The following is a 66,532-nucleotide window of genomic DNA, read 5'->3' as shown; positions in this document are numbered from 1 at the left end:
CCAAATCGTAAGGTACTGGCATATGGTTTGACATAAAAATAAGTGAAATAGCTTGAGAGTCCACTAGTAAATCCGTATATACATGGTCAGTTGATTTTTTGACAGGGGTGGCCTGACCATTTAATGTGGGAAAAAAAGCCTCTTCAACAGATGGTGCTGAGACGATGAAATTTTCACACAGAAGAATGAAGTTGGACCCCTACCTCACACCATGTATGAAAACCAGTTTAAAATGGATCATGCTCTCTCATGCTCATGCTCTCTCTCACTAATTCTCTCTCAAATAAATAACATCTTTAAAAAATTTTTTAAAAACAAAATGGATCAAGGATCTAAATGTAAGAGTAAAAATTATAAAGCTCTTTGAAGAAGACCAGAGGGGCAATAGTGTCTTCCAAGAAAGTAAAGATTTTTTGGATATGACACCAAAAGCACAAGCAACAAGAGAATATGTAGATAACTTGGACTTCATTAAAATAAAAAATGGGCAACCAAAGACACTATCAAGAGATAGGCTGCCTATGGAATGGGAGAAAATATTTAAAAGCATCTAGCTAACACAGGTCTAGAATAAATAAAAAACTTAACAGTCAACAACAAAAAGGCAAATAATCCAATTTTTAAATGGGCAAAGGACTTGAACAGACCAGTCTCAAAGAAGACATGCACATGGCTAACAAGCCCAGAAAAAGATGGGTAATGTCATTAAGAAAACGTAAATTGGGGAGCCTGGGTGGCTCAGTGGGTTAAAGCCTCTGCCTTTAGCTCAGGTCATGATCTCAGGATCCTGGGATCGAGACCCGAGTCGAGTCGGGCTTTCTGCTCAGCAGGGAGTCTGCTTCCCTCCCTCTCTCTCTGCCTGCCTCTCTGCCTACTTGTGATCTGTCTGTCAAATAATTAATAAATAAAATATTTTTTAAAAATGTACATTAAAACCACAGTGAGCTACGACTTCAAACCCACTAGGGGAATAATGAAAAAGCAAAAAAACCCAAAAAACAAAAAAACAAAAAACCAAAGCTTGGCATGGATATGAAAAAATTTGAACACTCCTACATTACTGGTGGGAATGTAGATGGTACAGTTACCATGGAAAACAGCTGGACCATTTCCTAAAAATGTAAACATAAAATTATCCTATGACCCTATGTTCCCATTCTTAGGTATAACCCTAGAAGAACCCAAAACAAATAATTATACGCAAATTTTCAGCATTATTCACAAAGGCCGAAAGGAGGAAACAACTTGTACGCCCATCAGTTGACAAAGGGATGTACAAAATGTGGTCCTAAAAGGGAATGAGCTGCTGATACAGGCTACCCCAGGTATAAGTCTTACAAACATTCTCTTTGTGAAAAAAGTCAGACACAAAAGATCATATGTTGTATGATTCCGTTTTAATGAAGTTTCCAGAATACGTGATAGAGACAGAAAGCCAATTAGTGGTTGCTGGGGCCGGAAGGGAGGATAGAATGGGGAGCGGCTGCTAACGGGGATAGGGTTTTCTTTTGATGTGATGGAAATATTCTGGACCTAGCCAGTGCTGATGATAGCTCCCTGTGAACCCCCAGCTGGGTGAGAGACGGCACTGCTCAGGCCTCTGTGAGCTGAGTATCAGTTTCACCGTGGGTCCACCTTCCTCCAACACTCCATGCAGTAGGACCCACCATTGGGCTTGTGTATAGAAAAATCACAGTGGGTTTTGCCAGTAGCATTTTCCTCAGTCTAAGTAAGTGCGAACGGCTTATCTCTTCTCTTTGCAAATATCTTTGTATCTTCCACAGCCTCTAGGAAATGCCTTGCACTATAGCCACCCAATATAGTTTTGTTCATTTCCATGATTTAGATCTTCTTCTTGTCCCCGCCCCCACCACCACCACCCATGAAGGGATAACAACCAGTAGCCAGCATATGGGGTGAACCCAAAAGAGAACTGTCATTCATTCATGTGTTCACCCAACATTCATCAAACATGCGGTACATACGAGGCTCTGTGGGCAGATAAGAGCTGGAAGAATGTCGCTGTGCATCTATCAGAGTCCAATGAAGAGACAGAAGCCAGGGGCGCCTGGGTGGCTCCGTTGCTGAGAGTCTGCCTTTGGCTCAGGTCATGGTCCCAGGGTCCTGGAATCAGGCCCTGCACCGGGCTCCCCGCTCAGTGGAGAGTCTGCTTCTCCGTCTCCCGCTCCCCCTGCTTGTGTACCCTCTCTCTCTGTCTCCCTCTCCCTGTGTCAAATAAATAAATAAAATCTTAAGACACACCATCACTGTAATAAAGAATGTTTAATACAAAGGACTACTAACAAAGGATTGGTGTAAAAAGGGATTCAGTATCAAGAAGTAAAGATAATTCTAAACCACATAGAGAGCAGAATAGGGAGCAGCCCCTACACCCGGGCCGAGATGGAGCACCCGAGGGAGAGCCTCCCGCTGAACCCTGAACCAGGGCTCAGGCCCGACCTCATTGGATGGGGCATGGATGTGGTCCCCTGCAAGGGAGGAGGACTGGGGTGTCTGCAGGGCTTGCTGGAAATCCACTCTCCAGAGTGCTAGGGGAAAGCTGCCCACAGGAGGGCGCCATGCCTCAGAATTTGGGGAAAGGCTAAGCCAGAAGGTGCCTGGGGCAGTTAAGTTGTTGCCTCCGTGTTAGCGCACTATGGGGGATAGGATGGTCAGGGAGGACCTTTCTGATAAAAGGGCATTTGAACAGAGACCTAAAGGAAGAGAGGCGATGCTGATGTGGCTGTTGGGTGGAAAAGCGTTCTGAGCAGAGGAACAGCTTCCAAGGAGCCGCCAAAGCGGGACCTGCCTGAGGTCTTCAGAGAACTGCGGGGGGGGGGGGGGTAAGGAGGGGACGTGGGGGGCGTGTTGCTGGAGCTGCGGAGAGGGCAAACGGGGAGGTAGGCAGGTGCGTGCATAGATGACGCATCTTGAGGCCAACATGGGAACGTTAGCTTTTGTTCTGAGTAATGTGTATGCCGTTCAAAGTAATAAATTCACAAGTACCCCTAAGGGATTATGGGATTTTGGAGGCAGGAAAGATCGCCTGCGGTTTGGGTGAGGCTGAGAGGAGCAGGAGATTCTAGAAAGAGTGTGGATGAGCCAGGAGGAGGAAAGACAGCGTTTGGAGGGGCGTAGGCACGGCCTCCCCCCCAGCCCCGGAGAAGGGGCTCCCTGTTAGCACAGGAGCTCCCTGAAGACCTGCCCTGTCTTTGGCAGCCCTGCATCAGGGAGAGGAGACGCAGATCCGTGCCTTCCGATAGACCTTCCTGAGACGTCTGCGGTCAGTCTATGTCTGCACTGCCCAGCGTGCTAAGCACTAGCCACTGTGTCTACTTAGCTCTTGAAACTGGGGTCAAGTCCAGACTCTGGATGCGTCTACATGCACTGCATAAATGGATTCCAGCTGACGCCCGCCGCCCGCCCGCTTCCCCTGCCTTAACTGAATGGAGCTCAGGAGGGTGCTACTGCCGCCAGGCCCTGCCTTGCTGCCCTCCTCCCCCTGTCCTGGCCAGCTGTTTGGTCTGGACCACACTGGTCAAGGTCAGCTCATCAGCACATCTCATTCTGAGTTAGCAGCGGCAGATCTTTCCATTCGACTCAGAACACTGTTTTCCGTTTGCTTGCATGTAAACCTCGTTCTCTGGCTGCACAGTTCGTCGTCTTCTGGTCTCCCAAACATCTGCGCATCTTGTAACAGGCGCGGGAAGGAGCTGGTCAGAACAAAACCGCGGGGCCACAGCAGGTGGCCTCGTCTGGCGCTGGCACGCACCTTTTCTACTGGGAGCCAAGAATACTCAGGTTGCTAATTTGGACCCAAACAGTGAAGTTCTCTCCCTCTCTCCTTTCTGGGTTCTTATTCTGTAATTTCAGTTTTCAAAAACAAAACCCTTCCGTATGCAAAGTTCTTAGAACGGTTGTGGTCTCTAGTATGTTCCTTGTTAAAAAAAAAAAAAAAAAAAAAAAAAAAAAGAAGCATCTTGCTTGTGGTTTTAGAGTTTCCTAATCATCCCATGTAGGAGTCAGGCCGTTTGTAAGGAAGGGTGGAGCGAAGCTGAACGGGAAGAGGATCAGATGTGGAGATTTTTTTTTTTTAAGGTTTTATTTATCTATTTGACAGATAGAGATCGCAAGTAGGCAGAGCAGCAGGCAGAGAGAGAGGAAGGGAAGCAGGCTCCCTGCTGAGCAGAGAGCCCGATGCGGGACTCGATCCCAGGACCCTGGGATCATGACCTGAGCCGAAGGCAGAGGCTTTAACCCACTGAGCCACCCAGGTACCCCAATGTGGAGCATTTTTGCTCATCGACTCTTACAAAGCAGGGCTTCCCCCTATCAGCGCTGCCGACATTTTGGGCCAGGTAACTGTTTGCTGTGGGGCTGTTATGTGCACTGTAGGATGTCTGGCAACATCCTGGGCCTCTACCCACTAGACGCCCGTGCATACCTGCCGTATCCCCCATGCCACCACTGGGAAGACCAGAAAGTTCTCCCAGCATTGCCCCGTGTCCTCTGGGAGGCAGAGCTGCCTGGGTTGAGAACCATGGGGGCAGATAAAACCTGAATGAGGAGAGAGATGTTTAAGACTCCGGAGTCACCCCCCTCTTCCTTGGGGAGGAAAGCGTGAAGACTCTGGCCTCCCAGCATGTGAGCTGGGTTTCAAAGCCATGAACAGGAAGGGTACATTCTGTGAGATACTCATGCCAGCCTTCGTCATTCATTGCATCTGAGTGCCATGTCCTGGGGATGTGGTAATGAATTAACAGACAGACTTATTAATTCAGTCAATAAATATTTATGCCTGCAATGGGCCAGGCATTGTTCTAGGCACTTGGTGTATTAGACTACTCCAGAGAAGCAGATTTATACATATTTGCATAAAAGAAAAAATACATATATTTTTATATAGACTGTATGGAATACCATACCATGTTTCCAAATACCATCGATCATACAATATTTGCAATTCATTCTGCCTTTCGTTTTGAGTCTCTCCGCTTGAGTCATTCAGCTGGTCTTAGCACTTAGCCTCTGTTGGCTCTGGCCTGAAACAACTTTGTATATATATAACTTTAGTATATAGATACATTTGTATTTCTGTATATTGATATATAGTTAAAGAGATGTACGCATAGATGTGTATATGGTTATATAGTTCTGCTTCTTTTTCTCCAGAGAAGTCTGTAGACTTCTATGATATGTAAAGAAATACAAGAAACCTAGAATATCCAAAGCAACTTTGAAAAAGAACAAACTTGGGGAGCTGACCCTGGCAGGTAGTATGGTAAGGCTAGGGAGTGTAGGACACTAAACCCATCCATAGTTACATGGGATAATTGCAGAGGCTGACCACGAACAGAGATCAGAGGAACAGGATACAGAGTTCACTCACCATGTATAGAATTAATCCCAAATGGATCATAGACCAAAGTATAAAACCTGAAAGTATAAAAGTTCTAGAAGAAAATGTACCAGAAAACTTTGCTTAGGCAAAGATTTGTTAGATGCAGTAGGAAAAGCACAATTCCCAAAAGACAAAGCAGATCAGTTGGCTTCATTCAAATTAAACTCTTCTGCTCTTCCACAGATGGTAGTTAAGAGAATGAAAATACAAGCCACAGACTGGGAGAAAATCTTTGTAAGTCATTTAGTGACAAACGACTAGTATCAGAACATATGAAGAACTCTCAAAAACCCGACAGTGAGAAAACAAACAACTCAATTTTTAAAAGCGGGCAAGGGCCCCTGGGTGGCTCAGTTGGTTAAACGCCTGGCTCTTGATTTCAGCTCGGGTCATGATCGCAGGGTCCTGAGATCGAGCCCTGCATCAGGCTCGGCAGTGGGATTCTCTCTCTCTCTCTCTCCCTCTACCCCCTACCCGCTTGCACACTCTCTCTCTCCAAAATAAATAAATAAATAATAAAAACAAGAAATAAAAATGGGCAAAAGATGTGAACAGATACTTCATCAAGGAAGGTACATGGATGACAAGTAAGCCTACAGGAAGATGCTGAACATCATTCATTAGTCATGAAAGAAATAAAAATTAAAACCATAGCAAGATACTGCTGCACACCTGTTAGAATGGTTAGAATTTTTAAAAAATATTTTTTATTTATTTGACACAGAGAGACACAACAGGAGAGGGAACACAAGCAGGGGGAGAAGGAGAAGGAGAGGCAGACTCCCCACTGAGCAAGGAACCCGATGCAGGGCTCGATTCCAGGACCCTGGGATCATGACCTGAGCCGAAGGCAGACACTTAACTGACAGCCAAGCAGGCACCCCCAGAACAGTTAAAATTAAAAAGATTGACCCATCCCAAGTGTTGATGAGGATACGGAGCTACAGAAACTCTCATCCCTGCTGGTCAGAATGTAGTCTGTAGGACTATTTTTGATATTAATTTGGTAGGTTTTAGAAATTTTAAACATATACCTACGGTACAATTCAGCCATTCGACTCCTAGACGTGGACCCAAGGGGAATGACACATGTCCATACAAATGTATTTACACTTTCTGCCAGCTTTGTCTGGCAGAGACATGAGGTGAATCGCCAAAAACTGGAAACAATGGAGGTGTCCATCCCTGGTGAGCAGATATATCCAAAGGAGGATATATACAAAGGAGTAGGACTCATCAATAAAAAGGGACAAGTATGACCTGGAAGGCTGTGTCCTCCAGAAACTGGGGGCCAGAGTTTTAGAGACAAAGAAGTCAGACCCCTCGTGGGGAGGGCCCACGGCTGCTGTCTCACTTGGGGAGCACCAACTTCCACCCACTGCCCAGGCCTTCTGGACTCTGAAGCCGTTCCCTCAGCTGCCTCCCTTGCTCACTGAGCTGAAGTCCCCGGGCTCCCCTGCTGTTCCCTGTGCCCAGAATACTCTTCCACAGAGACTGTGGCTCCCTTTTTTCCTCCCGCAGGCCTCTATTTAAAAGTCAGTCTGTGGGGCGCCTTGATGGCTCAGGGTGTTAAAGCCTCTGCCTTTGGCTCAGGTCATGATCTCAGGGTCCTGGGATGGAGCCCCACATCGGGCTCTCTGCTCAGTGGGGAGCCTGCTTCACCTCCCCTCTCTTCCTGCCTTTCTGCCTCCTTTTGCTCTCTGTCAAATAAATAGATAAAATCTTTTTAAATAAATAAATAGATAAATAAATAAGTAAATAAGTGTCATTCCGTCATGAGGTCTCCTTTCTGACCCATGGGAGCTTCAACACTGACCCCAGGACATGCAGGGCCTCATGTCTGGACATTGTGAAGGTTCCCTCAACTGGCAAAGGGACCTCGCAGATGTGGCTACGGTAAGGACCTTGAGATGGGGAGAGGACCCTGGATTGTCCAGGGGGCGCCCTCAGTGTGACCTTGAGTGTCCTCTGAGAAGGAGATGGACGGAGATCCGACACAGAAGCACCGCACATGTGACCGAAGCCTGATGCTTGGACTCCTGCCTTCAAAGAGGGAGGAAGGTGCCGCAAGCCAAGGGATGTGAGGGGAGCGGCTCTGGAAGCTGAGAGAGGCCACCATGGATTCTCCCTGGAGGTTCCAGAAGGAGCCAAACTGCCCACGCCTTGACGTCAGCCCAGTGAGACTGACTTGGCACTTTTGAACTTCAGAATTCTAAATGGAGGAAGGGGGTATGGATAAATAAGGGAAAAACATGTGTGTTGGTTAAGTCACCAAGTTCATGGTGGCTTGCTGACCACGGCAGCCCCTGATGCTGCCCGCAACATCGCCCTGCTTCCTCCCCGCGGTGGCCCTTACCAGCACCTGACAGGCTGTATGTATGCTTTGCTCATCAACCTTGTGCAATGTGTGTGTGCATGGTGTGTGTCTCCCAAGTGGGCATCAACACCAAGAAGGCACGGATATTTCACCTGTTTTGTCTGCGCTGGCATGGAGGAGGGCTCAGCAAACTCTGTGTGGAAATCCAGCAGGTGAACCAATACACCCGAGATTTCACTCTTCAGAATGTCACGAGGAATAACTCAACGGTGCCACGTGGGTCTTGTTGACAACCGGTCAGGTCTGCGCCATGTTTCTCTTTCTTAAGATACGAAGCCCCGCACATACGGTCACAGGGCCTTTGGACCTGGGCCACCAGGGGGGTCCCCTCCCCCGGAAGGAAGCATTCCCGTGAGCTGGCAGAGACCCACTGGCCTCCTTCTGCTGGAGGGCCTGGCTTCCTCTGTTTTCCTGCTGTAGCAGGTGCCGCGGTAGGAACACATTCATCCAATTCCCTGCTGACGTTTCAGGCGGGGCCTGGACAGGAAACAGACGAACCACTCAAAACAAGAAGGAACTCAGTGAAGAGGCTTTTTGGAAAGGTCTGGGCAGGGCTGGGGAAGGCACCTCACTTCGCCATCTTTGCCTCTGTCAGCTGTTTCCAATGGTGCCACTGCGAAAGGCTTTGTCCTCGTGCGCACCTGCCAGAGCTCCTCCCACGTCCCCTGGGCAGGGCCTGCCACTGCCCGGCTGTTCTCAGACACTCAGGCCCCCGGAAGCTAGTGTCACGGAAGAAGGCAGTGGATGGCCCTTTTGGTCTGTGAGTGTGTGCACCTCGCAGAGGAATTTGCCCCCGAGCCGCCCCCTCTTAGAGTTGCCCCAGAGGACTTCCCGGGAGTGGGCTTTCTTTATGCAGCGGTGTCCCCTAGGGTTTTTGTCTGCATGTTCCTGTTGAACAAACTGCCATCCACAGCAAGATGTAGGGCAAGGAATCCCGGGTCCGGCTCAGCCCCCTTGCTTGTCTGCTATGACTTTGCCCTTGTGTCTTCGTCCGTCAGGGTCAGTGACAGCTGACGGACAAAGCCCCGCTTTTTTGGAGCCCTGCTTTGCCGAGCCCACGGAGAGAAGCGGTGGGTGGTGGGGGCCGCGTTGGCCCAGGGCCCTGGGAGTGGCTGGCAGTTCTTTTCTGCAGAAAGAACCAAAGTGCCCGCCTTTCTCTCACTTCCTTTTTGGGGCCTGGGAGGGTCGGCTTGTGAGCGGACGGCTGCTATTTCTGGCCCTTGGCTGCTCTGTGTGAAACCCCAGGCCCTCCCGAGAGGAAAGAGTGGAGGAAGGAGGGAGGTGCCAGGTGACCTTGCCCTTGGTCTGCGGTACAATGGACCCAGGTGTGGTGGTTAGAGTCTCGAGTGAAACCTACCCCAGGAGGTCAGGCAGGGTCTGGCGTGGCAGGTTTCCTAGCAGATAAGCACGAGGCCCACTGTATTTATAGAAACTCAGAGAAGAGTGGGCGGCTTGCTGGAGGGTGGTGTCCACTCTCCCTACTTTTGACGGGGGGGAAACTGAAGCCCAGGACATCGAGTGCCAAGTCTGAGGTCACCCACTAGACTTGGGACATCGGCAAGATGAGAGCCCCATGTCTGGACTCCCTCCTCAGGCCGTGGCTGGGTTCCCTATTTAGAGCAGAATAGAGATCAGATTTGAGGGTCATGGAGCATCTTCCCCCCCACCCCCGCCCCTCCCCGGGTCCTGGGCCTCCTGGTATTGTCCAGAGTCCGGGATGGCTGGGTGAGGCTGAGAGGTGACGGACGGATGGCAGAGAGAATCCTCTACGCACCTCGAGTCTCCGAACCTGCATCCCTCCCTCTCCTGTCCCCGCTCGTGATTCACGTCAGCCTTTTGGAATCTTTATTTCTGCCCCACTGGGTTGTTCTTTGGCGTTCATTGTAACCCAGTTTCACTGGGATGGCATGGCTACCTGGTATTCCTTCCCTCATTCTTCCCCCCTCCCTCCCTTTCTTTCCTGCTTGCCCCCCCTCCCTCTCTCCTTCTCTTCTTTCTTATACTTGTTGAGCATATACTATGCCCTGGATACCCTTCCTGGCATGCTCAGGGCTCTCCTCATCGATAAGGCAAGATTGGAGCATAGATTAGTAGGAAGTGATGGGCTAAGCAGTGGTCTGGGCCAGGAGTGTTCCAGGCAGAGGGAACAGCAAGTGTCAAGGCCCTGAGGCAGGGAAGTGATTGACATGCTTGAAGCCCAGAGGAGAAGTCCCCTGTATGAGGTGGAGGGAGAGAGCAGCAGACAGCTCAGAGAGAAAGAAAGGCCCAGGTTCAGTGGTCTGAGTCTGTTGTGAAGATTCTGGCTGTCACTCAGAGTAAGCTGGCAGCCAGCAGAGGGCTCTGAGACAGGAGCGCTAAGCTCCTCTTGGGCTTAACAGGTCCCATGGGTCCTGGAGGGGAATTGCGTTGAGGAGGGACATGGGCAGAAGGCCAGTGAAGAGGCCACCTGGCTAGTCCAGGTGAGTGACTACAGTGCCTCAAACTAGGTAGGGAGCAGGGAAGCGGTGAGAAGGGGTATTCCGAGGATCCCTCTGAAGACAGCGCCTGCATGACGTGCTGATGTGCTGGATGGGAACAGGGTTTGGAGGGCTCATGGCAGTGAACCTGTGCGGTGCAGGGGGCCAGACTGAGCAGGCTTCGGTGTGGGCTGTGCCAGCAGCTGGCTGTGGGACTGCCCTGGCCGGGCCTCCCGCCTTGATTTCCGCCCCTGCCATCTGCATCCCCTGGGCTCCAGACCACCTGTGTCAGCGTCCGCTCAGCCACCGGTGAGGTTGGCTCATGCTGAGGTTGTCAGGAAGTGGCCGCTCTGAGGATGACGGTCCCAGGAGGAGCCACGCATGGCGACCTCACCCACATGTCCCCTCCTCTCCCACTTGTCATCTTGGTGGGGAGCATGAGGCCACAGGATGAACACCAATCGCGCTCCTCCTCCTCTCTACCTGGGATGCATCGCTGAACTGAACATGCCCCAGCCCTTGGGTTGCATTCGCCTGACCAGGCGGACAGATGCTCCTTGTGGCTGATACGTGAAGTCATCGTAAGCTCCAAGGAAGATGGGCAAGGTCTGGGCCGGGGGGCTGAATGAGCCCCACTTCAATGGTGGAGGCGCGGACAGACCTCCGCCCACGGGGATGTTAGAACGAGGCACAAAGGCCAGGAGAGTGTCAGGCAAGTAGAGGATGGGAGGGAAGAGTCTTTCCAGCAGAAGGAACAGCATGTGCAAAGACTCCGAGCCGGCATAAGGTGTGGCATGTGTGAGGAACTGTAAGAAGGGTGTTGGTTACTGTTGGATGAAGGCACCCAAAGGAGTGTGTAGGCAGAGGGGTGTTGCCTGGGTGGGCCCGGTAGGTGTGGCACAGGTGTGGTGGCTGTGACACGGATGTGGAGGGGGACATGGGTGGTGAGTGGTGGGGGTGACACAGGTGTGGGAGGTGGTTGTGACACAGGTGTACTGGTGGTGACACAGGTGGGGGAGATGGTGGTGACACAGGTGTGGGAGGTGGTGGTGACACAGGTGGGGAGGTGGTGGTGACACAGGTGTGAGTGGTGATGGGGACACAGGTGTAAGTGGTGGTATCATAGGTGTGGGAAGTGGTTGTGACACAGGTTTAAGCGATGGTTGTGACACAGGTGAGGGAGGTGGGGTGACACAGGTGGGGGGAGGTTGTGGTGACACAGGTGTGGTGATGGTGACACAGTTGTCCCTGCTCTTGGGAAGCCCTAGTGGTGGGGGAGGAGCTTGAGCTCTGGGGAATTCTGATCCATCTGAGCCATCCTAATCCCAGAGGTGGGCTGTTTCTGGAAGCAAAGATGTGGGCTTATCCTCTAGCGACAATTGTCGCCCTCGGCCCGCAAGGACGACAATGAGCCTGGTATGGTGTTAATGCTTCATTTCCGTTTATTTAATCAACTTCCTTAGCTTATATACAGCAGGGTGACCAATAAGGGGTCAAGCAATGGGGCGAGCCAATGAGAGTCCTGTTACTATGCTGATTAAATTTGATACAGCCAATAACTATGTTCTCCTTTAGGCGGGCTTCACCAGAAAGTTCATTGTATACTTGCAGCGTACTTTGCTAGCAGTGAGCCAAGCACCTTCTTGTAATGGTGGGGACTTTCCTGGCCGGAGGCAGTCCCCGACAGACAATAAGAACTGGCACCTCATGTCCCCCTCAAGGCCTTTCCATTGGACCATGAAGGCGTGTTCCTTCTAAGGATGGGACAGTTGGACCCCTCATGGTCACGCACACTGGGTGGAAGAGCCTAATATGCTTCATCCCTCGCTACAGGCCTGCGCAGCAAGATCTTCCATCACTCCCTCCACCACCATCACTCCCTCACACAGATGAGACCCCTGAGGCTTGGAGAAGGTCTGTGGTTTGCCCAGAGGGTCACAGCTACTGGCTGGCAGAGGGGGAATTGACCTGGGTCTGTGACGCAGCCTGAGCAGCTGCTGGAACCCTCATGCACAACTGCTGGGAGGCCAAGGGCCGCAGCACTTCGGAAAGTGACCACACGACCTGGCAGAATTCACTGGAGCAACAGGGCTGTCTCCATGAGCCAGCCACCTCTCCCGGGGGACATGCCCGACGCAGACGGACGTGTCTGTCATTCTGCTGAGAGAGATGCGTGAGAGAGCGTCATAGCCGCGCTGTGAGTGATCACTACAAACTAGAAGCTTCCCGAGCGCCATCAGTGGGACAGTGGGGAGGAACCGTGGGGAGAGACACAGACTGGATGGAGGAAGGCCACACAGCAACGGAAGCGGGTGAGCCACGGGCTCACACGACACGAACGAGTCTCAGGCCCCGTGGAGTGAACGGGCCCCCCCTGCCCCCCCCCCGGAATGGGCCTGAGGTTATTCCGTGTACATGAAGCTGAAACTCAGGCTGAGCTAATCTCTGGTGACGGGTCACCCTGTGGGAGGGCAGGGCGGCTGCCTTCCGTGGGACAAGAGCTGTGCACTGGCCTCGGGGTGCCGGTGACACGGGTGTCCTCACACAGCCCGCACACTGGGGGGGACGGGCGGCGGGAAGACCAGCACCATTGGGGGCGCACGGCACGTGCATGCCCGGCGGGCTCTTGGGGATCCCGTTTTACAGAGGGGAAAACTGGGACTCGTCCTCTGGGGACCCCAACGGGACCCCAAGGCCTTTCTGGGAGACCCGCCAGGTCGCAGACCCACAATGGGCGATGTCCTCCGCTGTTTGCGCCGAGCTGCAAGCTGCTCGTGGCCGCTGCTCGTGGCCGCAGACCGGCTGCCGGCAGGTGCCGGAGCCCCGCTGCTCTGTCTCAGCCAGACTTTAAAGAGTTTCGAGAAAACGTACAACAATGCCGCTCTTGTCACTAATTTTCTTCCAGCACGTAGTGCTTTTCTCGTAACCCTATGCCATCTATCTTAACAGGTCGCAGCCGGAGCTAGAGGGTATCATCCTAAGTGAAATAAGTCAGACAGAGACAAATACAATACGATTTCACTCGTAGGTACAATCTAAGAAACAAACAAGCAAAGGGGAAAAATACAGAGAGAGAGGGAAACCCAAGAAACAGACTGTTCATTATAGAGAACAATCTGATGGTGACCAGAGGGGGGAGGGGGAGGATGGGGGATGTGGGGGATGGGGGATGGGGGCTGTGGGGGATGGGGACTAAGGCGTGTACTTGTGAGGAGCCCCGGGTCATGTATGGAGGTGTCGAGTCACTCTATTGTGCACCTGAAAATAATATAACACTGTACTGGAATTTAAAACTTAAATTTAAAAAAATTAAAAAAAATAAATCAATAGATAAGTCCTTAACTTCCCAGTTTTGATTTTCAGTGCAGTCACTATAGGGAGGTGTGCCCACACACAGCAGCTCTCTGGGCTCCTCTGCTGTGATCAGGACCAGGTGGGGGTCCCCAGGGTTGCTGCAGGTGCTGGGAGGCTGGTTCGGGGGGTATCCAGCTCGGGGGGCCAGGTGCTGGGCCGTGCAGCCATACCCTTTGTCAGTGTGTGCCCAGCCAGGCTCTGAGACCCTTTCTGTCGGTACCACCCGTGGTCTCCTCAAAGCTGTACAGGTCGTGAAAACAAGGGAAGACAAGCTATCATGAGCTGGAGGAGATGGAGGAGGCAGTGAGCTGTGTTTGGGGAGCCCGAAGAGCCCCTGGACTACATATGGGACAAGAGAGAGCAATGGGAGAAACCCAATCAGGGCGGTGGTCTGTGTGATCGTTAGTGTTCTGTGAATAACTCTAGTTCACAGCCAACTGGATTATTTAGCTAAAAGCTCTACCCTAGTACTGATGTCTTAGTCCTGATCAGTGGGCATGGCTCTGGGAAGGGTTATTATTAGGGAAGGCTGGATGGAGAGTATTTGGGAACACTGTAGTGTGTTTTTAATTTTTCTGTAACTCTAAAATCATTCCGAAACGGAGGCACTGCCTTTTCCATTGATGTCCAGTCCAGCACCAGGCAGACCTAAGGTTTGGTTATGCTAGGGGAGCCTGGGAGGGGCTGGGCACGGTCTGTTACTTGAATTGGGGCTGGGGTCTGTGAAAGTCTTCCAGGCTCCCTACTTGCAATGTCTGTATCACACCACACTGGGTTTCCAAAATTTTAAGTAATAGCAACTCTAGGGCAGCAGGAGTTTGGTTGGGCTCTGGGGACTCAGACTTTGGTCCAGCTGTGATCCTGGGCCTGGAGCTGCCCATGCTTCTCCTGGGGGTCCAGCAGTGGAGGGATGTAATCTGACAGTGTTCACAGGACGCCTACCTCCCAGCTTCCAGGCCGGGAGCATCTATGGGGTGTGGGTAGGGAGCAGAGAGGGGGGAAACCAGGACTCGGGTAAGAATTCGATTGGCACGATCTAGGGGAGAGATGCATGGCTTGAGGAAGGCATGAGCTGGCGAGATGAGGTCAGATGGTTCTGGTCACATTTTGAAGGCATAGCCAATAGGGTTTGCCACTGGGTTGGTCTCAGGGAGTGAGACACAGAGGAAGAGAAAGAGAAAGAAGGTTGGAACTACCAGCTACCAGGATGGGGATGACAAGGTGGGACAGGCCGTAGAGTTGGGGTCAGAGCTCACTGGGGCTGCCCTAATTCTGAGATGCCTATTCAGAAGCCAGGAGGAGGCCAACGGGGACCTGAGTTTGGAGTCTGGAAGAGAAGCCTGGCTGCAGACATGGATTTGTGTGCTGTCACTACTATTACACACCCAGCACAGGCCAAGTGTATTAGTCAGAGTTCTCCAGAAGAAGGGAACCAGCAAGAGCCAGATGCATAGATTGATTTTAAGGAATTAGTTCATGCAGTTGTGGGGCCTGGCAAGTCTCAGATCTGCAGGACAGGCTGGCAGGCTGGAGATGTAATGAAGCTAGATGTTGCAGTTTCAAGTGTGAAGGCAGCCCAGAGTCAGAATTCTCTCTTCACGGAAACTTGGTCTTTTGCTATTAAGGCCTTCAACTGATTGGATGAGACCCACCCATGTTGTGGCAGGTCATCTGCTTTACTCAAAGTCTATAGATTTCACTGTAGTCTCATCAGGAAATACTTTCACAGTGATATCTAGTATTTAACCAAATATCCAGGTACTGTGGCTCAGCTGCACTGACACAAAATTAACTATCACAATGGGGAGATGGCAGGCTCGAGATGTCAGAGATGCAGGTATGGTTCTTAGAAACAGCCCCATTTTCCTTTTGGTTTCGTCCTGGGCTTGTCAGGATCTCGTTAGGGGGTTCAGGTGCACAGAAACTGAACAAGGGCCTCTCATAAAACTAGGTACCAAACAGTGAATCAAGCAGGACCCTTGGAAACACAGCACGGTAAGATTACACAGAAAAATCAAACGAGATGATGCCCTCCTGCCCTAGTGTGAGCTCCTCCAACTGGCAGCTGAGTTTAATCCTTTGACCTTGAGTTGTTGTATTTAAACCTTTATACAACTCTCTGCAGAGTGATGTCTTGTCCTCTCCATCAGACAGTGGACACTTTGAGGACAGAGACTATGATTTCCTCTGAAGTATCAGTGACAGGGAGCTCACCCCTCAGCGGAGGCAGCCTTTCAATAGTGCTGATGGAAGGAGTTCCCCTCAAAGTTGCACTGAGCACTGTCTTCCCAGGTCCTTCTCCACCCGTGGAATCTACACAGGATGACCCCCAGGCTGTGTGAGGAATGTCAGCGACACTTGCCTTCACAGGGGGCTCAGTCTTGCTCCCCATAGGTGACAGGCTCCAGGCTGCTGGGTGCCCTCCTCTGATTATATCCTGTTCTGGAAAGATCCTTCCCACCCTCCACGAGAGCTGGCCAACAGCAGACTCTCAAAAATTGTCTTTAATAACATAGTGAGCCCATTCAAAGAGCAATGTTCTAATCCTGGCACAGAGTTCTGAAAGTTCACTTATTAAATAATTTTTTATTTATTTCCTACTATGGAAGAGGCCCCATGATAGGGGCTGGGAATAAAATGGTGCCCCAAACAAACAGGATCTTAACCAGGCTATGGTGAATCCCCCCTCAGGATGCTTCCAGCAGCCGGGGTCCACAGCTCTAATTCCAGGAGGCCGCTATGCTTGTTGCCAAGCAGGGTGGAGGATCTATTAATATACCCCAGGGGCAGCCCTCAGCCAATAAGACTGGTAGGAATTGGTGTATAGATACCCTTCCCCACCCCTATACCCCAGACATTAAGTCTTACACCATTTCCCAGAGTCGCCTTGTGGTATTGAACTCCAGGTACATTTCCGCCATGGTAGCTGGTATCATAACATCCTTTCTTGGCTGCCTTTCCTTCCTTGTAAAGTTTCCTGAACAACTTGTACTTAATCTTCTTCTCAGGGTCTGCTCATGAGGAGTGCAAACTAAGACAGTTCTGACCCTCACAGGACTTCCAGCTAGTGGGAACATGGATAATAAACAAGTAATAACAAATCAATATATGATCAAAAATTATGATAAGGGGTGTGAAGGGAAAAACAGGATATGAATGAGAGGCTAGGTTTTGAGGAGTGTGAAGGTACAGCTTGGGTGTGTTAGAATGAAAGGTCAGGAAAGGCCTCTCAGGAGAAGTGACGTTTAAACAGAGACCTGGAAGACGAGGTCAAGGAAATAGCATTCTAGACAGAAAAGAGCATGTGCAAAACTCCTGGGGCACAAGGGAACTTGGCATAGTTGGATTACAGGAAAAAACCCAAATCTCTCTAAGTATAGTGAGCAAAGGAGAGAGTGGTAGACAGGAAACTGGAGGGCTAGACTATCTAAATCATGGATTGCCTCATAGGCAGAGCAAGAAGTTTTTTCTTTTCTCTCAAGATAATGGGGGAGCTTCCATCAATGGTAAACTACAATTATTTCAGACGATTTCCCCTGCTGAGAATAGTAGAAAAGCTGGACAAAATTAAAAAGGAAAACACATCTACTTGAAGGTACCAGATAACTATCAAGGTAGTGAAAATTGTGGGAATTGCAGGGCCAAGATCTGGAACAACATGGATGCCCAGAAAGTGAGGCTGGAAGTAGATATCACTTTTCCCCTCAAGGGGATTATTGACTTGAAAGCAACATCTGAGAGGCTGAGAAGCCGAGAAGACTTTGTTTCAGACTCATAGGGTTTGGAGTTTAGAACTTGTTGAGGTGGCAGCATTTCTTAAACATTCAAAGCTTTGGGTTGGGATCCTTAAGGGCTGCATGTTAAGAATAAAGGTAAAAAAAAAAAAAATAGACAAGCCCTCACAGGAATTGAATCTCAGCTTTAATCCTCGTCAACTAAGGTAATCTGGGATTCCCCAGCTAAGGTGATCCCAGCTTAACTTCCTGCCCAAAGTTAAGTAAGGAGGAAGATGACATCAAATGATTTCTATACTTTTTCATCCTCAATATCCAGGCTGACAAGAATATAAGACTTTCCCCCAGATAGAGGAAAATACACACACACACACACACACACACACACACACACATTAAAAAGAGACCCAAGATGGGACAGATATTGGAGTTACAACATGGACTTTGAAATAACTAGATTCAGTGCTCAGTGAATTACAAGGCAAGATGATAATTTGGCAATGAAGGGGACTCTAAAAAAAGGGAATCATAAAATAAAACATATGATATGATATGATATGATAAAATAAAATATACTCTAATCATATGATCCAGCCATTGTAATCCTTGGTACTTACCCAAATGAACTGAAAACTTAAATGAACATATAAAACCTCCGTGTGAATATTTAGGGCAACTTTATTCATAATTGCCAAAACTTGGAAGCAACCCTCAGAGGTGAATGGATAAACAAACTGTACGACATCCAGACGATGGAATACTACTCTGCACTAAAAAGAAATGAGTTATTTTGGCATAAAAAGATATGGAGGAATGTGAAATGCATATTTATAACTGGAGGAAGCCAATCTGAAAAGGCTATATATTATATGATACAACAGCATGACATTCTGGGAAAGGCAAACCTATGCAGACAGTACAAAGATCAGTGGCTACCAGGAGCTTGGGTGAGGGGAGACATGAATAGGCAAGCACAGAAGATTTTCAGGGCAGTGAAATTATTATACTATATTTGATACATGCCATTATACATTTTTCAAATCTCATAGAATATATTCATCAAGAACGAAGTCTAATGTAAACTATGAACTTTGGGTGATGATGATGTTTCAATGTAATTTTATGATTATAACAAATATTACACTTCGATGTGGGATGTTGATGGTGGGGGAGACTATGTGTGCATACGAGGTGGGATAAGGCTTATGAGAACTTTCTGTGCTTTCTGTTCAATTTTGTTGTGAACCTGAATGTGACTCTAAAACATAAAAATGTATTATTTTCAAAGGACTGGAAGAAAATCAACCAAAGGGGGAGGAGGGAAGGAAGGAAGGAAAAAAGGAAGAAAGGAAGGAAGGAAGGAAGGAAGGAAGGGGAATCAAAAGGAAATTGTGGACCTGAAAAAATAAGTCACTAAAATTAAGAACTTATAAGTAGATAAGTCTAATAGTTGATTAGATACAACTGGAGAGAAATATAACGACCTGGAAGGTAAGTCACAGGAAAATATCCAGATTGAAGAGACAAAAGAGTCTAAGAGAAATATGGGACATGGTACAAAAGACCTAACATACGTGTAACTGGTGTTCCAGAATGAGAGGGGAGAGGGGTGCCTGTGTGGCTCTGTGGGTTAAGTGTCCAACTCTTGATTTCCGCTCAGGTCATGATCTCAGGGTCATGAGATTAAGCCCTGTTTTGGGCTCTGCACTGAGCACAGAGTCTGCTTGGGATTCTCTCTCTCCCTCTCCCTCTCCCTCTCCACACTGCTTGTGCTCTAAATCAATCAAGAATAAATAAATAAGTAAGTAAATAAATAAATAATAAAGTAAAAAATAAATAAATAAGGTAATAAATAAATAAATAAATAATAAAAAGAGGAGAAAGAAAGTACAGGACAGTGGTAGTAGTTTAAGAGATAATGACTAAGAATATTTTTAGATGAATGAAAAGACATTGAGCCATGGATTTGAGAAGGGCTGTGAGTACTTGGGAGGATAAATACAAAGAAAACCACACTTGAGTAGAGCGCATAAAGTTACCAGGGATCGAAGACAAGAAGAAGAATCTTAGGAGTAGACAGAAGAAAAAAAGCAGAGGGTTTCCGGTGATGGACTGATATGATATCTGGTTTATTTTGTTTGTTCATCTAGTCAGCTCTATGCCCCAGGTGGAGCTTGAACTTACAACCCTGAAAGCAAGAGTTGTGTGCTCTACTGACTGACCCAGCCAGAAGCCCCTGATTTCTGTTTTGAGAAGTTCGTTTGCAATTGCTGGAGGTGAATGGGTGGTAGAAGATCAGTTAGTGGCTCAGCAGAAAGGCCATGTGGGTACAACGTGAGTGGTGGTGGTGGGGACGAGAGTGTGATGACCACGTTGAGGGAGCTCTGCGTTGCGGAGATGGAATAGACCGCTTGGTGACGGGTAACACATGGGAGCGAGGAAAGGAACCGATCAAGGGGCATCCCCGGATCTCTGGCTTGCGTCTTCAGTACACAGTGGTATCATTTACTGAAATGGGCAAGAGTGCCAGAGGCAGTGCTTTGGATATGTTATGTTTAGTAGGTGATTTGCTGTCTTCGAACTTAATTATCCTCTTCTCCAACGTGGGGAAGCATTCAAAGCATTATTAGCTCCTATTATGACAGACGTCCGAGTTGAAAGGTCAGGGTGACAGTTCAAGGCAGGCAGCTGGAAGCAGGGTCTCACCATTTTTACCCTGGGCTCCCTGTGTCCTTAGCCACTTTAGATCCAGAGCTGCAACAACCAGGCCAGCCCAGCTGTGTGGCTTAGGGGCTCCAGAGCTGGTGTAGCCAAGGGTACCAGAGCCAGCTGCTCAGGAAAAAAGGAGAAAAATCCATTAGCCTTCAATAGTAGCAGGAGATTAAACTCGAATCCTGCAAGACAAAAGACCTTAAGGTATTTTTTTCCTCCTTTACCCAAAACTTTTAAATTCTGCTTCTGCAACCTGATGCTTGCTAATCTGCCTTCTACCTTTGTTGTATATTGTTTTGGTTTGCTAGGAGATTGGTTTGCTGGGAGATTAACACTCACCCTCATTCTTTCTGGAGGGAATTTTCCTGGGAGGCGAGGTGCACCAGAAATTGTGGTTTCTTGTTTTTTTCCAAGCATTGATTCGATTCAATTCAATTCAATTCAATTCAATTCAATTCAATTCAATTCAATTCAATTCAATTCAATTCAATTCAGATATTTCTGGAGGAACTTCTCCATGCCAGGTGCTGTGGGAGCTCTTTTGAATCTTTCTTTCATTTGGTAAACATTTCTCTTCCTTCTGACATCCACCCCCACAGGACTTTTTCTCTATTACATTCGTATGCCAAGTTCACTCACTTGTAACTGTACCAATTGTCTGAACTGCCCTTCACCTAGACCTTTACAAGCTGCCTAGCCACTGTTCTGGGTAGCCCTATCCTGTCACTGCCCCCCAACACACACACCAGCACACATACACCTTACATGCTCCATAGCCTACCACCTCACTTGACCCTAGCACAGATTGGAGTCTGATTTCCTGTCATCTCCTTATGTGGGCATCCATCTGCCTCCGTCGCCTGAGCTCCATGACCGTGGGAGTTTTGACGTACACACTTACACACAGTAGGTGTTCAATTAATGCTTGGGTACTGATCGAGTGAACCACTCTGCTTCTGCTCCCACCCGTTCTCCCTGAGAGGGTCAGGGGCCCCAGGGCAGAAGAACATCAGGGTCAGGCAGGAGCTCAGGCCCCTATCTGGAGCTTGAGGACAGTGTGTAAGGACCCCAGCCATCCCAGCACCTACTGGAAAGATCATGGGCCCTGGGGCCAGATACCGGTGGGAGAAAATCCGCTCTACCACATCCTTGTCAATGGTAAAATGCTTGGTCTCTCTCAGCCTCAACTCCCTTACCTGTAAAATGGGGGGCTTGGTGGCATTTGCCTTATTCCAAGGATGAAGCAATTTAAAATAAATCTTGTGCCTGGCATTAGTAGTAGTCGTTCAACTAACTGCGGTCACCTATCATTCTTCTATTCTCCCCCTCTCCCCCCGCCGCCACACACACTATCACCTTCACTGTGGGACCCAAGCCCCTTTTCCAGCTTGTTTCCTACTGTTTACAGAAAAGGAATGCCAGAGACCTTCACCCAGAAGTCAGCAGCTTGCCCCCTTCTCTTTCTCATTTGTGTAGCAACTGCCTATTGGGTGCCTTTCCCGTGCCAGGCACAGCTCTGGGGACTGGCTCATGTCAGGACAAAGCTCTGCCTGCTGGTGCTTACTTTCTGGAGGTAGAGCAGAAGAGCTGCCCACAAGCCCACGAACAAGCTAGCCCATTCTAAGTGGATGTCAACGCCAGAAGGAAGTCAGTCAGATCCAAGGGGTGAGAGCGCTGGCTGGGGTGCTCAGGAGGGCCTCCCTGAGAAGCTGAGACAGTCCTCACGAGGAGCTATGGCTGAGCATTTCAGGGCAGGGGCACAGGACCCAGAGGTGGGAATGGGTCTGGCGGGGCTCTTGGAGGGAGCAGGGGAGAGAGGTGGGCAGGATAGCAGGGAGGCAGCGGAGCAAGGCAGCGTGGGGCCACGTGCAGATTCTGTTCCTGGCCTTGAACTGGAGCCTCAGCCCAGGTCTGGAATCAGTGGGCTGTGAACATGACTGCTAGCTGAGTCACCATGGCCTTCTCACGAAGGACCTGGTTCACCGATTTCCCTTCCTTAAATTGGCCACCGCCCAGCCAAACCCACAGGAACCCAAATCTTGTTTGTTTTGAATTTCCAACCTTCTCGTTCATTCACGTACTCACACAACAAATATTTGTGAGAAGTGTATTGTATGCTGAGTACTTTGCCGGGCTCTGAGACAGGTCACATACCTTGGTGCCCTCAAGCAGCCCAGAGACTAGAGATTTCGATGCCTCAGCTTTCCCATCTACAAAATGGGCAGGTTTGAACCGATGTCCGTAAGATTCTTCTCTTCTAGAGTCCGGATGACAATGGAGAAGGCCGTAAACATCTCTGCCCAACATGACATGTACAACAGAGGGCTTGGAGAGAGACAGAGAGATTCTTTTTGCTCCCAAACTTAAGGTGTAGAAGTTCCCCCATTGTTGAGTCGCGGAGCTCCATTCCCCACCCCACTCCCCGATTCCAACTGATCCAAAAATGATGAAAGATTAAGAGATCACCGACTCACCTCTCCTTCCTGAGCTGCACTGACAAAGAAGGACTTTAAGCCGCCTTCTCTGTCCCCTGATCCAGAACCTGGGTTGGTGAGCCAGAGAGCTATTTGCAAGGCTGCCCTTTTTGGTTAACAGAAAAACTTCTCTGCTCATAGCCAAGGGGAAGGGCAGGACAACCAGAACCTTTCTTCTTTTAGCAACAAGTTATCTTTTATTTTCTCGGGGAGCCATCTGGACATGTGGGAAGAGTGTGGGGCGGGAAGGGTTTGGGCACTTCAAGCAAATCACTCACTGGCTCTATGACCTTAGACAAATCACTTACCTCTCTGACCCTCAGGCTCCTCTTCAGTAAAATAGGAATAATTAATAATAATAATAATAATAATAAATTTCTGAGAGGATTAAATAACATCTCTAAAGTGACTCGCACGTGCCAGTAACATGACAAAGATTATTAATACAAATATAGGGACATTATGAATTGATAATAATTACATTCCTTCCATGATATCCCCCTGAATATTAGCTAATACAGCACCCCCCTGGCTTAGGGTGGGCTTCAGGGGCATGAGACGTCTCTCGGAGGCTGGGTGTTCCCTTGTAGCTCGGATGCTCTGAGCAGTGCACTCCGCGTTCCCTCCTTCCCGGTGAGGCAATGCAAGCCTTCAGGCAGGTTGCAGCTCCTTCTCCCAGGGGTCAGTAACTATTCCTCAACACAGGAGGGGTGCAAGTGGAATGTGCAAAACCAGAGAGTCGTTAAAAGGATGAGCTAGCTTTGTACGATAACAGGAGTCGATCTCAACCATGTTGGGTGAAATAGGAAAATACATCAGGCTAGAGACAGAATGCCATGTATATGAAACAGTTTAAAACCCCTCATACCAAATAGTGGTATACACTGTATTGTTCATCACGCATCCGTCCAAAGGTATAAAGATAAGCCTGGGGGCACCTGGGTGGCTCAGTGGGTTAAAGCCTCTGCCTTCGGCTCATGTCATGATCTCAGGGTCCTGGGATCAAGGCCTGCATCGGGCTCTCTGCTCAGCGGGGAGCCTGCTTCCTCCTCTCTCTCTCTGCCTGCCTCTCTGCCTACTTGTGATCTCTGTCTGTCAAATAAATAAATAAAGTCTTTAAAAAAAAGAAAAAAAGATAAGCCTGGAAGATGGAGCCACACTCATGATCGCCGTCCGTCCGGCGAGGGGAGAAGTCGGACGAGGGGATGGGGCATTTCAGAGCTGCAATGTTTTCTCTCTTAAAAGAAAAATTTGACGGTGAATATGCCATCCAGTTAACATGTAACTTTAGATGGTGAACATGAGGGTTTTGTTATCTCGTGCACGGCTATGGTCTGTATCTTTTTTTGGACAAGGGAAATAAAAAGAGAATCCGTCAGAGAAAACACTGGCTAAGAAATCAGAAGGAATGACAGGATTCGAGAGTCACCATTTTCCTAGTGCTAGAGTTGTCTCAGACAAGGACCATCAGTGAGCGGTGGTCGGGGAGTTGGGTATCCAAGGTGCCAAGTGGCACCCGTGGCTGGCATTCGTGAGGGGGCAGGGCACCTTTACATGGAGACATCTGGTGTCACCTCCTGAACAGGCGACCCAGCTGGGAATCACCATGTGGAGGACAGGGGACGCCAGGCAGCCCTTGAACGGAATCAATACAGAATATAGCCCGTCACCTGGGATGTCTTCACCCCCAAGATGGGGAACCCAAAGCCAAGCGAGCTTGCAGACCTACCATCCCGCTCCCAGGGCCTCACGGGGGGACAGAAGAACATTAAGCACAGGGGAGGAAACCATCAGAGATGCTGACGTGGGACATTCTGTAAGACTGAGGCTGAGTCCATGTCCAACAAACCAAAGAAAGGAAAAGAAGAGAAAAGAAAAGAGAAAAATGAATACCTACCATTTGCATGGACACGGGTGGACTTCGAGGGGATTATGCTAAGGGAAACAAGTCGATCAGAGGAAGACAATTATCGTATGGCTTCACTCATATGTGGAATATAGGAAATAGCCCAGAGGATCATAGGGGAAGGGAGGGAAAACGGAATGGGAAGAAGTCAGAGAGGGAGACAAAGCATGAGACACTCTTGACTCTGGGAAACAGACTGAGGGTTGCTGGAGGGGAGAGGGGTAGGATGAGATAGCTGGGTGATGGGCATTAAAGAGGGCATTTGGTCCGATGAGCACTGGGTGTTACACGCACAAATGAATCATTGAGCACTACATCAGAAACTAATGATGTGGGGCACCTGCGTGGCTCAGTGGGTTAAGCCTCTGCCTTCAGCTCAGGTCATGATCTCAGGGTCCTGGGATTGAGCCCCGCATCAGGCTCTCTGCTCAGCGGGAAGCCTACTTTCCTCCCTCTCTCTGCCTGCTTCTCTGCCTGCTTGTGATCTCTCTCTCTTTGTGTCAAATAAATAAATAAAATCTTAAAAAAAAAACTAATGATGTACTATATGTTGGCTACTTGAATTTAAAAAAAGAGAGAGAGAGAGAAAAGAGAGAAAGATAGGGGACAATTCTAGACCCAAACAAATGACTACAGAGACATAGCAACCACATGCCATGTGTGACCCTCGGCTGGGTTTTCTCTCTCTCTTTTAAGATCTTTATTTATTTGACAGAGGGCAATAGAGAGCACTAGCAGGGGGAGCAGCAGAGGGACAGGGAGAAGCAGGCTCCCCACTGAGCAGGGGCTCCATCCCAGGACCTCAGGATCATGACCTGGGGGCAGATGCTCAACCGACTGAGCTACCCAGACAGACACCCCTCTCCACTGACTTCTGATTCAAAAGAGGCAGCCAAGAAAAGCTGCAGAAGACAGCTGGGGAAATCCAAATATGGATTAGATAGTAGATGGTGTTTTGAATTATTACTGATTTTCTTAAGTGAGGAAAAGCTAAATCTGTGGAAGAGAATTCCGTGTCTTAGGGCTGAGGAGTGAATGTCACGTTGTCTGCAAACGGTTTCCGGGCATCTCAGCAGGAAAGCGGATGGTAGACAGGTACCAGTTTGATCACTTGTTAAAAACCTCGCTGGAGGGTCTGTGGGTATTCATTCTCTACTACTTTTAACCTTTTTCTGAATTTTGAATTTCGTAATAAAAAGTTTTGAAGGAAAAATTTTTTTAAATGGAAAGAGAAACTAGGTCTTCCGCAAAAGTTTGTGGCTCTCGCTGTAGAAACTGCTGTTTGTAGAAACTGCTCCTTTGAAGCATGTTCTGCTAAAACTATTTAGCATTTCTGAAAAATTAGCACAAATCGAGGGAACAGGTACACTAATGAAAGAGGAAATTCACATCTGAGTCGCATATGTAAATTGCAATCATGAAAATCAGGGCTTTCACTGCATTTCTAAGAAATGACCTTTTTTGGATACTCTTGCTTTTGTCTTACCTCTAGGACTCTCCCAGAGAAGGTTCAACAGCATGGCCTCAAAGGGATGGGGTGGGGTTGGCAGACGCCAAGGCGTGGATGAGACAGATACCCACAGCGTCAGAGAGACCACGACACCCAGCATGGTAGAGGTTCTCAGGGCCAAAATATCTCCGCTGTTCTTGCGTAGGGTGGAACTGCCTCATGGGAAAATTTTGATCAACGTGACAATGTTTCCTCTCACCAAGTAATCCGCTTAGGGAATTCAGGCTGTTTGATGAAACACAGAGATAAAATATACATGAAACGAACATATGTAAAGGGTTTAGAACAGCGCCTGGAACCTGGTAAGCGCTACAGGAATGCTCACTCTTGTTATTATTTCTAATGAGCATTTAAAGAACTCCTTTAAAACAATAAAGGATATATTTTCAGTGAAGAAAGGTCGTATGTTTATAGGGCATTGAACCTGCATAAACAAGCGATTGTGTCGAAAAAATGTGCACAGGGTGGGGAGGGGACAGAGGCAAAAATCCATCCTCCTTTGACACGTGCAAGCATGTAAATGCCAGGGTTTTGCTTGGAAGCCTGTGTGACCCAGATCTGGTCACAGTGGCTGCCTTTGAGCAGGGAAAGGGGCTGTCGAGAGTATCTAGATGGAAGGGAAATTTCTTTTTTGCTATATTCCCTTTCACACTGTTTGAATTTTTCTTTACCATGTGCCCCTTTTAACTGTTTAGGTATCTGAATGTATCAGCTCCCAAACCTGGAAGTATACAAGTATCTCTAATCTAGGTTCCAGATTCTTCTGTCCCCTTTAAGTGTGGGGCTTAAAATTAGAATCCCACGTCCCCCCGGGGAGAGAGCTCTGAGAGAGGGCTGGTTTCAGAATGAGGTTCAGAAACCTGCAGCACCTGTTCTGAGAGCCCAGGAAGGAAGGGATTCTATTTGCATGGGTCATGAAATTCGAGCTCAGTTAACAGTAATAATAAAATTCCTCGCAATTCTGTGGTCCTGAAGGGACGGGTCACATGTGCTTTGGTCTGCCTGGTTTAATAAAATCTATTATCAGCCTTAAGAAGCCAGAAGAAAAAAGTGGATAATCTCATCTGTATGTTCCTGTTTACACAGTCAGGAACAGGAAAAATGAATCTTTGGGGCTGGATGTCAGGATGGTGGAGATTCTAGGGTGGGGGGTGCTGCCTGGAAGGGGCAGGGAGGGAGCCTTTTGGGGGGCTCCAAATGTTCTAAGTCTTGATCTGGGTATGCACATATGTAAACTTGCTGATTAACCTGCACACTTAAAATACATGCATTTCACTGCATGTAAATTACATTTCTAATTAGAGAAAGTAGAAAGCAAATAAAATCCACTACCTGTAAAGGGTGTTGAACAAAAGCATTAACAAGCTGTGATCAGCCATGAGACATTAGGAAACCCTACCCTCCCATCCTTGGCCAGCCCAAAAGTCAGATTGGAGCTTGTTCGACTTTTGTTTCACGCCTAACCTACGCTGGCTTTAAAACTCCAGGGTGGGATCTCATGGAGCAAGCAAACAGATGTGGCTTCAGAGAGTAGCCGTCATCCCAGCAGGTCTGTTTCTGGAAGGCACGGTCCGCTCGGTAGACAGAGACAGCTTTCTAATGGTCAGAACTAACCCCCTGGGAGCCAGCTGCTCTGTGAGCTGCTGAGAGCCCCAGCCCTGGGTAGGAAGGTAAGGAGGAGGTGTATGAGGGCATCCGACAGTGACTCTGGCCATGCCCCGCTTCAACAGGCAGGAAATTCCTAGGCACACAATCTCTGATCGGCTCTGGCTCGCAAATCCAGTCCCTGCCAGCCTGAGTCTGGTTTTGTTACTTTTCACTGGCACAAGTAATACATAAGTATCTACTCTGCGTAAAACTTAAAACGTTACAAATAGGGCTAAAGTCCCCTTTGACCATCTATGCCAAGCCTGGTCCCCCCTTGTCCTACCCAGAGGCAACCATCGTCACCACGCATGTCCCATCAGACTTCATCAGCATCGCATTCATATGTATGGGGACACAGAGAATGCTGCCATGTGTGATCTTTACTACAGGGTATCTTACGGTGGGTATCATGATTTGTCTTGACGATCATCTAGCTCCTGCTTTGTACACTTTGTATAATATTCCTGGTTATGACCTGTGTACCTCATCCAGCCATCCTCCGTTGGATGGACATGTATGTTGTTTTCAGATGCTCCTTATTATTTTTTTATCTTTTTATTATTTTTTTATTTTTAAAAGATTTTTTTTTTATTTATTTGACAGAGAGAGACACAATGAGAGAGGGAACAGAAGCAGAGGGAGTGGGAGAGGGAGAAGCAGGCTTCCCACTGAGCAGGGAGCCCAATACGGGGCTCGATCCCAGGACCCTGGGATCATGACCTGAGCCGAAGGCAGACGCTTAATGACTGAGCCACCCAGGCACCCCCAGATGCTCCCTATTATTAACTGTGCCTCTGTGAACACCCTGGTGCACCCGTGGCACGTGGAGAAGGTCCTCGTGCACCTGTAGCACGTGGAGAAGAATGGCACGTGTGTCGTGCAGTTTAATGGACCCTGAAATGTTGTCCTCCAAAATGGTAGCACCAACTCCCTCCCTCCAGCAGGGCACAAGAAAGCATTTCCCTAGGTCCCTTCTAGCCCTCTGTATTATTGAACTTGAAGATTTTGCCACCCTGGTAGATGAAAATTCATTTTTCATTGCTGAATTGCATTTCTCTGATCACTGAGATTGAGCAGTTTTTAGGTTTGCCAACCCTGTTTCCTCTCCTTGGGCTTCAAAATCTATCTCAATCCAGTCTTTTTTTTTTTTTTTTTTTAAGATTTTATTTATTTATTTGAGAGAGAGAGTGTGAGAGAGAGGATGAGCATGAGAAGTGGGACGGTCAGAAGGAGAAGCAGACTCCCTGTCGAGTAGGGAGCCCGATGTGGGCCTTGGTCCCAGGACTCAAGGATCATGACCTGAGCCGAAGGCAGTCGCTTAACCAACTGAGCCACCCAGGCGTCCCTGTCTCAATCCAGTCTTAATCCCCAGGAAGTTTTCCGGGGAGTTGGGAAGGCGTGGAAAACGAGTTACGAAAGTGTGTTAGGGGCTATGGTGCTAATCCTCCACACTGTTTATTGAGAACTTACTAGGTGCCAAGAATTTGTTCTAAGACTTAAACTGTGGTGACTCCTTTCATTCTGCTAACAACCTGTGACCAGGGTACAATTATACCCACTCATGAGAAGAAAAGACGGAGGCACAGAGAAGTTAAGGGAATTTCCCCAAAGGCTTCCTGCAGGTAAGCAGCCAAACTTGAGGTTCAAACCCAGGGTGTCAACTTCTCGAGTGTTTTGATAGGGCTTAGGAAGCACAGAGAATGGGCATTTAACGTGGCCTGGGGCAGTCAGGGATGGCTTCCTGGAGGAGTTGGCTCCTCAGATGAGCCTGAAGCCAGAACAGGAAGAGATGACCCAGCAATGAAATAGGAAATGGGTGTCAAGGAAAAGGGACAGTGCTGAGCAATGTTTGGAGGCTGGAGAGTGGGGTCACCCTGGCTAAAGCTGGGAACGTGTGCCATGGGGCTGGAAAAAGCTGTGGTCCAAGCTGTGGGTCAGGGCCAGCTTGCGGTCATATCAGTTTATACCTCACCCCAAGGCCGGGCCAGTCCTGTCCTTCCCCTGCTCTGCGGGTGCTGGTGGGCAGGGCGCAGAGGGGGCTCCGTTGAAGGATGGCACTGGCGGGGACTCCGAGCAGTCCCAGGCCACCCACCTCAGCTCCTAACACACAGGTGCAGGGCGGGAGGGGGTGCCGCTGATTTACATCCTACAGGTTGGGGGGAAAACCCAGGAAGTGCAGCTCAGGCACTAATCAAATCTCAGGCTAATAATAAACGTCCTGAGTAATGAGCGGCTTGGGCTGGAGCAGGCAAGGTGGCCGGAGCCGGGCGGGCCAGGAAGAGTGGCGTGAGTAGCTGGGGAGGTGGCCGGGTGGGGGTGAGTGGGGGCGAAGAGGGCTCGGCCAGGGGTACCCTGCATGGATTCGATGGGGATTGCTGCGCACGGCCTCCACAGCAGAGAGGCAAGCTCGGGCAGTCTGAGGGTCGCCCCACGCCTCTGCACACGGACAGCCCCAAGTCTGGGGGCCTTGGGGGTCTGCACCTTGCACCCCAGGAGAGGAGCCTGGAGCTTGGAAGATCAGCACATAAGCGGAAATTCCATCCCAGATGCCCCCGACCCCAAGCTGGCCAGGGCACCTCAGCCAGGTTGGCCAGGAGGTTTAAAAAGTATTTTATTTTGAAGCCAAAGTGCGGAGGAGAGTTTAATGCAGCTTCTGCATACATCCTCCAGCTTTGACGATTATCAACATACGGCCCCCCCTTTCCATGCCTTCCGTGTTCCCAGCAGCCCCCCCTGGATCATTTAAAAGCTAATAGCAAACACTGCATTGTTTGATTTGTGGATTCCTCAGCATTGAACTCTAAAAGCCTTTTAAAAAACAAAAATGAAAAAATTAACCATCAAACTCTGACCAGTTTGAAAAAGAAGCCCCCCGCCCCCCAGCCCCCAGGTTCACCTGGGTGGCTCAGTCGGTTAAGCGTCTGCCTTCAGTTCAGGTCACGATCCCAGGGTTCTCGGATCAAGCCCCACGTCAGCAGGGAGCCTGCTTCTCCCTCCCGACTCTGGCTGCCACTCTGCCTACTTGTGATCCTTCTCTTCCTCTCTTTGTCAAATAAAAAAATAAAATCTTAAAAAAAAAAAAAAGAAATAGAATGTCGCCCCCCCCAGTATTACCAAATAGCTGGTCAGTGTTGAGAATTTCCAACTGTCTCATCAATGTCTTTTCCAGTTGATTTGTTCAAATCAGGATTTGACTACGCCCCCATTATGGCTTTGATTACACACTTTATTTTTAAAGATTTTATTTATTTATTTGACAGAGATCACAAGTAGGCAGAGAGGCAGGCAGAGAGAGAGAGGAAGGGAAGCAGGCTCCCTGCTGAGCAGAGAGCCTGATGCGGGCCTTGATCCCAGGACCCTGAGATCATGACCTGAGCCGAAGGCAGCGGCTTAACCCACTGAGCCACCCAGGCGCCCCTGATGACACATTTTAATCTAGAACAGTTCCCCTCTGGTCTCCCCTTTCCCCCCTCCTATTTATTATTGAAGAAGCTGGGTAGTTTACCCTGTAGAATTTTTATCAGGGTTTTAAAGGCCCATTTGAAGGCCCGAACCAGGAAGCATAGTTTGTTGGAGTGGAAGGATCCAAGTCTGTGCTGCGCAGAGGGGACCCCAAGGGTGGGTTTGAGGGGCTCTTTGGGGCCCTGGGTGGCCTGGCTTGGGTTCATGCACCGCTGCCTCCCGCTCTGTCCTGCTCCTATCAGGCAGGGAGCACATCTTTTCTCTGATTCCTTTATAAACCTACTAACCTTGTCCCCAGACATGTCCCCAGCTAAGGGCTCAAATGTATACAATTTCTAAGACCTTCAGAGCAGGCAAGGGCCAGACGCCACCTTGAATCAGGCTGAAACTGCCTGGGCCCCCAGGACCACGGGCCCGGAATTGGTCGAACCATGAGGAGGCACTGAGCGTGGCTGCCATGTGCCCCAGAATCCGCCCCGGCCTGGAGTTCAGGGTTCTAGCTCCCCGGTGTTCACAGACTCCCTGTGTGAGCTTGGATGAGCCTTTCACCTCCCCTGGCTGTGTTTCCTCAGCTTTACTATGAAGAAGAGCCTCTGCCCTACCAGATGTCCCTCAGAACCTCGAAAGGGCTTTGAACCTGCCAAAGCCCCTCTTGAGGAGTCCCAAGCAAAGGCTCGGAGAAGGGCTGCAGTTAAAAAAGCTTTGGGTTTCTTTAATCTGGCATTTTCCGAACTAATGTGACCACAGACGTCTTTCTCGGTACAGAACCTCTTAAGCCAAGCACACGAGGAATCCCAGGCAGAGGGGTCCGACCATCATCCCCCTGGCTGCTCTTGGGTCTCAGGGTGCAGGAGGCCGGGGGTGTGAGCCTGGTCCTCAAAACCAGGTGTGCAAGGGGTTCTCTCTTCTTCCCTCTATGTCAACAGAAGTTTCTCGAGGTTCTATTCTGCCTGGCTGGTGTCAGTCTTGGGGTTTTCCTGGCTCTTTGGGGGGTTGGATGATGGTTCTGGGATTTTCTGTAGATCCAGGTCACGGTGGAGGAGTGGGGAGCAGGCATGGCACCATTGGGTCCCCGTCAGGTCCCACAGCTTGGTGGCACCCAGACCACGAGTATGTCTCAGAAGCTCTCTAGGGCTGCCCTGTCCAATCTAACCCAGAAGCCCCCCACCCATAACTTCACAGTGTGCTGGGGCGGCAGCATCGCCCTCCTTCTCCTCCCCCCAAAAGAGGGAGGGGTCAGAGTCCTCTCTAATTTGGTTTGATCCTTTTGTATTTTCAATTTGTGTTTTGAGTAGATGGTGGTCACACAGCGGAAGTACAGAAAGTATAAAAAGGTAGACAATATGAAGTCTTCCTTCTCTCCGTCCTTCAGCTGCCTACTTCCTGCCTCCCTGGAAGGAAATAGGCTTAACTGCCGTATCCTTTACACATCACACAGTTTACCCCGTTAAAGTGTGCGAGGCAATGATGCTGAGTGTGTTTGCAGACTGATGCAATCAGCACGATGATCTAATTTTAGGACATCTTCATCACCTCACACTCTCCATTCCTCCCCACCCCAGGCCTTAGGTTATCACTAATCTGCTTTCTGTCTCTACAGATTTGCCTGTATTTTTCTTTTTCTTTTTTTTTTTAAAGACTTTATTTATTTATTTGACAGACAGAGATCACAAGATCACAAGTAGGCAGAGAGGCAGGCAGAGAGAGGGAGGAGGAAGCAGGCTCCCTGCTGAGCAGAGAGCCCGATGCGGGGCTCGATCCAGAAACTCTGGAATCATGACCGGAGCCAAAGGCAGAGGCTTAACCCACTGAGCCACCCAGGTGCCCCAGATTTGTCTGTATTTTTCTTAAAAAGATTTCTTTATTTATTTGGGGAGTAGGGCAGAGAAAGAGGGAGAGAGAGAATCTCAAGCAGATTCCCTGCTAAGCACAGAGTCAGACACAGGGCTCCATCCCAAGAGCCTGAGCTCGAAACCTGAGCCAGAGTCAAGAGTCAGCCACACAACCGATTAAGCCACCCAGACACACTTAAGCTCCTGTTTTGGACAACTTTATAAAAATCGAATGTGGTTTTATCCAATTGGGGCACCTGGGTGGCTCAGTCATTGGGTGTCTGCCTTCACCTCAGGTCATGATCCCAGGGTCCTGAGATCAAGCCCCACAACAGGCTCCCTGCTCCCTCCTCTCCTACTCCCCCTGCCTGTGTTCCCTCTCTGGCTGTGTCTCTCTCTGTCGAGTAAATAAAATAAAAATCTTAAAAAAAAAAATCCAATGTGGGGCACCTGGGTGTCTCAGTGGGTTAAGCGCCTGCCTGCCTTTGGCTCGGGTCATGATCCCAGGGTCCTGGGATCGAGCCCCACATCGGGCTCCTTGCTCAGCAGGAAGCTTGCTTCTCGTTTTCCCTCTGCCTGCTGCTTCCCTTGCTTGTGCTCTCTCAATCTCTCTCTGTTTCTCTGTCAAATAAATAAATAAAATCTTAAAAAAAAATCCAATGTGGTGTTTTGCAAACTGCCTTCTTCCTCCTAGCATGATGTTTTTAAGCTTCATTCATTTTGTAGTATATATCAGCACTTTTTTCCTTTTTATGGCCCAATAATATTCCATTTAATAGATATACCACATTTTACCCATTCATCAATTGATGGACATTTGGGTTGTTTCTGCTTTTTGGCTATTATGAATAATGCTGCCATGAACACTCGTGTTCAAGTATTTGGGTGGACATGTTTTCATTTGTCTTGGAGCGGAATTGCTGGGTCTTAGAGCAATTCTCTGCTTAACACTTTGAGGAACTACCAAACTGTTTTCCATGGTAGCTGTACCATTTGATACTCTTGCTTCCTGTATGAGGGTTCTAGTTTCTCCACATCCTCAGGAACACGTGTCATTATCCCTTTGTTCATTACAGTCATTTTAGTACGTATGTCAGTGTGGTTTTGATTTGCATTTCCCTATTGACATGTGATGTTGACCATCTTTTCATGAGCTTAGTAGCCATTCACATTATCTTTTTGGAAAAATGACTAACTCCTTAACCTATTTTTAAATTGGGTTGTTTTTCACTATTCAATTATAAGCATTCTTTTATATATTCTGGATCCTCCAACATATATATGGTTTGCAAATATTTCCTCCCACTCTGTGGATTGTCCTTTTATTTTCTTGATAGTATTCTGTGAAACACAAACGTGTTTAATTTTGATAAAGTCCAATCTCTCAATCTTCTCTGTAGCCATTTATGCATTTGGTGTCATTGCCTAACCCCAAAGCATGAAGATTCACTTGTTTTCTTCTAAATTTATCATTTTAGCTCTTACATTTAGATCTATGATCACTGGGAGTTAATTTTTGGGTATGGTGGGAGGTAGGAGTCCAAATTTCCTTTTTTTTTTAAAGAAAGGATTTATTTATTTATTTGAAAGAAAGATCACAAGTAGGCAGAGAGACAGGCAGAAGGAGAGAAGGAAGCAGGCTCCCCACCAAGCAGAGAGCCCGATACAGGGCTTGATCCCAGGACCCTGGGATTATGACCTGAGCTGAAGGCAGAGGCTTTAACCCACTGAGCCACCCAGGTGCCCTAGGTGTCCAAATTTCCTGTTTTACACATGTCTATCCTATTCTCTCAGCAATCTTTGTTGAAGACTATCCTTTCTCCCATTGAGTTGTCTTGAAACCCTTGTTGAACATCAATTGACTATAAATGTTAGGCTTTATTAATGGACTCTCAATTCTATTCCATTGGTCTATGGTTATCTTTATGCCAGTACTACACTGTCTTATTTATTATTGCTTTGTAGTAAGTTTTGAAATTGAAAACTGTCTCTTCCAACTTCCAAAAAAGTTCTTCTTTTTTGAGATTGCTTTGGCTCTTCTGGGTCTCTTGCATTTCTATATGATTTAAGGATCAGCTTGTCAAATTCTGCAGAAAAGTCAGCTGTGATTTTTTTATTAGGATTGCATTGACTCTGTAGAATAATTTGGGGAATATTGCCATTTTAACAATATTAAGTCTTTCAATCCATGAATATGGGATGTCTCTCCATTTATTTAGGTTTTTTAAGATTTCTGTCAAAAAAATTTGTAGTTTTCAATGTACACAAGTTTGGCACTCTTTTGTTAAATTTATTTCTAAGATTTTTATTTAAAACACCATTTTTTTTGTTTCTTGTATTTCTTTATAATGTTTCTTTGTATGTATGCTAACACTTAACAGATTTGAACTTTCCCCCTTTTTGCAAAAAGGAAGGAAGGAAGGAAGGTAGGTCCGACCCTATGAACTATGCTGTTATGTACAGTATTTTTGTTTTTGTTTTTCCACATAATATATCTTAGAGTTCTTTTCATAGCAATATACAAAGAGCTTCGTAATTCTTTTTTTAGAGATGCATGTAGTCCTGTATATAAGCATACTATAATTTACTCATTCAGTCCTCTATTGATGAGCATTTCGGTTTTTACCAATCTTCTGCTATTACAAACATTGCTGCAGTGAATTTATTATTTCACACTCTGGGATAAATCCCAAAGTTTAATCACTGTATCACTGGTAAATGCATCAGTAATTTTGACAAATGTTGCCAAATTGACCTCCACGAGGGTTATCCCTACCCACCCCTGCCTACTTTCCATACTGAACTGGAGTGCCAGTTTCCTCATGACTTTGTCATTAGAAGGTATTATTAAGCTTCTGGATTTTTAAGTCCATTAAAGGGAAGATAGTATCAGCATGGTTGTCTTTGGAATGAACCAGACATCTTTATGATGTTTTTCCCTGTCTGTGAACTGTCCACTGTGTTTGCTCAGTTTTCTATTGGGTAACTGGCTTTTCCCCTTCTATTTACAGATATGAACTGCAATGTTTTGTTCTCACTTTCTATTTGCCTTTAGACTTTTCTGAAGGCATTCTTGGTCGTGTTTGGGGTTTTTTTGTTTGCTTGTTCTGTGAAGTCTATTTTATCAGTCTTGTCTTTTACGGATTTTGGATATGGGGTCATAGTTAGAAAGGCCTTTCATACTCCAAGGTTACAAAGAAATATCAGGGCATTTTTTTTCTCTAGAACTTTTGTAATTTTATTCTTTTTCACACTTAAATCTTTGGGCTGGTGGTTTTGTTTTTGTTATATATATATATATATATACACACACATATATGTATATGTGAAGTTATTTACATAGATACATACACATGTATATATGTGTATATGTGTGTGTGTGTGTATAAATATATATATATGAAATTATTTCCTGTGCTGGTTTCTGGTCCACTTACTTTGTCTATTCCAGGAATCCTCTCCCCTAAGTTTTAAAAGCAAAAGCCAAGATTTTTGCTTTTCCCTCTCTCCACTCCAGGACACTTCTGCCCTGAGTCCTACTTGAATGGAGGAAATGCAGGCAGGAGAGGGGGAAGAGTAAAACTTGAATATTGTCCCAGCCCAGCTGCCTATAACACAGTGCAAAAATGGAGACTGCTTTTCATTCCACAAATCTTTACTGAGGACAGCAATGTGCAAGGTCATTTATGAGCATTTATCAAGGACCTACTATGTCCTGGTATTATGGAAAGCACAGACTCAGAGATGAATGAGACAGTGAAATGAGGCAGAATGGCTACACCTTCAAATGTAAGTTACAAAACAAGAAATATGACCAGGTAGACATGCTCAGACCACAAGGTCATCCAGGAAGACACATGTGAGACAGCTCAGAGGAGAGGAGAGGCAAGAGGATAAGACAGGTATGGGGGCAAGTGTTTTTAGAAAATTATGATGCTTAAGCTACAAGTTGAGGCTGCGGGAGAAGTTCCCAGGCCTGGAGGGCTAATTCGAGGATATACCATTATTAATAAAAATATTCTATCATTATAAGAGATTCTATGGTTTTATATTACTATAAAATGATTATAATTGTGACTATAATTAATCCATTATATTTTATACCACTTGTATCAGACAAGTAACCAGCACTTGGCAGCTGTGTCTCAGACCAGTTACATGCATGTCACATACACATCCTTGCGAGAACTTTCTCTGCAGAGGAAAGCCAATATCCTCCATTTTGCAGATAAGGAAAGCTGAGGTTGTGTGCTGTTTCCCAAGGTGATTCAGTGGTGAGTTGTGGTTTCCCCACCACACGTACTTTGGTTCTCTCAAAGTTCAGCCACTGAACTGTGGCAAATCAATTTTCAAAATGAGCTAACAGGAGGCAAAAATTATAATAGGTAGAAATGGTCATCCCCTTTTTATAAACCAAAACTGAGAAAGTGACTTGACTAGGATTCCCAAGACCCAATTTAGTTCTGACTTAAATCCTGTGTGGGGACAGTGGGCTCACCACCCTGAGAATCTCTGAAAGGTAGTTTGGGGTGGGGGCTGGCTGAGGTCAGTCTCCAACCTGTATTCAGTATTTCAGAAGAGCCTGGTAGGAAATCAGTTACAATGAACTGAAATGAAAAGCCACCTTCTCATTCCCTTCTTTGTCTCTTCCCATCACCTTGTCCTCTTACCTCTCCCACCACCCCAACCCCTCTACCTCCTCTTCCTTCTTCTTCATGTAAATAAAAGCGAGGTTGTAAGTGGTCATTGCCTGTTCTCCTGCGGGTGCCCCAGGTGTCAGGCTGTGACCTCCTCCGGGACACGCACCCCATCTCTTCACATTGGAATCCCCTCCTGACCTCACCCCACCGGTGACAGCCTAGCTCAAAGCCCCCAGTTCACATTGTGTTTACTTAAAGACTGGATGAGAAATTCCTCCCGTCTTGAAGTTGTTTTTGTCCTTTCTTTTCAATTCAAGATTTTTTTGACAAAACTGGAAAGAGTCAGAAGGAGGACCTGAGATTTTACATCCCTCCTGTTCCTTTCTCATGGGGATGGGACTCTCTCCCCACCATAGAGAGAGATATGGAGTTGTCTTAGACCCTTAGGCAGGAATTTGCCCTTTTATTCTTCCCTTGACTCAGGCCCAGGCCTTGGCCAGCACAGTACTCCATATTGCAAGGAGTGGCAGTATTAATAAGGGCAATAGCTCAGAAGGTTAACCTTTTACTAATAGCCCAGTACGATGCCAGGCAAAGCAGCTGCCATGCATGAAATGTTCACATTGGCCATATAAAGTAAATAATAATATCCCTATTTTACAGATGGGGACACTGGGGTTCCAGGAGGTGACGTTCTGCCCAAGACCACAAAGTTAGGAAGTGCTGGGCCCGGGATACATAGTCCAGTGGTTCCCAGTCCTTGCTACCTGATAGCTTCACTGGGCTCACTCTCAAAGAGTCTCAGAATATAATAGGCATACAGTGCTAGTTCTTGACTTTCCAATTTTATATACTATGTATTAACTTCTTACATTGTAAGACAAGAACTCAATTCTTACATCACCGTCTGTGTCCGCACAACCTCTCCTCCACCCAGTCTCCCAGAGCCCTGCCTTTAGTTAGACCCATGGAGACTGTGAGCCCGTCTGATACAGACAATGGAGCTGACCGGATGATGGATGGAACAGCAACAGCAGTGTACTCAGCCAGCCTGGCACATTGTGTGGTTGAATCCATCAACACCACAAATGCCTTTGGATCCCTTCAGCCAACCCAGCTGTTCAAGGATAGACTGCTCTCTTTGCTGTCGGCTAATCAGTTGCCCCCAAATGTAAAATGCTCTAGAGTTCTGTTCTTCCTTTTATTCATCCTCTCTTGTAAGTCCCAGTATTGCCTTTGTTCATTGACAGTGGTCTAATGGCTATCTCCACTCACACAAATGCGTAACATTTGTTACTCATAATTCAAAGTCTCTGAGTTACTCATGGACTGTTGCTCACACATTTATGATGTTGTGGATTTTGTTCCCAGCGGAACCATACGGGTTCTATGATTTCCCTGGGCTTGATAGCGCCTCAGTTTTCTCTGTGCGTATCAGTAATTTATCCGCAGCTCTGTGACAAGCTCAACCTGTCAGTTGGCCAAACATACTCACTTGTCTATTATTTCAACGTTTTCATTGGAGACCTTTCTTCCCTCTTTTCTTTTTTAGCTGGGAGAGGATTCCCTCTAGGCCTATAAATGCTGTCCCCAGAGACTTCTTTCATCATCATTCTGAGAATTTTAACTTCATCTCTTTGCTGAGATGGAGCCACTCTTTCTCCCCCTCTCCTCATTGTTTTGTTTACTCCCTACATTTGATGGAGCATATCCCCCAGTAGCTCACCAGGAAATGGTGCATGGATGGAAGATAAACTTTTTTTTTTTTTTTTAAAGATTTTATTTATTTATTTGACAGACAGAGATCACACGGAGGCAGAGAGGCAGGCAGAGAGAGAGGAGGAAGAAGGTTCCCCGCTGAGCAGAGAGCCTGATGCGGGGCTCTATCCCAGGACTCTGGCTGGGATCATGACCTGAGCTGAAGGCAGAGACTTCAACCCACTGAGCCAGCCAGGCGCCCCAAGATAAACGTTTTTGAGACTTTGTGTGTCTCATAACATCTTTATTTGACCACATACTTGATTAATAACATGCAGTGTTCTAGACTGAAAATATTTCTCTTTTTTTTTTAAGATTTTATTTATTTATTTGACAGAGAGAGATCACAAGTAGACGGAGAGGCAGGCAGAGAGAGAGATAGAAGGAAGCAGCCTCCCTGCTGAGCAGAGAGCCTGATGCGGGCCTTGATCCCAGGACCCTGAGATCATGACCTGAGCCGAAGGCAGTGGCTTAACCCACTGAGCCACCCAGGTGCCCTAGACTGAAAATATTTCTATCATAAATTTGGAGCATTGTTCCCTATCTTTTCCTTCTGGTTTGCTTTTTGTGTGTGTGTGTGAAATATACAGAATAAAATTTAGCATTTTAGTCATTTTTAAGTGTACAACTCAGTGGTGTTAAGTACACGCACAATGTTTTGGAACCATCACCACTATCTACCCAAAACTTTTCATCCTCCCAGTTCCCTTCCCCACCCCCAGTGCCTGGTAATCTCTAGTCTGCGTTCTGCCTCTGTGAACTTGCCTGGTCTGGGTCCCTCACTCAAGTGGAATCATATAATGTTTGTCCTTTTGTGGCTGGCTTATTTCACTAAGTATAAGATCTAGAAAGTTCTTCCATGTTCCTCCATGTGCCAGTGCTTCACTCATTTTAATAACTGGATAATATTGCAGTGTACATAGCTCTTTTTACTTATTCTTTCATCTAATGATAAACACTTGGGCTTTCCACATTTTGGCTATTGTGAATAACGCTGCTGTGAACGCTGGTGTACAAGTGTCTGTTTGAATCGCTGTTTTGAGTTCCTTGCGGTGTATTCCTAGAACTGGAATTGCTGGGCCCAACGTTAGCTCCGTATTTAACTTTTTGAGGAACTGCCAAATTGTTTTCTATTGTGGTTGCCACCTTTTGCATTCCCATAATCAATACATGAGGGGTCCGATTCCTCCATGTTCTTGTCAACACTTGTTATTTTTCCCTTTTTTGAAAATAGCCGTTCTAATGAACATGAATGAACATATCTCACTGTAGTTTTGATTTGAATTTCTCTAATGACTGATGATGATGACTATTTGTATATGCTTATAGGCCATTTGGATGTCTTCTTTGGGAGAAATGTCAATTCAAGTATTTTGTCCCTTTTGGCTTGACTCGTTTCATTTTGGTTCTTGAGTCTTGGTAGTTCTTTATATATTCTGCATATTAATCCCTTTTGGGGATTTCATTTTGGTTCTTGAGTCTCAGTAGTTCTTTATATCTTCTGCATATTAATCCATTATCAGAGATATTTGCCCCCATTCCGTGAGCTCCCATTTTTCACTCTCTTGATACGCACAGAAGTTTTAAATTTTTATGAAATCCAGTCTATCTAGGTGTTGTATCAAAAGTGTCATGGCCAGATTCAATCCGTGAAGACCTTCCCCTCTTTTCTTCTAAAAGTTTTATAGTTTCAGCCTTAACTTTAGGTCTCTGATGCATTTTAAGTTAATTTTTGTATATATTGTAAGGTAAGGGTTCAACTTCATTCTTTCACATGTGGATATCCAGTTTTCTCAGCACCATTTATTGAAGATTGTCCTTACCCCACTGAAATATTTTGGACCCCTTTTGAAAGTCAATGGATTGTTTCTGTGAGAGTTTATTTCTGGTCCATTTCTGTACCATTCCACTGTTCCAGGTGGCCGTCATCATTCCGGTATTATACTACTTAACCGTTTACTTTAGCTTTGCAATAAGTTTTGAAATCAGGAAGTGCTGGTCCTTCAACCCATCTTTTTAAAAAATTTTTACTTTTTAAAAAGATTTTATTTATTTATTTGGCATATATATATAGAGAGATCACAAGCAAGGTAAGCAGAGAGAGAGAGGGGGAAGCAGGCTCCCTGCCGAGCAGAAAGCCTGATGCAGGGCTTGATCCCAGGACCCTGACATCATGACCTGAGCTGAAGGCAGAGGCTCAACCCACTGATCCACCCAGGTGCCCCCCTCCAACTATTCTTATTCTTCAAAGTTGTTTTGGTTTATTCAGGGTTCCTTGCAATTCCATATGAAGTCTTAGGATGAATTTTTGTATTTGTATAAAAAAGTTACTGGGATTTTGTTAAGGATTACATTGAATCTGTAGATCACCTTGGGTAGTATTGCCATCTTAATATTAAGTCTTCCAGTCCATGAACATAGGATGTCCTTGTTTAAGTCTTCTTTAATTTCAGTAATGTTTAGTAGTTTTTTGGTGAATGTGTTTTTGCTACCTTGGTTAAGATTATTTCTAAGCATTTTATTCTTTTTTTATGCCTTTGTAAATGGAATTGTTTTCTTAATTTCCTTTTAGAATTGTTTGCTGCAAATATATATATTTGTGTTTCGATTTTATCCTACAACTTACCATTAGCTCTAATAACGGTGTGTGTGTGTGTGTGTGTGTGTGTGTGTGTGTGTGTGTAACTTTTAGGGACTTTACATATAAGATCACGTTATCTGTGAACAGAGATAATTTAACTTTCTCCTTTCCAATTTAGATGTCTTATTTCTTTTTCTTGTCTAATTGCTCTAGCTAGAACTTTCAGTACTATGTTCAATTGATGCAGTGAAAGTGGTCATTCTTGTCTTGTTGCTGCTCTTAGGAGGGAAGCTTTCAGTCTTCCACAATTGAGTAGGATGTCAGCTGTGAGTTTTTCATATATGGCTATAATCATATTGAGGAAGTTTTCTCCTATTTTTGCTTTACTGTTTTATTTTTTTGATTATGGAAAGGTTTTGGATTTTGTCAAATGCTTTTTCTGCACCAACTGAGATGAGCATACAGTTTTTCTTTTCATTCTTTTAATGTGGTATATTATGCTGATTAGTTTTTGTGTAATGAACCATTGTTGCATTCCAAGAAAAGAAAACCCCACTTTTTTGTGGTGTAGAATCCTTTTAATATAGCTTTTGGAATTTATTTGCTAATATCTTGTTGAGGATTTTTACATCTGTGTTCATAAGACATATTGGTCTGTAATTTTCTTTTCTTATTTTGTCTTTCTGAGGCTTTGGTAGCAGTGTAATGCTGACCTCATAGAATGAGTTAAGAGGTATTCCCTCCTCTTCAATTTTTTTAGAAGAGTCTGAGAAGTATTAGTGTCAATTCTTCTCTTAAGTGTTTCATCGGACTCACCAGTGACACCATCTGCTCTTGGGCTTTTCACTGAGAGGTTTCTGATTACTGATTCGATCTTCTTACTTGTTACATATAGGTCTGTTCGGGTATTCCTTTTTCATGTCAGTTTTTGTAAATTGTATGTTTCTAGGAATTTGTTTATCTAGGTTACTCAATTAGTTCAATGTATAATTGCTCATAGTATTCTCATAATCTGTAAAATCTGTAATAATATCCCACTTTCATTTTTTTATCTCTTTTTTTCCCCATTTTATTTTATTTTCATCATGGTAAGTGTACTGTATAATCCCCATTATCTATTTCACCCATCCCCCACCCACCTTGCCTCTGGTAACCAACAGTTTGTTCTCCATAGTTAAGTCTGTTTCTTGGTTTGCCTCTCTCTCTCTTTTTTTCACCTTTGCACATTTGTTTTGTTTCTTAAATTCCATATATTAGTGAAATCATACAGTATTTGTCTTTCTTTGACTGACTTATTTTGCTTAGCATAATACTCTCCAGCTCCATCCATGTCTTAGCAAATGGCAAGATTTCATTCTTTTTTTATGGCTGAGTTGTACGGCATTGTCGATATATACCACATATTCATTTGTTTATCCATGAACACTTGGTCTGCTTCCATGGCTTGGCTATTGTAAATAATGCTGCAATAAACACAGGGGTGCATGTATCCCTTTATATATATATATATATATATATATATATATATATATATATATATATATATGTGTGTGTGTGTGTGTGTAAATACCTAGTAGTGCAATTCCTAGATCACAAGGTAGTTCTATTTTTTTTTTTAAAGATTTTACTTATTTATTTGACAGAGATAGATAACAAGTAGGCAGGAGGGTAAGCAGGCTCTGCGCCCAGCAGAGACCCCGATGCGGGGCTTGATTCCAGGACCCTGAGATCATGACCCGAGCCGAAGGCAGTTGCCCAACCCACTGAGCCACCCAGGTGCCCCAATAGTTCTATTTTTAATTTTTAAGGAACCTCCATATTGTTTTCCACAGTGGCTGCACCAATTTTTATTCCCACCAATACTGCTAGAGGGTTCCTTTTTCTCCACATCCTCACCAACAGTTCCTATTTCTTGTATTTTTTATTTTAACCATTCTGACAAGTGTAAGGTGATATTTCATTGTAGTTTTGATTTGCATTTCCCTGATGATGGGTGATGCTGAGCATCTTTTCATGTCCCACTTTCATTTCTGACTTTAGTAATTCGAGTTTTCTGTTTTTCTTAGTCAGTTTAGTTAAGGTCTGTCAATTTTGTTAATCTATTCAAAGAATAAACTTTCAGTTTTGTTGATTATCTGTAGTACAGTTTTTCCGGTTCTATATTTTATTTATCTCCACTCCAATCTTTATTAGTTCTTTCCATCCAATATCTCTGGGTTTAGTTCACTCTTCTTTTTCTAGTTCCTCAAGGTGTACAGTTAGGTTACAATTTGAGAATTTCTATTTTTTTTTAAGATTTTATTTATTTATTTATTTGACAGAAAGAGAGAGAGAGATCACAAGTAGGCAGAGAGGCAGGCAGAGAGAGAGGGGGAAACAGGCTCCCCACCGAGCAGAGAGCCCGATGCAGGGCTGGATCCCAGGACCCTGGGATCATGACCTGAGCCAAAGGCAGAGGCCTTAACCCACTGAGCCACCCAGGCACCCTGAGAATTTCTATTTTTTTAGTGTATGCATTTGCAGCTACAGATATCTCCTTCAGCCTTACTTTCCAGTATCCCATAACTTTTGGTAAGTCATGTTTTCATTTTCATTTATCTCCATATTTTTCTAATTCTCCTTGTGATTTCTGCTTTGATACGGCAGCTGTTTAAGAGTAGGTTGTTCAGTTTCCACATATCTGTGAACTTCCCAGTTTTCCTTCTGTTATTGATTTTTAGTCGCATTCCATTTTGATCAGAAAAGATATTTTGAATGGCTTCAATTTTTTAGAACCTGTTAAAATTTGTTCTGTAACCTAATATATGGTCAGTTTTTTATTTTATTTTAAAGATTTTATTTATTTATTTGATAGAAATCACAAACAGGCAGAGAGAGGGGGGAAAAGCAGGCTCCCCGCTGAGCGGAGAGCCCATGCAGGGCTTGATCCCAGGACCCTGAGATCATGACCTGAGCCGAAGGCAGAGGCCTAACCCACTAAGCCACCCAGGCGCCCCTTGTTTTTTATTTTAAAAGAAAGTGAAGGGGGAAGAGGCAGAAGGGCAGAGGGAGAGAGATACTCTTAAGCAGACTCCATGCCCAGTGGATCCCAACTTGATCTCACAACCTGAGATCATGATCTGAGCCAAAATCAAGAGTTGGACATTTAATGGACTAAGTCACCCAGGTGCCCCTATGATGTAATATATGGTCTATCATAGAGAATATTCCATGCACACTTGAGAAGAACATGTATTCTGCTGTTGTTGAGTGTAACGCACTGTGTATGTTCATTATACATCATTGGTTTATAGTGTTTATTTGTAGCTCGTTTATAGTATCATTCAAGTCCTCCATTTCCTTATTAATCTTTTGCCTGGTTCTGCTATCCATTACTGAAAGTGGGTATTGCCATATCCAAATATTACTGCAGAATTATCTTTTTCTCCCTTCAATTCTGTTAATTTCTGTTTCGTATATTTTGGGGCTCCGTTATTAGGTGCATGTATGTTTATTGTGGTAAAACTTTTTATTGATATATTTTGTCCTTCTTTGTTTCTTATAACCTTATAATCTTTGTTTCTTATAACTTTTGCTTAAAGGCCTATTTTGTCTGACAATAATAATACCACCTTGGCTCTCTTTTGGCTATTTTTTGCATGGAACATATTTATCCACTGTTTTTACTTACAATCTCTTTTTAAGATTGTTTTGTACAATCTCTTTATTATTTTTTTATCTAAAGTCTCTTGTAGACAGCGTATAGATGGAGGCTCTCTTCTTTTTTTAATACAATCTGCCAATTTCTGTCTTTTAAAGTTTATTTGTTTTTAACATTTTATTTATTTATTTGACAGAGAGAGATCACAAGTAGGCAGAAAGGCAGGTGGGGCGGGGGAGCAGGCTCTTCACCAAACAGAGAGCCCGATGCAGGGCTCGATCCTGGAACCCCAGGATCATGACCTGAGCCAAGGGCAGAGGCTTAACCCACTGAGCCACCCAGGCACCCTGAATTTCTGCCTTTTAATAGAGAAATTTAGTCCATTTATTTTGATGTGGTTACTAATAAAAAAGGATTTTCTTCTCTCATTTATCTGTTTTCTGTATGTTTTATATATTTTTTGTCTTGCTGTCCCTCCATTGCTATCTTTTTAGGTATCTAGTTAGTTACTCATGTGTAATATTTGATTTGCCTTTTCTTTCTTCTTTTGTATTTTTTAAAGTTATTTTCTTAGTGGTTATCTTGAAGATTACAATTAAATCTTAAACTCATAAAAACTTGATTTGAAGACTAACTTAGTTTCAATAATACACACATATTCTCTTCTTATATCTCTGTTTCTTCCTATTTATATTGTTATCGTCACAGATAGCCTCTTTATACATTTTTAAAAAGATTTTATTTATTTATTTGATGGAAAGAGATGGAACACAAGCAGGGGAAGTTGGAGAGGGAGAAGCAGTCTTCCTGCCAAACAAGGAGCCCAATGTGGGCCTCGATCCCAGGAGCCTGGGATCAAGACCTGAATGGAAGGCAGTTGCTGAACAACTGAACCACCCAGGCACCCCACCTTTTTATACATTTTATGCCCATTAACATAGATTTATCGTCATTATTTCATGCACTGTTTCATTAAATCATATAGGGAAAAAAAGAGGAGTTACAAATCACTCAAAAAGTACAATAATACTGGCTTTTATAATTACCTATGACGTTATCTTTACCAATGTCCCTTATCTGTTTTTATGACTGTGTCTATGTCTAGGGTACTTTCATTTCTGCAAAAAGGACTCCTTTTAGCATTCCATGTTTGGCAGGTGTAATGAATGAGGGTAATGGACTCCCTTGGCTTCTATTTATCTGGAAATGTCTTAATTTTCCCTTCATTCTTGAAGGATAGTCTTGCTGGCTATATAATTCTTGGTTGGCAAATACTTCCTTTCAGGACTTCACATACATCATCCCACCAACTCCTGGCCTCCATGGTTTCTGAGGAGAAATTAGCTGTTAATTGTTTTTAAAGATCACCTGTATGTGACAAGTTGTTTCTCTGTTTCAGGTTTTACAATGTTCTCTTTGTCTTTGTGTTTCCTCGTTTTTATTACAAAGTGTCTCAGTATGGGCTCTTTGAATTTATCTTATTGAGAGTTCTTTGAGATTTTTGAATGTGTATATTTATGTCTCTTAAGATTTGAGAAATTTTCAGCCATTATTTCTTCAAATATAGTTTATGTCCTTTTCTTTCTCTCCTTCTGAAACTCCTATAAACTTATGGTGGCATGTTTGATGAGGCTCCACAAGTCCCCCAGAGTCTGTTCACTTGTCCTCATTTTTAAAAAAAAACTTTGCTTTCTCAGACTAAACAATTTAATTGTTTTATCTTCAGGTTCACTGATTCTTTCTTTTGCCTTCTCAAATCTGTTGTTGAACACCTTTAGTGAGTTTTTAAAAATTTCAGTTATTGGACTTTTCTTCAACTCCAGAATTTCCATTTGTTTCTATTGTTCAATAGATTATTTTTAGAGCAGTTTTGGGCTCACAGAAAAATTGAGTGGGAAGTACAGAGAATTCCCCTACACCTCATACTCCCAAACATGCCCAGCCTCCTATACTATCAGCGTCCTGCAATAAAGTGATACATTTGTTACAAGCAATGAGTCTACATTAATACATCATTATCACCCAAAGTCCATAAGTTTACATAAACATTTACTTTGGTGTTGTACCATCTATGGGGTTTCACAAATATGTATAAGGACGTGTATCCACCATGATAGTATCATACAGATTAGTTTTCATGCCCTATAAAATCTCCTGCACTCCACCTTTTTTTCTCCCTCCTCAAGCCCCTGACAACCACTCATCTTTCTACAGTTTGTATGGTTCTGCCTTTCCTAGAATATCATATAGCTAGAATCACATAGTAGCCTTTTCAACTTAGCTTCTTTCAGTTACTAATATGCATTTAAGATTCCTCCATGTGTTTTCATGGCTGATAACTCATTTCTTTTTAGTGTTGAATAAATTCCATTGTTTGGATATACTGTTGTTTATTCATCCATGTACCTACTGAGGGAAACCTTGCTTGCTTCCAAGTTTTGGTTCCTTCTTTTACAACTTCTATCTCCTTATTCATATTCTCATCCATCATTGTTTTTCTGATTTCCTTTAGTTCTTTGTCCATAGTTTTCTTTAGCTCATTGAATATATTTAAGACCATTGATTTGACATATTTGACTAATATTTCTAATGTCTAGACTTCTTCATTGATAATTTGTGTCAATTTTTTTTTCTGTGAATGTGTCATATTTTCCTCTTTGTATGTTTTGTAAGTTTTCTGAGAACTGGACATTTTGAGTATTATGTTGCAGTAATTCTAATTCTCTCATTCCTCAGGAATTTTTGTATCTTGCTTGTTGATGGCTAGAGTCCATTTGTGGCTTTTTCAAACTACATTTGAAAATGTGTGTTTATTGCCTGTGGTCACTGAAGTTTCTGTTCCTTCATCTCTGCAGTCAGCCAGTAACCTGACAAAGATTTCCTTAAAAGTCTGGCTACCAAAGAGGAGGGGGGGGGAAGTACTGTCTCTTTAAATCTCCATGGAACACTTGGGGTGCCTGCGTGCCTCAGTCAGTTAAGTGTCTGTCTTCAGCTCAGGTCATGATCTCAGAGTCCTGGACAGAGTCCTACATCAGGCTCCCTGCTTGGTGCGGAATCTGCTTCTCTTCCTCTGCTCCCCTGCCACCCCCTGCTCTTGCTCTCCCTCTCTCCCTCTCTCTCAAGTAAATAAATAAATAATCTTTAAAAATATAAATAAATCCCCATGGAAGCCACTTCAGCTGATGGGGGTTGAAACAATTGCCACCAGCCTGTGTGTTAATCACTCACTGATCAAAAAGAGCAAAGAGCAGTCAGAACCTATAGTCCCAATATTTGGAGGACAAGGTCTCTCTTGCCCATCTAGATTCCAGCAAGTTGGACTAGCAATATGACCAGTTGCTCCCACTGCTGCATACATGGGGCTGGAGACTGAGGAATGGTAGTCACCAACACGAAATAGGCTGAAATGCACCAAAATTCCAAAAATTTACCAGTATCTTCATCCAGCTTTCCCCTGCATAAGTCCAGAGTTCCACAACAGTTACTTAAGAGGGTTGCTGCCTGCTCAACATCTGTTAGGTGGAAAGGAAGGTTACTGGAACTTCTACTCTGCCTTCTTCCCAGACATTGTTCTTACATCCTAGTTTCGATTTGAGATGTCCACGGACTTCCTTACAAAACTCCAAAACTCTGTGAGTAACCTGTTTGTTCTCAAGACAGTTTTAGAATCTGCTCTTAATCTTTGGTCCTCCTAAATTTTATGATGATGGGTCATGGCTTGTGAGAATTTGTTATGTCAGACACCTGACTGGTTCTTTGACTCTGGAAGCTATATCCTAGAAATCTGTTTTCTCTGGAACTCCCATTAGTGAACCCTTGGACTTCTTGAAATAATTCCATAATTTTCATATTTTTTTCTCTCCTTATTTTCTGGGAAATTTCTTCAATTACATCTTGCAACCCTCTTACTGATGTTTTTATTCTGGCTATTATATTTATAATTTCTAATAATTCTTATTTGTCTTATACATATTCTTTTTTAAAAGATTTTATTTATTTATTTGACAGAGAGAGAGAGCACAGCAGGGGGAGCAGCAGGGGTGGGGAGAGGGAGAAGCAAGCTCACTGAGCAGGGATCCCATTGTGGGGCTCAATCCCAGGACCCTGGGATTATGACCTAAGCTAAAGGCAGACCTTAAGGACTGAGCCACCCAGGCGCCCCAATTCTATGCATATTCTCTTCAAAAACAGTACACCATTACTTTTCATGAATGTAAAAGTTCTCCTATCATCCTGAGGATATCAGTTGTTGCTGTTGTCACCTTTTAATTTTCTTCTATTCTCTGCATTTTCTCTCTTGGCTCCCAGCATGTTCTTTCTGCCCACTTCGTTTGAATTCTCTTCCATGTAGAGGGTGTGCTCAAATATCAGGTGACATGTGGTTGGTTCTTGGTTCACAACTTAGACTTAGACTGAGGCAGAAACAGCTGCCTCAACTTAGACTGAGGCAGAAACAGCTGATCAGAAGTTCTGGGTAAACAAATGAGGTTGTTAATGTAGAAGCTTTGCTCTCAGATGGTCAAGCAGAAAAGTTGGTCATTTTCTAGAGAGAATCTCCTAGTCAGTGCCTTTAGGTCTTTTCCTTTGGGTCAGTTTTTCCAGAGTCTGCTGATTTCCTGCCAGTTGCAGGATGGGGAAGGAGATATTTTTTAAAACCTGGCCACAACACTCCTTAGGTTGTGTTTTGGAGAGAGTGGACCTTATGGCTACCCTCAGCTATGTCAGAGAAGACCACTAATCTTTTGCTTGGGTTGTCAAGAGGCCATTACCTGTCTGGGGATGGGATCTGGCTGGGGTCAAGCCTTCTTTATATAAATTTCCAACCAGTTTTCCTTACATTGTTTTGCCTTCCCACCCCCAACTGTCAGAGATACTTGGTGCGTCCCATTCCAGAGACTTCCTAGGGTTCTGTGGCTCAAATCATCTTCCTTTTCTCTGTGGGCATCAAAGGGGAGAGATCTTTATCTGAAAACAGTCCCAGTTCACATGCTTTCTGTATCCCAAAAATGTTACTCACATCTGTCCTCTGCTGCAGTAACTTTTTTCCATTCTCTCTCTCTCTCTCTCTCTTTAATTTTATTTATTTATTTAACACAGAAAGAGATCACAAGTAGGCAGAGAGGCAGGCAGAGAGAGAGGAGGAAGCAGGCTTCTGGCCAAACAGAAAGCCCGATGTGGGGCTCGATCCCAGGACCCTGAGATCATGACCTGAACCGGAGGCAGAGCCTTAATCCACTGGGCCACCCAGGAACCCCATCTATTGTCTTTCTCTTTAAGGACAAATATCTTTTTCTTGTCCTTTTAGTAGGGTTTCAAGAGGGAAGGAAGATAAGCCCCTGTGTTTAAGCTGCCACATTAAACCAGAAACCACCAGTCTCTTCTCGCTTTCATTAAAGAGTAAACAAACAGACCTGAAAAATATTTAAAAGGAGACATTGTTGGTGAAGCTAATATCATGAAATCAGGCAGAAAACTGTAGAAAAGTTGATGCATTCATATAATGGAAGACTCAGTAATACAAAATAAATGACAGATCCTTGACAGAGATGTGTCTCAGATACTTTGTGGAGCCACAAAACCAGACACAGAAGTTCAAGAATGGGCAATATTAACAACTTACAGTGATAAAAATCAGAGTAGAGGGGTGCCTTGGTGGCTCAGTGGGTTAAAGCCTCTGCCTTCAGCTCAGGTCATGATCTCAGGGTCCTGGGATCGAACCCCGCATCGGGCTCTCTGCTCAGCAGGGAGCCTGCTCTCCCCCTCCCCGCCTGCCTCTCTGTCTACTTGATCTCTGTCAAATAAATAAATAAATAAATAAATAAATAAACAAATAAAATCTTTTTTAAAAAAATTAATGGCTGAAATTCTTTTTTTTAAAAAAATCAGAGTAGAAGTAACCTCTGAAAGTATTAGATGGAAGGCAATCCAAGGGAGTCCGTAGGGTGCGAGAAATGTCTATAAATTGTACCTTGATGTGGGTTGTAGTGACACAGGTGTGTACATATGGAAAAACTCATCAAGCTGTACACTTCAGATGTGTGCACTTTACACATATCATTGTATGTGTTTCCTACCTCAGTAAAAATGAAAAAGGGAAATAAATAGACACTTATTGAATGATTGCTATTTGCTAGACATTGGCTAGATCTGCTTTTCTTTTTACTCAGTTAATGAGCACCAACTCTGTCCTGATTCTGAGAACCCAGGGTGAAAAAAAAGTTAAGAGTTCTTGCCTGCACAGCGCTCAGTTAATTGGGGAGACAGTATCCAATAGTCACACATATAAAAATGAAGTGAAAACAGTGACAAGTAAGGGGCACATCACTGTTCACAAAAAGGGGCATGTCGTAATCCGAGAAGAGAATCGGGATTTCCTGAGGAAACAAAATTTTAACAGTGGTCTAAAGGATCAGGAGAAAATAACCAGTGGAGGAGCATTTTATGCAAAGAGAACAGCATTTTGTGCAAAGGTACTGTGGTAGAAAGAGGCACATTTAAGAGGGCAAAGAACAGGGCTGAGAAAGGCACAGATGTTGTGAGAGAGGGAGGCTCAGAACAGCTGTATCACAAATGGGGAAACTGGGGCTCAAGGAAGTGAGATGGCTGCCGCAGGTCACCCAGCAAGTGCAGTTGGGGTTGGAAGCTAGCTTTGTCTGGTTCCCTCTGCTTGCTGAGACAGAGTAGGAATGTGAGTGGGAGTGGCTGTCTGGGTTCTGACCTGCAGCAGGATGACAGCTGCCCTCAAGCTCTCATGCTCCTTGCCTCTCGGCTCCACAGGGCTTGTGAAGGAGGATGGCCATGGAGCTCTGCCCTGAAGAACAGTACTGGGATTCTCTGCTGAACATCTGCTTCTCCTGCAAACCTATTTGCAGCCATCAGTTTCCACGCACGTGTGCAGCATTCTGCAGTGAGTTCTGGGGCTCAAGTCCCATGGGCTGGATCACCCCGTTCCCCCCCACCCAGAGGTCCCTCAGTCCCCATTGCAGTTGGGTGGCTGAGAAGGAGGTCATGAAAGGAGATGTACAATGTTAAATCCCTTTACTCCTCAGTCGTTCTGCTCTGGCCACACTGACCGCCTTGCAGCTTCTTGAACATGCTGTTTTTTCCTGCCTCGGGGTCTTTGCACATGTTGTACCTTATGCTTGGAATGCATTTCCCTGTTAAGGCTCCTCAGCTCCCTCCTACTCAACCTTCAGGTCTGAGGCCAAATGTCAGAGGTCTTATCTGACTGCCCAATAAGAATGAGGACCTCCTTTGTCATTCTCTGTTTTGATTGTCTTTTGAAAGTCTTTATTATAGGAATTATCACAGAGAGGATAAAATAATAAATTCCTATCTACCCATTATTAGTGTTAAAATTTTTGCCTTTTTATTCCCCAGCTATTGTCTTGCTTGTGTATTTTATTTTAAAGATTGTATTTCTGGGCGCCTGGGTGGCTCAGTGGGTTAAGCCGCTGCCTTCGGCTCAGGTCATGATCTCAGGGTCCTGGGATCGAGTCCCGCATCGGGCTCTCTGCTCAGCAGGGAGCCTACTTCCTCCTCTCTCTCTCTCTGCCTGCCTCTCCGACTACTTGTGATTTCTCTCTGTCAAATAAATAAATAAAATCTTTAAAAAAATAAAAAATAAAGATTGTATTTCTTTGAGAGAGGGTGAGAGAGCACAGAGGGAGTAGGAGAGAGAGAAGCAGACTCCCTGCTGAGCAGAGAGCCTGACGCAGGGCTCAATCCGAGGACCCTGGGATCATGATCTGAGCCAAAGGCAGACACTTAACTGACTGAGAGTATCTCCACTATCCATTAATGAAGTAGAATATCCACAAATCACTCCACAAATATTCATGGAACTCTCTAGCTTCTTGAAAATAGGAAACTGACATGATTCTTCAAGGGAGTTATCACCTAATGGAAGAAATAACTATATTTCAAATGAGAAAGATAAAGTTGCATAAAATGCTACAGTTGGGAAAGACCACCTCTGGCTGATGGGCTGGGGGGCAGGGAAATATTCTTGGAGTAAATGCCACCTGAGATAAATTGTTTAGAGTTTGTAGATGTGGCAGTCAGATGGGGCAGGGCAGGGCACTCCTGGAAGAAGGACCAGTGTGGGCAAAGGCATGGAGGTGGGAAAATACAACAGGAAATATCAAGGCCCAGAGGGGAAGTTCGTGAGGTTGGCAGTGAGGGTTGGTGGTCTGGGGAGCTCAGACACCACTTGCAACAGCCACACTGGGGGCCTGAGGAGGAAAGGAGGTCACACATAAAACCCTGGAAACACCACTGTCCTCCCGTCAACTCTGTCTCATGAGTGGCAATGGCAGTGGTCCTATGTGGCTTAGTAGAACCCTGGGGCAGAGCCAGGGCAAGAAGAGATCACTGATCCCACCTGAATCTTCCCTGAGGTCCCAGTTTTATCATCTTCGTGGTCTTTTCCTCTACTCTTTTAAAGACAGAAGAGTTGATGTCTTTGTGTTGCAAAGAGGCACAAACAAATATTTTACTCAAACCTTCCATTAACCCAGCATTTACTTATTATGTGTCAGACACTGTGCCAGGAACTTCAAATCCTCATAGTAACTTTAAGAAATCAACCTTTGTCTTGGAAATGTGGGAACTGAGGCACAGAGAGGCTAAGACCCCACAACCTCAACGGATAGACTAGGGATGCTCTCAAATCTGTTTGGCCTTAAAGGCTATGTTCTTAGCCTCTATCTTGCACTGCCTCTGAAATGTGCCCCTAAAATCCCCTATGTGAGTCACATTTTCATATAAATAGAATCTTATTTTAAAGACAAGGGAAGCTTGCCCTGTGAAAGTACAGATTTCTGTTATGCATTCAAAATTGCTCTCTTAATGCAAGTATGATTGGGCTTTAGGGTGCCTGGCTTCTGCTCCTTGGCACTGATGTCTGTTTAAGCTCTTATAATTCTCATTCATTAAGACAGAAGAAACACTATTAGTGTGAGCTTTCCCAACTTTCTTCCAACCTCCTCCCTCAAGCTGCCAAGGTGGTTGTTGGCTTCCTCCTCCAATCCTATGTTAATATGAACTATGTTTTTCCTTTATGAAGTTTGAAAAATGCAAGTAAAGAACATATGTGATAATGTAATAACCTAGATTTCAATTTTAAAAGATAACTAGAAAATTCTTATATGTTTAGAAAATAAGAAATGCACTTCCAAATGATCTATAGGTCAAAGAAGCAGTATTAATGAAAAGTAAAAAATGTAAATAGTATAGGAAAAATACTACATATCAAAGTATATATTGTGGCTAAAACAGTACTTAGAGGACAATGGATAGCCTTCCATTTACATATTGGGAAAGGACTTGCATTACTCTGGAATTACCTTTGGGGAATTGAACTGCGATTTTTTAAATTTTAAACTGTGATACCCTTGAAGGCCAGCTTCACAGGGCCTACAGGTCTCTATCATCTGATAACATCACTCATTTCTGCCTCCCAGAGTCGCTCAGTTGCCGCAAGGAGGAAGGCAGGTACTATGATCAGCTCCTGAAGGATTGCATCAGCTGTGCTTCCGTCTGTGGACGTCACCCCAAGCAGTGCACATACTTCTGTGAGAACAAGTTCAGGAGCCATGTGAACCTCCCACCAGAGCTCAAGAGACAGCGGTCTGGGGAAGCCGAAACCAGGTCAGATGACTTGGGAAGGTACCAGGGAACAGAGCACAGAGGCTCAGAGGCAGGCCCAGGTAAGCCCTCTGAGGTTGACTTGATGGTGTCTGAGGGTCACAGTGGGTGGAAGGTTAGGTGCCAGGCCTAAATAAGAACGGTCTGCAAAGCAGGACGTCCAAAGTCCAGGCAAATGGCCAGAAGGCAGGGGAGGGTCATCACAGGATAGAAAAAAATTTAGGCAAAATATTTAGAAGTCTGTGGGCCAGAAGAATGCAGGAGGAAAAGAAGGTGGACTTGCTGAGAGGTGTAAGTGAGTGCATGAGCAATGCTGAGCTGGGATTCAGGCCAAGTTGATGGGTCCCAAAGTTTACTCGCTCTGCAGGAGCAAAAGACCCAGAGCGGCGTTCATGGGATTGTCACTTCCTGAGGGTAACCTGCTGCCTGTGGGACATGATTAGCTATTGCTGTTTGCAACTCCCAGTCAAGCTTATCTCTGGAGGGCAGCAGGTGGAAGCCGGGAGCCTCATGATGGCTCCAGGGCTATACCCCAGGATGTGTGGTGGGGGTGTGTAAGGACATGGCGGGGAGCCAGTGGGGTCAACAGGGCAGGTCATGTCTGAGCCCGTGGCATTCGCTGTCCCACTCCTACCACACCATAGCCAGGGATACCGCATGCCTTCCCAAGGGACTCCATGCCTTAATGACTGTGTGGCTGTGGTCTGAGTCTCCCCAGAGATCTGGGGCTTTGGTCCATTCTCCTCTGACCCCTGGTGTGCTGGTGCGGCAGAGGCTGCACGTGGTGTGGACCAGAAGCAGGCAGTACCAGGGTCACACCCCTGGAAGGCCAGGTGGGGACCTGTTGGAGAGCATGGTCTGGGGGACGCCGTGGGACCAGGCTGCCTCTGGCTGCTGCTGGGGGTGGAGCTGATGCGATCCCGGCCCCCTTGTGGGCTCCTAAATCCTGCCATCCCCCTGCTAAGTCCACATCCCTGCCAGACCTCCCCTCAACCCCTCCCCAGCTCTTTCTGCAGTCCTTCCAGACTGCCATTCCTTCATCGGACACATAACTGTGAGGGTTTGCTGTGCATGGGCAAGGCGGCAAAACCAGGAAAATCCTGTCCCTGACCCCACAGAAGCTGCGGTCTAATGGTAGAGACAGACAATGCCCGACTTAAGCAAATGAAACATTAATCTCAGTGTGTGGTGGCAACAAAACCCAGCCAGGGGTGTGACGGGAGGCAAGGCAGACTAGGGTAATGGTAGAAGCCTTGGAGTCAGTCCCTGGTTCCCCCACTAACTGTGTGACCTTGAGCAAGTTACTTAACCTCTCTGAGCCTTGATTCTGTGCGAATGAGATCATGTATCTTCATGGAGTTGTGAAGATTATAAGAGAACACTCGTCAGGATCTGTGAGTGCCCACCAAACCTACGTAACTGCTCGTGTCAAAGGAAACTGTGTGTAAGAGACAAGGTGGGGGAAGGGCTTTCCAGGCAGAGGGAACAGCATATACAGATGCTCTGAGGAGTCAGGTTGCTGTGCCATGAAGGGGGGACAAGAGCTTTGTGCTACAAGGCAAATCCGAGGAGACTGACACTAAGTCCCTGCGTCAGGGGCTCCTAGCCTCAGGCGGGACGTGGTGGTCACTCTGCCGAAGCAGGAGGGACCCCCCCCCCGAAAGTGTGAACACTTTGGCTGTTGAAATTGATGATACTACACACTGGCCAAGAGTGTACCCGATGAGGCTGCAGTGACAATGGCCTGAAAGCAAGGGGAGGGAGCCTGCCTGGGGTTTCGTGGCCAGGGGTGAGAGGTCCCCGGTGCAGGGGGACATGCGTGATTGGAATCTTCTAGAAGCTCGAGCCCCTGGTCTTTCCAGTCAGCTTGCCCCACTGTCGGCCAGAGTGGGGAGCTTCAGGTCAACATTCGGTGTCTGGCTGTTAGCCAGGGAGACGCACAGGGGTGAACTAGGTGGAGAGAGTGTCTGCTTCTCCCTGAACAGACTTCTTGGGAAGGGGAAGTGGGCACCTGAGTCAGGAGCAGGGGGAGCAGTGGAGCATCCCGGTGCCCTGGGAGAGGATCAGATGGCCCTATCGGCCAGGCTGGGGCCACTGATGCGCTCCTGGAGGCAGAGGCAGCCATAGACGAGAGGGTACAGACTGGGCTGCAGGGGGATCCCCGGAACCCCTGAAGGGTGGACACTGGCGAAGGCAGCAGGGGCCCCTAGAGCCTGTTTCTGGGAAACATGAGATCGAAGTAAATATTAAAGCAAAGGATTACCAAAGTATTGTGCAAACTGGAAGGTCAGGATGAATCTTGGTGCTTCTCTGTGAAAGCTTCAGATGGCATAATGGAGCAGTGGACTGGGGGACGGCGGACCTCCAGCCCCCAAGGAGTGCAGCTTGCGGGAGCGAGCACGTGGGGTGCACAGATACCCCGCGCTGTGCCATGGACAAAGCCACGGTCCTGGTCCCGCCACTCGGAGCTGTGCCCTCCGCGGACAGGGGAAGCAAAGACTGACCCTCAGCAGGCCATCAGTGAAGCCGAAAACGTGCCTTTCTCATCCAAGTCCACGGAGCCCCCAGATTCTATCCAGGGGCCTCCTGAGTCACAGTTTAAGTACTCCAGGTGTGTTGGGAGCAGGGCTCCCCCAAGCCTGCCGGCGCCTGGATCCAGGGAAGCTTCTGGACCATGGTGCCTACCTGTCCCCACCTGTAGTGATCATGACAGCACCTCCCTCACGGGCTCTCCTGAGGCCTCAATGGCTCTGAGATTTGGGGGCATGGGGCCTCGTCGGGCGGGAAGAGCAGAAGGCGGGTCCCGTCCTGGGTCGGCTGTGTTAGCTTCCCGCAGCTGCTCTAACACTGTGCCACGAACTGGGAACTTAAAACCACACGAATGTCCTCTCTCAGCATTCTGGAGGCCAAAAGGCTAATATCCAGAAGTAGGCAGGCCTGCGCTTCCCCCAAGGCTCTTGGGGAGGCTCCTTCCTTCTGGTGGCCCCAGGACCGCCTTAGTCTGTGGTGGCCGCCCTCTGGTCTCTGAGTCCATCTTCGCACAGCCTCGCCGTGTGTCTGTCTTCTCTCCTTCACCTATAAGGGTGCTTGTTACTGAATTTAGGGCCCATCCTAATCCAGATGATCTCTTTTTGAGATCCTTAACTTAAATACACAAAGTTGTTGTTGTTGTTGTTGTTTTTCCAAATAAGGTCATAGTTGCAGGTTATGAGGGGGCACTTCTTTGCGGGGAGGGAAGAAACCAGGGTCAAGGGAGGGAGAACCAGAAGGACCAAGAGTTCCAAGTTGGGTCTCCCCATGGGAGGGTGATACCAGCCTCGAGGGAAGCCAGAACCCTCACATAGGTCCAGACCTCTAGGGAGCATTTCACTAGAGAACTTGAATTTCATGGGCTTATGGGGTAGCAGCTATATTTCCAAGAATGGAAAAGATGCCCCGGGCACCCAAGAGGTGTGCACAGAAAAGGACTGAGAGGGAAATTCTATGGGTGGTGGAAGGGGGGGGTTGCCTCTGAGGGGTCAGAGAGGGTCCCCCAGACACACTGGAAAGGAGTGGTCAAGGAGGTCAGAGCAGAACCCAGAGGACTTTATGTCACAAAGGCAAATAAGGAAGAAAGTTCTGGAAGGAATAGGTCCCAGCACAGAGAAGGTTGCAGATGTCCAGCAGTTCTGGCCACAAAAAGGCCAGAGGACCTTCTGAAGGGCCATTTTCAGGTGTGCGTAGGTGGAGGCAGTCCTGACCTGAGGAAATGGCGGGGGGCAGGGCAAGGAGACACTCTCTCACTGTTCCTGAGGCCAAGAAGCCAGACCACTCCCTCTCCGTCTCATGCGTATCATCCTTTATCAGGCCTTTAGCACCTCCTAGTCCGTTTTAACCTAATTCCACCAGATGGGAACACACAGAAGCAGAGTGGGGGTCCGGAAGCGCAGGCTGCCCTCCAGGGCCCCCTGTGTTCACTGAGTGGCTTAGGACACCATGGCCTAGAGCGTAGAGCCTCCCATGAAGGTCACAGGCAGGGGGACTGAAAGCAGAGGAGGTGAGGATGTGCAGGACCCGAGGGGCAGCGGCATCCAGCATGGTGGCGGAGCACTGAGCTTTGGGGTACAAGCACCCCAGGGAGAAAAGGCACAAGGTGGTCCCAGCAGGATCACGGGCTTGGCAAAATGGAAGCACAACAGGCATTTAAGGAAGAGATTCATGAACCTGCAGGTCATGTGTGCAGGGTGGGAAACAGCCGTGTTCTCACGGGGGTGGGGGGTGTCAGGTCCATAACAGCTGGCGGTCAGCATCTCGGGGTCGCGGAGGACCACGCTTTTGTCTCAGGAGTTGCTCAAGGGTTCCTTATGTGTGGGACCCGAATATAGACAGGGTGGCCCTGAGGTTGGTCTTAAAAATCAGGCTGAGAAGGGAAGGGAGGAACAGGTCATGGCTGGAGGGGGCCCAGGGGCAGAACGGGGCTTCCTTTGTTAAACCTTTGAGCAAACAGAAAGACCAGGGGGCCTGGCCCAGGGGCCAGGGAGAGGGAGGCTGAACGGGGAGCAGGGGTGAGGCTGGGAGGGAGTCATCCCCCATGCCCTGCTGCCCTTCCACCAGCAGGAGGAGGTGACACCAGAAAGAAGGGGGACTCCAGGATCCCAGACCCCGATGGGGGTGGGGAGTGGAGTAGGGGATGCCCCCCATCCTTTCCCAAACTCGTCTCCCAAAACGGCAACCAAGTGTCACACACACAAGCACGCACAGACCCCACGGTGGGGGTGTCTATGGGAAAGGCCCACAGATACAGACATCTGCAGGCCCCCCAGTGACGGCAGAATGAGACTCACACTCACTGCAGGAAACCCCGTCTCAAGGTGGACATTCGGCCCAGGGCCACCACACATCCCTCTGCCTCAAAGTGGCGAGTCATAACCCCGACCACCTGGCCAGCCTGAGCCTGAGCCGGGGACCGCAGCAGTCTGGGGGAAGTTCTGTTTTTAGATATGAGATGTCTTTGAAGACAGTAAAACAAAAAACAAAAACAAAAACCAGTCTGGAAATAAACTGTCCCTGGACTGAGGCCAGCCTGGCTCCCAAGCCGCCAGAAGCCGTATGCGCTGCCCTCTGGTGGTGGTTCTCGGGAACTGCAACTGCGGCGGCTGTCCCCAGGACTTGATCTTCGGACAAGGACAGAGAATGCAACCCTTTTTCTCGCAAAAACTTTTGACTGTGCCCCTTTGCTCCTGGGGTCAGCAGACAGAGAAGTACGGGGAAAGACTTCTCTGTCCTGAGAGGGCCAGGTCACCGAGGGCCAACAGAAGGTGACTTCTGAGGTCGTGACCCAAGAGAAAACTTTGCGATTGACCAAAAGAGAGCAGAGAAGGGCACACACATGCCTTCCGTGCCCAGGAGACTTGATGCTCTCTGCTGTCAGACCCAATGCCGTGGCCCATTTGGGTGGTGCAGAAGGCAGCAAGGGACAGCTGTCCCATCAGTGGGCCTGCCAGCGTCTGGGAACATATGACACCCCCCACCCCCCCACCCCAGCCCTGCCCCCACCCCGTCCTTCTGGTTGGCCTTTTACATGGCTCGTTGGACATGTGGGTGACCAGAGGAGCTTCAACTGTTTTCCTGTTTAAATAGATGGCACACACAAATTAAAAGAAGAAGAACAGGAGGGACACCTGAGTAGCTCAGTTGGTTGAACTTCCAACTCTTGATCTCAGCTCAGGTCTTGATGTCAGAGTGGTGAGATCAAGCCCCATGTTGGGCTCCGCACTGAGCGTGGAACCGACTTCCCCCCTTTCCTTACGTAAGGCCCGGCTACAGCTCCTTAAGTGGTTCACAGCACCGCCGGCATCCAAAACGCCACCTCCCACTTTCGCTATGTATCTCCTGGGGTTTGGTCCATCTGAGGCTGACCCAGGCTTCCACTGCTCTGAACAAGGCTCCAGGGACCATCTGTGTGTGGGGGGGTGGGATGTGGCCGGGAAGTGAAGTCAGCAAATCCATGGACATCAGGAAAGTGTGTTTTCGACATTGGTAGCTGGTTCCAGCCCTCAAACTTGTCTCCGCAAACGAGGTGCTCTTGTGAGTCAGGTGGGAGGGGACCCCTGTACTTTCAATCTGCTCTTCCCTTCCTGGGTCAGGGGCTCTGTAAAGCGTGTCCTGGGGGCCGGTCACCAGCACGAGCTGGTCCCCTTGCCCCCAGGAAGCCTCTGATGGCTGGTGGGGGCAGAGGGGTGAAGAGCAGCTGGGACAGCCCCTCCCCCGCTCAGGAGCACAGTCTGGGTGTTTACTGTGGCCTCCAAAAACTTAGTGGCCTACAAATATCCCCTTCATTATCTCGCTTGGTTCTGTGGGTTCCTGGGCTCAGCTGGGCAGGTCTGGCGTCTGCTTGGACTGTCTGTGCAGCCTCAAACAGATGGGGGGCAGGGGCATGGGGTCACCTGGAGGATCTGATGCTGGGGTGGCCACGCCCCGCCCCTCCCTCAGTCTCAGGGCCCACCCTCTGCACATGGCATCTCCATGGGGCCCTCCACTGCCCTCTCAGCTGGCCTTCTCACGTGGTGGCCGGGGCTCCCAGGAGAGCAGAAGAAGGGGCTCCCCGGCCTTCAGAGGGTACACATGGTTCTGCTGCCTCAGGGAGGCCCAGCCTGGCCCTGACGTCAGGGGCAGGCTGTGGGCAGCCGGCTCTTTGGGGACCATCTGTGAACACTCGCCGCCAGGTCTCAGTGGTAGAAATGGCACTGAGAACATGTGACTGCGCAGATGTTCGGACTCTATCCTTGAGCCAGCACAGCAGCTCATTGTTGCTTCACACTCTGGTGGCTGAGCGTTGGGTCCCTGATGTGAATACAGGCCACCGGCCTCTCCCCTGCGCACCTAGTGGGAGGATGCTGTCATAGTGTCCCAGAGACGAGTAGCAGCAGGTAGGCAGACAGAAAGACCTGGGAGCTGGGAAATGCGGACGGTCACCCAGCTCTGTACTACACCCTGTTCCTCTTGTCCCTGAGGGCCTCAGTCTCCAGATCTGCAGCACCGACATAGGGTGCCCACTGGGGGGCCCTTGTGGCTGTCGTCTTCTCTTGCCATAGGACATAGCCTGGGACAGTACCAGAGCTGGATAGATACATGACCAGACAGTAATCCTATCCTGACCTGGGCTTTCCTCCAAGGAAAGGGGGCCTTTCTGGGGAAGCGTGCTTGGAGAGGCTTCCCCCTCCTCTGGGCCTCCCTGAGCTCCAGGGAAGGGACGAGAGGGACAGTGCTGCCCAGAGCACCCAGTCTCCCTCTGTAAATGCCTGGTCTCCCCCATAAGTGTCAGGGTGGCACCTGCCAGCCCTGTCACTTTACAAAACTCGAGACTCTGAGGAGCGTGTCAGGGGCGGTGTCCTTGTTACCTCCGTGTGGCCAGCCTTCGCATTGGCCCCGAGTCCGTCACACCTGCTCCCAGGGACACCTGTGAATGGGAACAGAGGGACTTTAAATCTGTTTTGTCACCTGCAAAATGGAGTGTCAAATGGGGCAGCCCCTGCAGAAGACAGTCTGGAGGGTCCTCAAAAAAACCAGAGAATTTCCACCTGACAGAGATTCCACTCCTAGGCTCACAGCGGAAAACCGAAAACATGCATCCCCACACGGCGGCCCTATTCACAACAGCAAATCGCGGCAACGGCCCAAACGTCCGTGGGCAGAGGAACGGAGAAAGATGGGTTATGACCTTACAATGGAACATTCTCGGGCTGTAGAAAGGAGTGAAGTCCTAACATGCAGGACGGTGTGGAACAGCCCTGAAATCACACGCAGCTTAAGAAGCCAGACACATACTGTATGATTCCATTCACGGGAAAGATCCAGAATAGGTACATCCTAGAGACAAAGGGGAGAGCCATGGTGCCAGGGGCTAGGGCAGGGGTGATGTGGAGTGACTGCTAGTGCGTGAGTACACAGTGGCGGAAACGTCTCCCAATCAGATGGCGGCAATGCTCGCATGACCTTGTGGATATACTCAAACGCACAGAGCTGCAAATGAGGAATGTGATGGCACATGAGCTCTATCTCAAGATCTGAAGGCGGGCTAGTCCATCTGCCTTGACAGGAGCAGGGAGTTAGAGGAGATGTTCCTGGAAGTGCTGCTGCCATATAAGGGCTCTGTGAGTGGTCCACATCTTCAGTTCATCACATGCCGGAATCAACTCTAGCCCCTCTGTCCTTCCCAGGGGCCTAGAAAGGGTCCTGATGACAGGATCCAGGAGAAATGTCAAGAGCAGCACTTTGGTTCAGGGCTGAGTCTTCCTTTCGCATCCAAACCGGAGGCTCGAGGCCCTGAGAAGTGGAGTGACCAGCAGCCCCGTTCCCCAGCGCCCCCCTGCTTTGCTATCCCAGCCTCAGAAGCAACTGGACCAGTCTCCTTCTCCAAGCACACTTCCCCAGGAAGGCCCCCTCTTGGAGGAAAGCCCAGGTCAGGACAGGATTATTGTCTGGTCATGTATCTATCCAGCTCTGGTACTGTCCCAGCCTATGTCCTATGGCAAGAGCCAATGCCACAAGGGCCGCCCCAAAGGGGTCCAGCTCTGTGCTCTCGGGAGAGAGGCCTACCAGCCTGGGGTCCAGGCGGCTGATTTCCTACAAAGTCCAGAGAAGGGTCCATACCAGCCAAGCCTCAGAGGAAGGGAACCAGCTTCTCCAGGAGCCAGACAGATGGACAGCACGCTGGGGCTGGGGGCTCTGTCTGGGGGCATGCGGTGGCCACGTGGCTTGCCTGGGCCCGGTGAGGGACAAGAAAGAGGAAACACTCCAGACAGAGCAGGGCCCTAGGCAGTAAAGGGCCTCTCCCGATCTTGGGGCCTCACATCTGTTTTGGGGCGCCCCCAGGGCTGAAGCTGAGCGCCGACCAGTTGGCCCTGGTCTACAGCACACTGGGACTCTGCCTGTGTGCAATCGTCTGCTGTTTCCTCCTGGCCGTGGCCTGCTTCCTCAAGAGGAGAGGGGACCAGTTCTCCTGCCAGCCCTCAGCCGCACCATGTCGGACCCAGGCCAAGTCCTCCAAGGGTGAGCGAGAAGTGGGCCGCACACTCCCACTGCTGTGAGACCCGCTGCGGGCCATCCCCATGACCTGGCACTGGCCCTGTTTCCAAGGGAAGAGCGTGTTGCTGGCCCTTCCTGAGAAACCCTGGTGGGGACCCTCCCTGCGGCACTTTTTCTGTCTTGGTGAAATCAGGTTCAACATCAAGACCAGAGATGGGGCACCTGAGGGAGGGTGGGTGTAGGGTGATGGCCAGGGGGTTGGCAGGGGCGCAGGGCTTCCAGGGCTGAAACCTGGAAGAGGCGGTCCCCCTCGGTGTTTGGTGAGGGGTGGGGGTGTGGGAGGAGGTCAACCAACCTAACAGAAGGGGAGCTGGCGCTGGCGCCAGGAGGGGGCGCTGCGCGTGGGGCTCGGACGGGCAGGGCAGTTTACCGTCTGCGGGAACCCTACAACCTGGCAGCCTGTGCCCTCGGTACAGGGCGGTGGAGGAAGAGTCGGGGCCAAGGCCAAAGTCAACGCCATCGCCCTCTCCCTGTCCCGCAGATCACTGGATGGAAGCTGGAAGCGCCGCGGGCACGCCGCCGGAGCCGGTGGAGACGTGCAGCTTCTGCTTCCCGGAGCGCAGGCAGCCCACCCAGGAGAGCGCGGGCGCGTCCCGGACCCCCGACGCCGCGCCCTCGGGGAGGTGGGGTCGCCTCGGCCCGTCCGCGACCGCACAGCCCTGCGCGCGCGCTCCAGACGGCGGTCTTGAGGTCCTGTGCGCGCCCGCGGAGGAGGGAGGCCCCGCCGCGTGACACGGGGGAAGGGTGAGATGGGGAGAGGGGCAGGGGTGGAGAGAAGTGGAGAGGGAGGGAGAGAGGTGCCAGGGAAGGAGGCCTGTCATGTCTTTATCCCGTGTCTCCACTGCAGGTCGCCCTCACCTACACACCTGTAGTGAAGCTATCCATGCCTGATGGACAGAGTCCCCGAGAGCCCTTCTTTAGAAATAAAACCTTCCGCGGCTGCCCACTCCTCCCTATCCATGCTTTTGGTCGTGTCTCCCCTGTGATGCCTCTGGACGTCCCACGTCTCCCGCTGCCTCGCCGGGCTCAGGGCTCCACCGCAAGGCCGCCGCCGGGTTTCGGAGGACCTGCCCGCCGACAGTCCTACCAGGCTCAAGACCCACCCAGCTTGCGGACCTACGCCTGATGGGAAGCGGCGGGTACAGGGTGGGCGGGGAGTCTGCAGGAGCTTCAGTTTAAGAGGCAAAGCCAGAGTTGGGGGAAGCCGGTGGTCCTCCTGCTGGAGGGCGGGGCTCCCCTGCATTCCTTTTACAAAATAGATTCTCCACCATGCCTCCTTAGGCTTGGCACAGCAGGGGAGAGCACTGTGCCGTGTGTGCATGGGTTTGCACGTGTGTGTGAGAGTGTGGGTGTGTAGTGGGGCGTGGGATGGACAGGACGGGGCAGACTGAGCCCAGAGCCGGCCTCTGGTGTGAAAGCCCGAGGCTCTCAGCCTGGCCCCCAACAGGAGCAGCTTCCTTTGCACACACCTCTGGCCCCATCTAGCCACCAACCTGCACTCTTAAGAATCTTTATATGGACTCCCCTTTTCCTCTAGCCCTACTCTGACCCGGTGCTAGATTTCATGCGTGCTAACACAAAGCAGTCATATGTGAGCACCCACCCACTTGAGATGTTACCTGTATTTTAGAGTTCTCTTTAGTGGCATCGAAATCCACATTTTAGTCGCACTTAAAATGCATAACGATCCTTAGAAGCATTTATACAGTCAGATAAATACATGGTCAAGTGGAGTAAAATGATTCACCCTGTGGCACCCAAGATTACCTGGCACAGCGACATGTATCAGAGGTCCGCATAACACACTTCGGGAGGTGTAGACAGGATACCCGATGTGCAATCTGCCCACCCTCCGCAGGCTAACAGGCTGCTTCGGGTTCCGGGGCTGCCAGAACAAAGCAGTACACACGGGGTGGTTTCAAGGACAGAAAATCACTGTTCCCTCCTTCTAGAGGGGCATCCTCTGAGATCCCGGAGCTAGTAGCACTGCCTTCTGAGAGCCCTGAGGGACCGATCTGTTCCCTGCTGCTCTCAGCTCAGCCTGCGTCTTCTCGCTTTCTGAGTCTGGCCAGGCTCAGTTATGTCCTTTAGGTAAGGAAGCCAGTCATATGGGATCAGGGCCCGCCCCCGTGCCTCATTTACCTCTAGCACTTGTGTAAAGACTCCATGTCCAAATAAAGTCACATTCCAGGAGCTGAGGGTTGGGGCTTAACACAGGAATTTGGGGTTTCTAGAGTGTGTCCATCTGTCGCTCGGTCGGCCCCACGTGGCAAATGGTGACACTCTAACAGCAGTATTTCCTGCCATCAACCCCATGCAAGTAGTTTATACAAT

At 47.5% G+C, this 66,532-nt stretch overlaps 1 protein-coding gene across 2 annotated transcripts; it reads left to right on the top strand.

Moving 5' to 3' along the window:
• Positions 1-29,761: 29,761 nt before the first annotated feature.
• On the top strand, positions 29,762-65,154 carry TNFRSF13B (TNF receptor superfamily member 13B). 2 transcript variants are annotated; one of them, XM_032321771.1, is made up of 6 exons: positions 29,778-29,857; positions 52,262-52,391; positions 54,949-55,194; positions 63,986-64,162; positions 64,680-64,942; positions 65,046-65,154. In XM_032321771.1, exons 2-5 carry the CDS (start codon positions 52,277-52,279, stop codon positions 64,928-64,930), a joined length of 789 nt encoding a protein of 262 aa, XP_032177662.1. In that variant the 5' UTR covers positions 29,778-29,857; positions 52,262-52,276; the 3' UTR covers positions 64,931-64,942; positions 65,046-65,154. The 2 variants fall into 2 exon arrangements, with proteins under 2 accessions (XP_032177663.1, XP_032177662.1); XM_032321772.1 differs by lacking the exon at positions 52,262-52,391 and having other exon boundaries at positions 29,762-29,857.
• The last annotated feature ends 1,378 nt before the right edge of the window (positions 65,155-66,532 follow it).

This window comes from Mustela erminea, chromosome 18 (assembly GCF_009829155.1).
Source record: "Mustela erminea isolate mMusErm1 chromosome 18, mMusErm1.Pri, whole genome shotgun sequence".
Lineage (NCBI taxonomy): Eukaryota > Metazoa > Chordata > Mammalia > Carnivora > Mustelidae > Mustela > Mustela erminea.
This window is presented reverse-complemented; position numbering and strand designations above follow the sequence as displayed.

What these genes read in the sequence shown, in the direction of transcription:
- TNFRSF13B (XM_032321771.1), top strand. Translation starts at nt 52,277, where the DNA reads ATGGCCATGGAGCTCTGCCCTGAAGAACAGTACTGGGATTCTCTGCTG. An exon ending in AGGCTCAGAGGCAGGCCCAG is followed by an intron (nt 55,195 to 63,985) that starts GTAAGCCCTCTG and finishes GGGCGCCCCCAG; the next exon opens with GGCTGAAGCTGAGCGCCGAC. An exon ending in CCAGGCCAAGTCCTCCAAGG is followed by an intron (nt 64,163 to 64,679) that starts GTGAGCGAGAAG and finishes CCTGTCCCGCAG; the next exon opens with ATCACTGGATGGAAGCTGGA.